The sequence below is a fragment of the Erinaceus europaeus genome, chromosome 7 (assembly GCF_950295315.1).
Source record: "Erinaceus europaeus chromosome 7, mEriEur2.1, whole genome shotgun sequence".
In the NCBI taxonomy this organism is placed as follows: Eukaryota; Metazoa; Chordata; class Mammalia; order Eulipotyphla; family Erinaceidae; genus Erinaceus; species Erinaceus europaeus.
The window spans coordinates 48562981-48635069 of NC_080168.1; the positions used below are offsets into that span (position 1 = coordinate 48562981).

The window sequence follows — 72089 nt, forward strand, 5'->3', positions numbered from 1 at the left end:
AGAAACTATAAATCAGCCACAAGTAACCATAGATAAGAAAAGTATGCAAGCAATAATGAACTTATTAATCACAGAAATGAAAACAATATTGGAGGAAAGGAATGGCAGCATTAGGGAAACAACAGTTGATACCCCCAAGAAAACTACTGATTATCTCGAGTCAATTAAAGAAGTGAAAGCTGAAATAACAGAAATGAGGAAAGAAGCTGAGGGAAGGGAAAGCAGACTAACAGAAGCAGAAAACAGAATTAGTCAGACAGAGGATGAGTCAGAGAAAACTAAGAAAGAGGTGAAAGAGCTCAAAAAGAGATTGAAAGAAACTGAAAACAACAACAGAGACGTATGGGATGATGTCAAAAGAAGTAACATTCATGTAATTGGCCTGCCAGAGGAAGAAAGAGAGGAAGGGGAAGCAAACATTCTAGAAGAAATAATAAAAGAAAACTTCCCAGACCTGAATAACAGAAAGGACATCAAGATTCAAGAGGCCCAGAGAGTTCCAAACAGAATCAACCCAGACCTGAAGATACCAAGACATATCATAGTCACAATGAAAAGAAGTAAGGTTAAAGAAAGGATCCTAGAAGCTGCAAGAGTCACATACAGGGGAAAACCCATAAGACTATCAGCAGACTTCTCCACTCAAACTCTAAAAGCCAGAAAAGAATGGCAAGATATCTATCGAGCCCTGAATGAAAAAGGGTTTCAACCAAGGATAATATAACCTGCTAGACTTTCATTCAAACTAGATGGAGAGAACAAAACCTTCTAAGACAAACAACAGTTAAAGGAGGCAACCATCACCAAACCGGCCCTGAAAGAGGTTCTAAAAGGCCTCTTATAAACAAGAACATCACTATAATACTTGCAATATATCATTGTTCAACAAACATTTGTTGAACAATAGCACTACAATACATTAAATCCATAATATCAATAAATGTCAATGGCTTAAACTCACTCATCAAAAGGCACAGAGTGGGTGGGTGGATTGCAAAAATCCCATCTGACACAACATGATAAACACGGACTTAATGTGAAAGGATGGAAAACTATCACACAGGCTAATGGACCCCAAAAAAAGGCAGGAACAGCCATTCTCATCTCAGACACAATAGATTTTAAATTAAATAAAGTAATAAAAGATTGGAAAGGATATTACATAATGATTAGAGGATCAATCAGCCAAGAAGACTTAACAATTATTAACATCTATGCACCCAATGAGGGACCATCTAAATACATCAAGAACTTACTGAAAGAGTTTCAAAAATACATCAATAGTAATATAATAATAGTGGGAGACTTCAATACACCACTCTCACACTTAGACAGATCAACAAAGCAGAGAACCAACAAAGATACAAGAGAATTAAATGAAGAGACTGACAGACTAGACCTCTTGGACATTTTCAGAGTCCTTCACCCCCCAAAACTGGAATACACCTTCTTTTAAAATCCACATAACACATACTCAAGGATAGACCACATGTTAGGCCACAAAGACAGCATCAATAAATTCAAGAGCATTGCAATTATCCCAAGTATCTTCTCTGACCACAGTGGAGTAAAACTAACATTTAACAACAAACAGAAAATTATTAAAAGACACAGAATTTGGAAACTAAACAACATACTCCTTAAGAACCACTGGGTCAGAGAGTCACTCAAGCAGGAAATTCAAATGTTCCTGGAAACAAATGAAAATGAAAACACAACCTATGAAAATATTTGGGACACAGCTCAAGCAGTATTGAGAGGGAAACTTAGAGCTGTACAATCACATATTAAACAACAAGAAAAAGCTCAAATGAATGACCTTACTGCACACCTCAAGGACTTAGAGGAAGAGGAACAAAGGAACCCTAAAGCAACCAGAACAGAAATCACTTAAATTAGAGCAGAAATGAACAACATCGAAAATAAGAGAAGCATACAGAAGATCAATGAAGCCAAATATTGGCTCTTTGAAAGATTAAACAAAATTGACAACCCCCTAGCCAGACTCACCAAATAAAAAAGAGAGAAGACTCAAATTGTTAGAATTTTAAACGATGAAGGAGATATCACAACTACACCACAGAAATCCAGAGAATCATGCGAAATTTCTATGAAGAACTATATGCCACCAAGCTAGAGAATCTGGAAGAAATGGAACAATTCCTAGAAACATATGTCCTTCCAAAACTGAACCAAGAAGAACTAACTACAAAACCTAAATGCACCAATTACAGACAAAGAAATTGAAACCGTTATTAAGAATCTCCCCAACAACAAAAGTCCTGGACCAGATGGCTTCACAAACAAATTCTACAAAACTTTCAGGAAACAGTACCCATACTTCTTAAGCTTTTCCATAAGATTAAAGAAACAAGAATACTCCCTTCCATTTTCTATGAAGCCAACATCACCTTGATACCAAAAGCTGATAGGGAAACAACAAAAAATGAAAACTACAGACCAATATCTCTGATGAATATAGATGCCAAAATATTAAACAAGATCTTGGCCAACCGGACACAGCAGCACATCAAAAAGATTGTTCATCACGACCAAGTGGGATTCATCCCAGGAATGCAAGGCTGGTTCAACATCTGTAAGTCAATCAATGTCATTCACCACATCAATGAAAGCAAAGCCAAAAACCACATGATTATCTCAATAGATGCAGAGAAAGCCTTTGACAATATCCAACACCCATTCATGCTCAAAACTCTACAAAAAATAGGAATAGATGGGAAATTCCTCAAGATAGTGGAGTCTATATATAGCAAACCTACAGCCAACATCATACTCAATGGACAGAAGCTGAAAGCATTTCCCCTCAGATCAGATATTGACAGGGCTGTCCACTGTCACCATTACTCTTCAACATAGTATTGGAAGTTCTTGCCATAGCAATCAGGCAAGAGAAAGAAATCAAAGGAATACAGATTGGAAGGGAAGAAGTCAAGCTCTCACTATTTGCAGATGATATGATAGTATACATAGAAAAACCTAAAGAATCCAGCAGAAAACTACTGGAGGTTATTAGGCAATAGAGCAAGGTATCAGGCTACAAAATCAATGTACAAAAATCAGTGGCATTTCTTTATGCAAACAATAAATCTGAAGAAGAAGTCATCAAGAAATCACTCCCGTTTACTGTCTCAGCAAAATCAATCAGATACCTAGGAATAAAGTTGACCAAAGAAGTGAAAGACTTATATACTGAAAACTATAAGTCGCTACTCAAGGAAATAGAAACTGATACCAAGAAATGGAAAGATATCCCATGCTCATGGATTGGAAGAATAAATATCATCAAAATGAATATTCTCCCCAGAGCCATATACAAATTTAATGCAATACCCATCAAAGTTCCACCAAGCTTCTTTAAGAGAATAGAACAAACACTACAATCATTTATCTGGAACCTGAAAACACCTAGAATTGCCAAAACTATCTTGAGGAAGAGAAACAGAAATGGAGACATCACACTCTCAGATCTCAAACTATATTATAAAGCCATCATCATCAAAATAGCATGGTACTGGAACAAAAATAGGCACACAGACCAGTGCAACAGAATTGAAAGCCCAGAAATAAATCCCCACACATATGGGGATCTTTGATAAGGGGCCCAAAGCATTCAATGGAAGAAATAGGCTCTCTTCAATAAATGGTGCTGGGAAAACTGGATTGTAACATGCAGAAGAATGAAATTGAACCACTTTATCTCACCAGAAACAAAATACTCCAAATGGATCAAAGACCTGGATGTTAGACCAGAAACAATCAAATACTTAGAGGAAAACATTGGTAAAATACTTTCCTACCTACACCTCAAGGACATCTTTGATGAATCAAACCAAATTGCAAGAAAGACTAAAGCAGAAACAAACCAATGGGACCACATCAAATTTAATAGCTTCTGCACATCCAAAGAAACTACTAAACAAACAAAGAGACCCCTCACAGAATGGGAGAAGATCTTCACATGCCATACATCAGACAAGAAACTAATCACCAAAATATATAAAGAGCTCAGCAAACTTAGCAACAAAAAAGCAAATGACCCCATTCAAAAATGGGCAGAGGATATGAACAAAGCATTCAGCTTAGAGGAGATCCAAAAGGCTAACAAATATATGAAAAACTGCTCTAGGTCACTGATTATCAGAGAAATGCAAATTAAGACAACATTGAGATACCACTTCACTCCTGTAAGAATGGCATACATCAAAAAGGACAGCAGCAACAAATGCTGGAGAGGATGTGGGCACAGAGGAACCCTTCTGCATTGCTGGTGGGAATGTAAATTGGTCCAGCCTCTGTGAAGAGCAGTCTGGAAAACTCTCACAAGGATAGACATGGACTTTCCATATGATCCAATAATTCCTCTCCTGGGGTTATACCCCAAGGACTCCATAACACCCAACCTAAAAGAGGTGTGTACTCTTATATTCATAGCACCACAATTCATAATAGCTAAAACCTGGAAGCAACCCAGGTGCCCAACAACAGATGAGTGGCTGAGAAAGCTGTGGTATATATACACAAAGGAATACTATGCAGCTATCAAGAACAATGAACCACCTTCTCTGACCCATCTTGGACAGAGCTAGAAGGAATTATGTTAAGTGAACTAAGTCAGGAAGATAAAGATGAGTATGGGATGATGCCACTCATAAACAGAAGTTGAGAAAGAAGATCTGAAAGGGAAACTAAAAGCAGGATCTGACTAAATTGAAAGTAGGGCACCAAAGTAAAAACCCTGTGGCTAGGGCCGGTGGGTGGGATGGGACATAGTCTTTTGGTGGTGGGAATGGTGTTTATGTACACTCCTAGTAAAGTGCAGTCATATAAATCACTAGTTAATTAATATGAGAGGGGGAAAATTAATTGTATGTCTTGAAGTTTTTAAAACACAGACTGAGTCTTTTTAATATATAGGCTGTGTATTTGATATGCGGACTCTCTCAGAAGCCTAGACCAAGTAGATCAGAAGCAACAAATGGCACAGCTACATACAATATACTGGGTACTATACAGCAAACCCTAACAAAAGGACTTTTCAAAGTTAACCCAATTACCAAATAATGTGATGATAACATTAACTATCCATTGTCTTTTTGAACCCTAAGACAGCAGGAACCTTACATCTCCACTATAGAGCCTCTACTTCCCCCAGTCCTGGAACCCTTGGATAGGGCCCACTTTCCCGTATGCCTCTCCCAATCCATATCAAATAATATTGCATCTGCAGATTGCGACCTAATCAACACAACGATTGCCACCTCAACATGCTTCAGCTCAGACTTTGTCCAGAGACTTCACTTGTGGAATGACAATCCTTCAGCTTCATCACTCAGGTGAGACCTTTCCTTTCATAGTATATTCTAATTCCATCCCAGGTGGTTCCCTTTCTAACAAAGTCCCAAAACCTAGATATAGACCAGGTTCTGTGAGAGAGAGCATATGTTCACACGTATCCATAAACTAGTGCAAAATATATACCTGAAAGCAGAAGTACACTAGATTTTGCAGTGAGTACCCCCTAACATTTCCTCTCCACTATTCCAAGCTTTGGGTCCATGATTGCTCAACAATTTGTTTGACTTTGTATGTTAACTCTCTTTTCAGCCACCAGGTTCCAGATGCCATCAGGATGCCAGCCAGGCTTCCCTAGACTGAAGACCCCACCAATGTGTCCTGGAGCTCCGCTTCCCCAGAGACCCACCCTACTAGGGAAAGATAGAGGTAGACTGGGAGTATGGACCGACCAGTCAACGTCCATGTTCAGCAGAGAAGCAATTACAGAAGCCAGACCTTCTACCTTCTGCAACCCACAATGACCCTGGGTCTATGTTCCCAGAGGGATAGAGAATGGGAAAGCTATCAGGGGAGGGGATGGGATATGGAGATTGGATGGTGGGAATTATGTGGAGATGTACACCTCCTACCCTATGGTTTTGTTCATTTATCCTTTCTTAAATAAAAAATAAATTTAAAAAAAATCAAGAACAACAGAAAGCTTAAACAAACAAACAAACAAAAACACGACATCCTAAGTAGCAGTGATCTGGTTTCTCTCTTTAAAAAAACTTTTTTTAAAAATTACATTATACCCATACTCATGCAGCTCCAACTTTAACTCAACCACACATTATACACGCCACAGTAAAATGTCACAGTTTTTTCTTAGATATGATGCCTAATAACATCAATTCACCCTAGCAACCTGTCCAAAAATGCAAATGCTTGCAGACCCACTCCAGACATTTCAGGGAATTCTGTTGTTCCAAAAGTATAAAGATCAGTAGAATACCTTACTCCACATTCATGCTGTTTGCTAATGATTTATTTTCTCCTTCTCTATGCTCATATCATAGTCTTATCTGCCTTCTTTAGCTCTTATTAAGATTTAGTTATAGCATTATTACTTCCAGCTGGAAATCTTTCCTGACACTCACCCATTCATACGTATACCCTGCATCTCAATGCCTCTGTATATGTCACCCTCATTTACTAATGTCCCTGCTATTACAACTCTTTTTCATTCTTCCATTATTAAAATTTGGCCCTTTCTGTAAAATTACTCTTCTTTATTTAGTAAATATAGTATAAGTGCTTACTATCAGCCACACACTGTTCTAGAGACTCTGGTACACCAATAAGTCAAACAACAACAACAACAACAACAAAAACCCTGCCCTTGTAAAACAAACATAAACTAACATGTACCTGTAAATAAAAGAAAAATATATATATATATAAAAATAAAAAGCAAAAAATTAGCAAGTACGTCACAAATTTAAAGTCAGATACTATAGAGGACTGATAAACTCTGGCTTATGGTGGTGCTGGGGATTGAACCTGGAACCTCAGAGTCTCAGACATGACAATCTTTTGCATAATCATTATATTGTCACCTCAGACCAAGAACTCAAATTTTCAATAAGTAGTTCAATATATTTCATATTTTATGTTTGTTCTCAATGCTGAGTCTTTCAAATAAGTATATATATTGATCTTTTAATCTGATTTTATATGTTAATATAACTGCATCATCTCTGCCATTTATATTTTCTTACTAAATGAAATGGTTTAACAAGGGACTGGAAAGAGAAAAAAAAAACATACCATCAGTGAACCAGATAATAGAGTATCCTCTATGAGAGACCAGGTTACTCTTCTAAGTATACTGCTATGATTTTCATGAACTATGCTGTGATGTTCCAGAGTAAGATCAGACTGTAAAATGAAGTTATTTATCAAAATCTCAGGTAATATGCTGTGTTATTTTGAAGCATGCTTATCTCTCTTTTAAAATATTTTTATTTATTTACTATTGGATAGAGACAGAGAGAAATTGGGTGACAGGAGGGAGAGATAGAAGAGAGAGACGCCTGCAGCACTGCTTCACCACTCATGAAGCTTTCCCCCAGCAGATGGGGACCAATGGCTTAAACTTACGATCTTGTACAGTATAATGTTTGTGTTCAACTAGGTGTGCCACTGCCTGTCCCCTAAAAATGTTTATCTCATAGCAAATAAAAATTTTATTAGGTAGAGACAAAACTAAAGAGCAGTGGGGGAGATAGAAGGAGATTGAGATGTAGAAAGAGCACTGACTCACCATTTGGGAAACTTTCCCCCACAGTTGGGGACCAGGGGCTTGAACCTGGGTCCTTGCACATTGCAGTATGTTTACTCTATCAAGTACACCTCCACCTGGTCTCTCACAATAAATTTTAAAACTAATATTTAGCAGTCCATCGAGTGTTCTAGAGTTAAGGAAAATGTCATGATATGTATAGTAAATTTCTCCTATAAATGAATTTCTTAGTGACATTTATTAAAGGGAGTGATGTGGTAGAAAATGTTTTATAACCTGTTGATGCACAAATGAGAGATCATTTCATATAGGAAAAAAATACATGACACTCTAGAATTACTGAAATTCTAAACAATGTGATAACAAAAAAAGAAAAGAAAAAGTTTTTCAATACTTATTTTACACAAGAAGCTGCAGATGCTTTAGTGATGAACTTGTTAGATCTTAATGATTAAAGATGCATGCTATGAAAATTATGTCACTAATAAAACATGTAAAGTATATAAAGTTAGCAATTAATTACAGAGAACCTAAACAAAAGCATTTGTTGCAAAAAAGAAAACTTAGAACTCAAAGGAATGATTTGTTTCAAACAAAATTAAGCAACAATAATATTATACTAAGCAGTTTTATCCATAAGTCTACCAATATAAGTACAATGTATAAATACTTAAATGGGGGCCAAGTAGTGGCACACCCAGTTAAGTGTGCATATTATAGTGCACAAGGACTCAGGTTCAAGCCCCTGTTCCCCATCTGCAAGGGGAAAAGTTTATGAGTGATGAAGGAGTGCTGCAGGTGTCTCTCTATCTCTCCCTCTCTATCTCTCTACCCTAATTTCTCTCTGCTTCTATCCAATAATAATAGTATATGCTTGTGTTAAATATATAAACATTCTGTTAATTTAATAAATACATAAGTTGGTTAATGAGGTCCCGTCTTAATGTAAATAAAAGTTAAGAATGTAAAAACATATGTAATGTAACATAAGTATACAGAATAATGTATTGTTAAATTAATGATTTAGCTGGAGCCAGGTGGTAGCGCAGTGGATTAAGCACATGTGGTGCGAAGTGCAAGGACTGGCATAAGGATCCCGGTTCAAGCCCCCGGCTCCCTACCTGCAGGGGAGTCACTTCATAAGTGGTGAAGCAGGTCTTCAGGTGTCTATCTTTCTCTCCCCCTCTCTGTCTTCCCTTCCTTTCTCTGTTTTTCTCTGTCCTATTCAACAACAATGAAATCAATAACTACAACAATAAAAAAGGGCAACAAAAGGGAATTAAAAAAATACAAAAAATAATGACTTAGCTTCAAAATGATACAACACACATCATTTGTAATCTTTTAAAATATTTATACACTTAATAGAAATTCATAGATTTGTAAAAAGTAAGAAGTATAAAATCACTGAGTTTAAGGTAACACATTTTGGTATTAAGTTGTGGTAATAAATTAAAACAAACCTCTTGATGAAGAATGAAATATTAATTTATTACTTCCTAAAACAGGACAAGACACATATGTAACCTTTACTGTACCTTCCGTCCAACATTAGAAATAAAACTCTAGATTGTAAAAAAATAATAGCAAAAAGTAATAACACTTAGAAGAAACAAAAGTGTGTTACAAATGAAATAGTTTATATATAATGAAGAAAACTATACCCTTGAAATGATAGAAATCATACACTATGCAATCATTGGATATAAGGTTAGTGTACAAATCTCAATTGCATTTCTACTTGCAGTAGTAAAACTTATTAAAACAACACATTGCAGGCGTTCCTTGAGGTCCTGATTCACGAAGGTGGGAAAAGATCCAAAGTGAAGCAAGAATGCTTTGCAGACACTTATCATGGGGATAGGATGAATAGTACTCCATGTCAACAACTGTACTATAGACCATTGACCTCCAACTGTGTATATATATGTATATATATGTATATGTGTGTTATATACATATATTTACCATTTATGAATGCATGAAATACTCTCAATTCCTTTTTAAAAAATAATAATTTTTAAATTTCTATTTATTTATAATTGGATAGAGACAACGAAATTGAGAGGGGAGGGGGATATAGACAGAAAGGGATGGAGACAGAGAAACATCTGCAGCTCCTACTTCACCACTCATGAAGCTTTCCCTCTACAGATGGGGAATCAGGGGCTTGAACCTGGGTCTTTGTGCACTGTGGTGTGTGCTTTAACCAGGTGTGCCACTGCCTGGCCCCTTAATTCCTTAAAAACTTCTGTAAAAATTCACACCGTAATAGAGAAAATAAAGAAAACCGAATGCATTCAGAAGGCTATTTAAAACTGTAAAGATGACAAATGTTTCCAAATTGTTTTGGTGACCATTTGTAGCTTCAAGCATAAATTGTGAAGTTTCTAAATAGAAAAAACATTGTGTTTGAGCTTTAGGTTGTAGCAGAAATAGTCTCTCAATCCTGAAAAATAGTTGCCAGCACACCTTATTGCCAGGAGCCAAGGCCTTAGCTAAGACTCTCATATAGCCGGTGAGAGGACATTCCGACTATTGGAACTGAGATTACCATCTAGCTGTTTGGGCTCACCCACCTCCCTGCCCCACTACCTTAGCAGAACTTCCTCCTTGTTTGTGTTTATATTGAGGCTGTAAAATAAAATTTTCAGAGCTTGATCAGACCTCCTGTCTTGCTCTCGTTCTTCGTGTCTCTTGTCCTTTCCATTCTCTTGCCCCCTACCCTAGGTTTCTGTCAATAACCCAGCAGACTGGGCACCTTATTCAGCACCAAATTGCTATCTCCTCCAACATAGGGTGGTGGCCCCCAAGCTCTTTCCACCACCTGCCCTCCATTTTTGAGTCCTTAGATCTGCTGAAATAGGTCACGATTTTCTAAAAGCACTTTATTAAGTTATAATTTAAAGCATGTGTCTTACTCATTTAAAGTGTATAAACTAGGGTCCCGGTGGTGGGTGGTGGTGCACCTGGTTGAGTGCACATGTTACAGTGCTCAGTGATCTGGGTTCAAGCCCCCAGTCTCAGCCTGCAGGAGGAAAGCCTCACAAGTGATGAAGCAGTGTGGTTGGTATCTGTCTCTCTGTCTGTCTATATATCTATCTCCTCTTTCCTTTTGATTTCTGGCTGTTTCTATCCAATAAATAAAGATAATAAAGTGTACAAATAAGAACATTAATGTATCAATTTTTGCAGCCACCACAATTATCAAAATTAATAAAATTTTAATCAAGTCCACAAGAAAATGTGAACTATTTAGCAGTCATTTCCTTCTTTAACCTCCCATCTGTATTTGGAAACTACTGATTCACTTTCCTCTCTATGAGTTTGTCTTTTCTTGGTATAATACATAAAGGGATTCACAGGAAATGCTTTCTTGTCAAAGACTGAAAGTCAAAAACATGTTAAGCAAAAGAAGTCAGACAAAAGCATAGTTATGACTATACAATTGCATATACCAAGGGGGAAGGTCATTAATAGAATAAATAACACTATTTAAGAATTATACTATTATCTACTTCATAAAATACAAATAAGAGACAGAATCCAAACTTCCAAGTTTTATTGGTTAAGCTTTTTCTTGCAGTTATATATTTGGAGAGATACACAGTTATCTGCTTTGAGACCTGATGAGAATAACATAGCACAATCTTTACCAGATGTCTGCCCTTTTATTCTGGAAAAGAGAATAAAGCATAATTCTTTTGCTGTGCTATATATAAACAATACAAAAGTGCACATTTTATATAACAAATAAAATAATGTTTTGAAAGGGGCATTTTCCCATAAACTACTAGTAAGCATTACTAGGAGACTAAGTATGTCATTCTAGAACACTACATTAATGTTTCATCTACTTAAACATCTTTATTCATACTATAATTCAATGTAAACAGAAATGTCAATATTCTTCTGAATTGTTCTATGTTACACTTCTCATAACATAAACAGCACTATTTAAAAATCTTACTCGAGTTTGAAAGTTGAGCCGTTTCTTGACCTCCAGGGCTGATCACTGCCTTCCCGAAAGACATCAATCCATGAAACAACAGATATGGAACTCAAAAATGTCTACGAAAACAAGAATTGAAATTTAAATAATCATCATCCCTGAAAACACACATCCTGAGGAAGTGCTTGTCCTTCCTAACCAAGAAACACCCAGGGAGGAGTGCATGTATGGTCAACAAAGAGAGTCCTATGATTGAAAGCTCTTTACCCAAGGAGGATTTTTAAAAATATTTATTTACTTATTTATTTTTCCTTTTGTTGTCCTTGTTTTTTTTATCACTTTTGTGGTTATTATTGTTGTTATTGATGTCGTTGTTGTTGGATAGGACAGAGAAAAATCAAAAGTGGAGGGGAAGACAGAGAGGGGGAGAGAAGGATAGACACCTACAGACCTGCTTCACTGCTTGTGAAGGGACCTCCCCCCTTCAGGTGGGAAGCCACGGGCTTGAACCAGGATCCTTACGCTGGTCCTTACGCTTCGCACCATGTGCGTTTAACCCTCTGTGCTATCTGCTAACCCCCCCCAGGAGGATTTTTATTCTCAAGGCCATAAGGCTCATGTCCCTGATCAGACACATCCCATAGAATGTCTCTTTAAATGTTGCATTCACACAATTCATCTTTGAAAATTAACAAACTACAGATAAATGCAAATATTAGAGGTGAGTTACAGAAACATTATATGGTAGTGGAAAAGGCAGAGAAAAGCATATACATATGCAATCACACACATAAAGTTCAAAACAAACAGAGACATCTATAGTAAAAGTTAATACAATGAATGATAAAAAGAAAGGGAAAGTGAAAACGTACATCAATGAAGTTGCTGGAGGATAAACACTGTTTTGTGATCTGATTTGTTATCACTGGTTCTTTTCACTGTATGATAAATGTTTATAGTCATACTATTTAGTTTCTTGATTGGATGAAAAATGTAATAGCTAAGTGCATCCTCTCATATCTGTGGCTCCAAGTCTCAGGTTCAACCCACCATAACACCATAACCAGAGCTGAGCAATGCTCTAGTTAAAAAAAGTATAGTCATATGGCATATTCTAAAAAGTAATAACTGGAAGATTAAATTCACATCCATGGTATAAAATATTACAAAGTCAAACAATGAAATATTATAAAGACTTAATTATTTTTAATATTTCTTTATTTATTTAAAGAGAGAGAGAAAGACTTGAATACTGGGATCCATTCTTACATAAGATATTGTTGGGAATTGAACCCAGGACCTGGGTACCTTAACAATGCAAGTGTAGTGCACTAAGTAGTTCTTATAATACTTTAAGGTAAATTACTAATATGTACAAAAATATAGATTCAATCTACAGACTGAAGCAAACTTTTAATAATATAATTGATACCTAAGTCTTACCACTTCTTCTTTATTATCGATGTAAAGCAGACTAGAGTTTTTAGAAGCACAATCCTTCACACTCTCATTCCACGTGTTCATTTCATGAGTATTGTAATAGCAATTGTTGGAATATGTAACCCAACCCTTTGGACAATGATTATACTTTTCTGACGAAGAAAGATGAAGCATTATTATAATTTTTATATTATTACATGAAAACTCATATACAAAAATTTCCATCCTACATATTCAGAAAGTCAGTGAGTTAAATGACTTTCAAAACCTTTTATCTTATTTTTTTGCTTTTCATGACTACAGTAATAGCAATTGTTGGAGTATGTAACCCAACCCTTTGGACAATGATAGCACTCTGATGAAGAAAGGCTAAGCATTGTTATCAAAGAGCTCTTATGTTTTAAAATGAAAATTCATTTATAATAATGTACATATATAAATATACATGTCCATGACAGCTATACATCCTCACAGGCTGATAGGTATAAAACAGATGTTTGTATAGTCCCATAGAAAAGGTTAGTCTCTCACCCTCTAAGTTATGTGCCCATAGAAGCAAAATTTCCCATCCTATATATTCAGAAAGTCTGTGAATTAAGTAGCTTTTAATTTATTATTATTATTTTAAGTTTTCAGTAAAAGAAAGAAATATGAAGGTACTGGCCCACCATCTCTCAATGATTAACTGTTCTTATGTGGAACCTGGGATGAAACCCAGGGTTTCAGCATGAAATACATGTGCTCTACCACTGAACCATTTCCTCAATCCTACATTATTTTTGTGTTTCAAGAAAACAATACTTATCATTTTAGAGAAGTAGGAAAATTATGCATTATCTCAAAACAGTTTTTTTTAAAAAATAAAATTTGTTACTTGTATAGTTATAGACATATTTATTTTTCCTGTTTTTATTTTCTTTCTTCATTAATGATTTAATGATGATTAGCACGATTGTAAGATAACGGGGGGTAGAATTCCACACAGTTCCTGCTACCAGAGTTCCGTGTTCCATTCCCTCCACTGGAAGCTTCCCTACTCTATATCCCTCTCTGGGAGTATGGACCAATGACATTTGTGGAGTGCAGAAGGTGGGAGGTCTGACTTCTGTAATTGCTTCTCCACTGGACATGGACATTGGCCAGTGAGTCCACATCCCAGCCTGTTTCTCTCTTTCCCTAGTGTCTGCAACTTGACACCAGATTTCTCAATAGGACTTGGACCATGCAATGCATCAAGATTCCTGATGGAAATTTTGATTTCTTTTGTTTTTTTCACTGGAGTATAATAGACAGAGAGAGATACAGGAAGAGAGAAAAGACCCCCCGATACATGATTATTTCGGCCTTGTCTAACATATAAATCAAATATTGAAAATGCTTAATATACGAAGCAAATATTGAAAAACAATGTATGTACCTTTCTGATTCCAAGCTTTTGGGGAAGAATTACTCTGCTCTGCTTCCACAGTATCTAGAAAGATTAAACAAATTTAAACGGACAAATTTCAATATAAGTAAATAATATTGATTTATTGATTTGAAGCTAGGTATTAGAGCCTGGGCAAGAGCTTCTGGGAAGCCCACTTTGGCTTGTATAAGCCCTGAATTCGATCCTAACACAAGTTGGGAGCTGTATGGAGCACAGAAAGTGTGGAAATGTGCTTTAGTACCTGTCCTCTCTGTCTCTCTGTTTGTTTATACCTGTCTTTCATTCTCTCTCTAAGCATATACAATAAAACCATTGGGTTAAGAAGATCATTCAATGCTATCGGGAATGTGTTACAGGCTGAATTAACTTCCTGTATCAAAATAAAATATTAGTTTGCTTATTACATTAATACATCATTTTAATTAATCATTTTAATTAATCATTTTAATTAATGTATAAATTACATTAATACATCATTTTGGGAAAGTACAAATATTCAAGAACAAGTTTCTCCATATTCCATGGCATATAGTTTAGCATATCTCAAGGATTAATTTATCTTTTATCAACATACTAACCAAACCTGACACCGCTTAGCTTCTGAGATCTGACAAGATTGGATGCATGCTGAGTAGTATGCCCTTATACTAATTTATATCCCAATAAGGCATTTTAGTCAGATAATGCATGCCTTTTGTGTTGTAAAATCTACAGACATGGTGTTATTGTTTATGAGAGTAAAATGCACTTTAGAATAAGACTGTTTACACTAATATTCAGTAATTTCATTTTTGTTTTTTAGAAAGTATTTTAATACACATTCCAAGTATTCGCATGTACTGTATGATATACTTGTGCCAATTAGAATAATCACCTCAAATCTAGTCTAAATGTACACACTCAAATTACACTTTTTTCAATGATATTATAAAGTGTAGGGAGACAACAATAATTAGGAGTGAAATTTATTTTAAAAAATCTTACAAGAAATAAGGACTGTGACTTTTACTATAGTGGACAACAAGACAAAACAGATGATTCCTAGAACCTCGGCCATCACCTTCCCTGGAGGGAATGGTAAACCTGCAGGGAGAGAAACAGAAACACTGAGAAAGGGGTTGTGGAAATATTTGCTTGATTTATGTAACTTAGAATCCATGGGTACTACCATTCAACTATTCATACACATTTGCATATGTGAGTATATATCTATATATACATAAATGCTATTGTAATGCTACTCACAAATGTATCATTTGTGTTTGTAAATATTAGTGGTCAAAACCAGATGGACAAAGAACACAAGATCACACGAATGAATGAAACCCATCTTAAGATTTCATATCAGAATGCCATCTTCAGCCTCATACGGTGACCCTCACAAATGTATCGTGAATATGTGAGCTTATCTCCTACTCTTTCACACTCTATGCATCCCAGATAAAAATCCTAGACTGGTTATATTAGGTTATTTGCTATTCTGTTGCTGAAATGTTGTTTTTGAGTGGCCTTACCTTTCATTTGCTGCCCTCTTGAGTCCAGATCCCTTTCTGGGTGATTTTGCCTTTGATCACTCATCTCTGCTGCTGTGTGCTGTGAGGGACCAGCTCTGTGAAGACTGTGCTTAAGTAACTAATAGGTGGTGCATGTGATGACCAGATCTTTAGTGAAGCTAATGTGGGTGGAGAGTGAGTGGAGTAATAGATATATTGCACTAGAAAAATCTGAAAACATGAACCATACTCTACCTTTGACAATAAAGCCATTTTCATACTATACGGATGTTTCAACTTGATTGGAACTATAAAAAGCAAAAGAATAGAACAAAACCACTGGGAATAAAGACATCTTTGAATAATAATAATTACTTCATTTGTAAAGTAGACTTCCACAGAATTGAAGATTACTATGGAGTTCAAATATAATTTAAGACTGGAGAGTTAGCTTATCAAGTAGTTCATGTGATTTGTCTTGTGTAGTCTCAGATTCAAACCCAAGAATAACACGGGAGGTGTTAAGACTACTAAGAAAACTTTGTTAAAGTGTCACTTCCTCTATCTGAATATAATGTTCCCCAGAGCAGTGAAGTCATGCATATATGAAATCCTAGTTCCAGAGACAGAAAATACCATTTAGAAAAAATATGGACCAGGTTTATTGCAAAGTTTGAAAACAAGCACTAGAGAGACGGCATAATTATGATGCAAAAAACTTTCATATCTGATGTTCTGAGGTCCCAGGTTCAATCCCCAGCACCACTGTAAGCCAGAGATGAGCACTGTTCTTGTCTTTCTCTTTATGACTTCCTCTGTGTGTGTCTCTCTCTGTCTCATTAAAATAAAATATTGAAACTAATTAATGTTTCATGGTTCATGAGGTGTTCTAAATTAGAGAAATAGCAATGCTTGCATTAATAGGAAATTTCTGCTATAAATTAATTTTTAGTGATAGTTGTTTATTAAAAGGATTGACACAGTAGCAGATGATACTTCACTACCTATTACTGCACAAATGGGAAGTTATTTCACATAGAGAAGACGTTACATGACATGAAATTGCAAATGTTGTCATGAGCAGGAGTCTCTTTCATCAGTATGTTGGTTCATTTGGAAAATACATTAGACTTTATAATTCAATTTGAATTTTATCAAAACTTCCTTATCCTGATTTTAGAAAACATTAACTTAGTTTTATTTAGCTAAAGAATTTGTATATTACATTTAGCCTTTATGATTAGATATATTCATTCCAAGTGTCTGCTTCTGAAGTCTGGACTAAATATTTAGTATTAAACTTTATAAATCCCCACAGAAACTACCTATAGGGTGTTAGGATAAATGATATTTATTTACAAACACAACTGTGCATGTGTTTAAGTACTTGTCTGTCTTCACTATGAAGAATTTGAATATTTTAAAAGTCCCTAGTGATTTTTTTTCCTTGTAGCTTGCTTTTTCTCAGAATTATTCAAGTAAAGATAGTGTTTTCACTGATTTGATTATACATGAACAGGATTTCAGTTACATCCTATCAAACATTTGCTATGTCCCACAGAATAAGATGATCCAGTAGAGATTTAAGAGAGTTGTCCACAACGTGGAGTATCGTCTAGTGGAAGACTACGTTGCACTTGTAAACAAATAGTATGTGTCATCTTCACAGACTGCTCTGTGAAGTCTCAGAGCGAAGCAGAGTTAAAAGATTCCATACCTGAGGATCACTGAAATCTGCACAGGAAATTCTTACATGTGAACTATTTGGAAGATAGTTTATTTTATCACAGAGCTTCAGAATGTAGGAAGCTTGTCACTCGTAGAGTTTCATTTACCTTTTTTTTTCTTGGCAAACACTTCTGTAGTTTCATTTATTTATTTTTTTTTTTCTTGGCAAACACTTCTGTAGAATGTTTTCATGTTCTTGTCAGGGGACAATATTAAAGGACTAAGAATTTGACCACTTTTTTTGTAGCTAACTTCCTTCTAAGTTACCAACATTGAAATGTGGCCTTGTTCAGAGTGCCTTCAGTGTTTTCATTTTTACACAAGCTTTCTAAATTTTGGCTTTTCTTAAGCTAAGTAACTACTATTTCTTTTATTTTGGACACATTGCAAAATTATTAAAATAATTTTGTAATTTATTAGCAATGCCAATTAATGCAGACTTTAAAATTTTGGAGTATTTTACTGCTTATATTCTGATATTTTAATTAAATTATATGTATGTGTGTATATCATGGTTCTGCTGCATCCAAAACATAAAATCATCCCAGCCTTTAACTTTAATGAAAGTTATATTAGACAAAAATTTATAATAAAATTTTATTATATTATACAAAAATTTATAATGCAATTTATAATACAAATTTAATCTGCAGGATAAAATGATATGCATACATACATATGCATATCATAGTTTAAAAATTATTGCAGTTTCTTTTTTGTTTTCTCATATGACAGTATTACCTTGTCTTTTTTTATAGCAAATAAAGTATAATTTCTTGTCTCCCTGAGATGGATACACACCATTCCCATCACCAGCTTGAGTTCTCCACGATATGTAGTTCTACTTATAAGTGAGATATTCAGTGTTCATCCTTCTTCTGGCATATCACACTTGGCATGATTCTTTAAGGATGGATGGTGGCTCAACCAGTAGAAAACATACATTACCGTGCACTTAGACCTGGGTTCTCATCATATGTTCAGTTGGTAGCAGGGAAGTTTCGTCAGCAATGAAGTAAAGCTGCAGTTAGCTTTCCTTTTCTCTTGTCTCCCCCCTCTCTTTCATATGTCTCCCACCCTCTATCACAAATGAGAAAGAAAGAAATGGCTACCAATGCAGTGGATTGTTGCAGACACTGAGCCACAGAAATAACCCTAGTGGATAGATAGATAGATAGATAGATAGATAGATAGATAGATAGATAGAGGTAAAGATATATAGAAAATTAATTTAGATGTGACAAAGAGAAGATATCATCATTTCTTACAACTGAGAAGTATGCCATTGTGTATTTGTACTATAGTTTTCTTATGCAATTATTTGTTCTTGGATATTTGGGTTGCTTTCAAGTGTGGGCTATTACAAATTCTGCTACTATGAACATAAATATGCAAGGATGAAGTGTTGGGGGGTACTCTCTACAGACTTTTGTGTACTTCTGCTTTCAGGTATACATTTTTCCCTGGTTATGGACACGTGTGAACATATGCTCTATCTCAGGGGACCTGGTTTATATCTAGGTTTGGGGACTTTATTGGGGAGTGGAACATCTGGAATGGAATTAGAGAATACTATGAAAGGAAAGGTCTCACCTGAGTGATGAAGCTGAAGGGATGTCATTCTACACCTGAAGTCTCTGGACACAGACTGAAGTGAAGCATATTGAGGTGGCACTTGTTGCGTTGATTAGGTTGCAATCAGTAGAGGCAATATTATTTGATATGAATTGAGAGAAGCATGCAGGAAAGTGGGCCCCACCGTAAAGTTCCAGCACTGGGGGAAATATAGGCTCTATAGTGGAAATGTAAGGTTCCTGATGTCTTAGGGTTCAAGAGGACAATGGATAGTTATTGTTATCATCACATTGTTTGGTAATTGGGTTAACTTTGAAAAGTCCCTTTGTTAGTGTTTGCTGTATAATACCCAGCATCTTGTATATAGCAGTGCCACCAGTTGGTTCTGTTCTACCTGGTCTAGACTTTTGAGAGAGTCAACATATCAAAGACTCAGCCTATGTATTAAAAAGACTCAGTCTGTGTTTTAAAAAGTTCTAGACATATGATCAATTTTTGTCACAAGTGTGTTTTGGCACTTCATTGTCATCTTCTGAACTGCCAATTCTTCAATTACATATCTTTGAAAGTTAATGACTGGCAGATTTTTTTTATATGTCCGCTGTCCACACTGTCCATCTGGATATCTTTGTTAGTAAAGATTCTGTCCATCTCTTCTCCCCATTTTAATGGAGGATTTTTTTCTCTTTCTTTTCTTTTCTTTCTTTTTTTTTTGTCTGAGTTTTGTGAACTTTGGGTATACATCTGAGCTGCCAAATTTATTTAATTTATTTATTCATCTGAGCTGACAGACAGACAGACACAGACAGAGAGAGAGACTACAGTACGAAAGCATCCTTCAAAGCAGTAGGGGCCAGGCTGAAACCTGGGTGTCCTGTACATCAAACCAAAGCACTATCCAAGTGAGTAGCACTCTGTGCAGGATGTGTGGAGCCTGTTTCCCCTGCAGATACAACTGAATCCCAGGAGAATTTTGTAGGATCCCCATAGATATAGGGCTTTGTTTTACTTCAGATGAAGATGGGGTATACCAGATGTAAGTCAGTCCAAGTGAGCAATTCCCAAGAACAGCACAATATACTCCAGTCCACAAGTTTCTCTGATAGCAGTGTACCAGTAAGGTGGGGTTTGCCAATGAAGCCTTGGTAAGATTTTTAGATTCTGTGTGAAGGAGCAGTACTTGTGGTGTAGCTTCCATAGTCAATGAGGTTCCACTGTAATTATTCATCACCTTAGGGTGTAGATACTGGCTGTGGCTGAAATTTTTGACAACAGTCCCTACTAGGGAGTGGGTGAACTCCTTCAGTTCTTGAGAATTACTAATCCTCTTGTCATCTTCATAGTTCATGTAAATAGACTCACATGATAAGTGACATTTTGTGGCTTGAATACCACAAATATAATCAAGCAAAAAAAGCAAAATTGAAAAGCCATGTATGTACACATGATTTGATTGTAAATCATTCAACAACTATTTCATGTGTCATTATTAGAAAAATGTAAAACATTGCTTTTTTTTTTTACCAGAGCACTGCTCATCTCTGGCTTATGGTGATACCTGGTAATGAACCTGGGAGCCGCAAATATGAAAATCTCTTTGTATAACCATTATGCTATTTACCGACTCCTGCCCAAACCATCCCATTTTATAACTTCTATAGTCATAATATTATTATCATTTCAATACATGTAAAGTTACCTAACACAATCCAAATGCCACTGGCTAATTCTAATGGTGTGCTTATAGTAATACATGTTTGCTTATCCACATCTCTCTGCTAAGGAGCCAGCTGAATGTAATGCAGTGCAGTTATCACTTGTATTATCTCTTTCCCTGTAATGAAGACTTATGCACACTTCCTTAGTAATATTTAAAAGTCTTCTAGGAAACAGCAATAATTATACAATTGATATATTGTAAGAAATACATTTTAAACTGCCAAGCCTTTTTCCATGATTATTAGTAGAAGTTGGATATTAGGAATACTATCTATTCCTGTTAGGAAATGATCTATTCATTCTTTAATATTTATAAAAAAATATTTCATTTACTACCACCCTCTTTATTCACGTTTACAATTCACCTTAAAATTGTTAATATAGTTCTATGGGACTGTTTGTTTTGCCTCCAGGGTTATTGCTGAGTTTTATGTATTTTTATACATAGTTTCTATATACTTACATTTTTCAAGATTTACATTAATTTGGGTATTGAGCCAGAACTGAGCAGTACTCTGGACTTTTTCTACTGTCTTGTTAAGCACAAGTAAATAAAATATTTTAAAAGAAAAAAAGAATGTTATTTCAAATATAACCATAAAAAAGTTACATGTTTACAAGATTTCTACCAGTACAAACATGATAGAGAAAACAAAGCAAATCAATGCTGGAAGAATAATGTGTGCAATAGGTAGGATAAAAGATTATTATAAAGATGCCTGCATTTTTCTTTGTTTTGCAGATTAGAGACAGCCTACAACACCACTAGCTGGGTTTTTTTTAATAAAGCTATATTGAGGTACAATTTATGAAGCAAAATTTATCCCTTGCTTTGTAGAAATGAAAAGATTTTAGTATATTCACAGACTTAGCAAATATCACTATTATCAAAATGGAAAAACATTTCCATCACTTCCAGAAGAAAAGCTGTGCAGACTGTTGTTTTCTCTTCCCATCTCCTTCAGTCCTTGACAAGCACTAATTCACCATCTGTCCTGTGGATTTATTTTTCCTTTATACTTCATATAAGTGGATTCACATTACAAGTGACCAGTTAGAAAGTTTGAATGCCATAGATATAATTTATCAAAAGAAGTTTTGGAATCAAAAGCCATGTATGTGTAGATTACTTGTGTTTATTTCAATAATTATTTCAAGTGCCGCTATTAATAAGTATAAAATAACCATTTGAAAGCTTCTGTAATCACAACTGTATTTCTTTTTATTTTATTTTTTATTTATTTAAGAAAGGAGACATTAACAAAACCGTAGGATAGGAGGGGTACAACTCCACACATTTCCCACCACCCCATCTCCATATCCCTTCCCCTCCTCTGATAGCTTTCCCATTCTCAGTACCCCCCAACACTTCATCTGCACAGCTGTATTCTTATTTCAGGAAATATTGTTTTCTATTTCCAATGCTGTGCTTGCAAAAATACATATTTGAAAATCCACAACTTTCTGCTACAGGGCCAGATGAATATAATGCAATGCAGTTATTATTTGGATCTGTGTGTCCTTTTATTCTGTAAAAAAGACAAATGCTCAATTCTGTATTCATACTGTATAGAGTCATCTAAGAAGAAACAGCAATTATACATCTTAATGGAATGTAGTAAGTGCATTTTAAAATGGTCAAGTCTTTTCCCATGTTAATTAGTAGAAGTTGATTATTAGGAATATGTATTCATACTTAATGTAGGCTAAGATTTCCTTAGCTACCAACATTTTTCTCCTTGTATACAACCTAAAACTGTTAATTTAATCCTTTGTGATTTTCTTTTATATCCTTTTTCTGTATAGTCTTCTGTTTCATAGATGTCTCTTTTCTACATATAGTTTGTATATATGTCTATATTTTTTAAGACTTACGTTGGTTTGGATATTGAGCCATCTATTGGTATCCATGGATGAACACTGCTTTCATCAGGAACTCCAATCCATGATACAATTGCTATAGATCTTAGGAAGTCCTGTTCAGAAATAAGGAAGTTTATATAAGTAACCACTATAAGATTTTTTTTATAAGAACATTTTACCAGCTCAGTAACTTTCAGGTGAAATAAAACTAGGATTCTAGTCTAGTTCTAAAGAATGAAGACTATATTAAAGTTAAAAAAAAAAAAACATTTATCACATTGCCCCAAAACTTTAACAGTTTTGTATTCATTATTAAAAATCCAGTCCTCATTTTTTTAATTGATAAAATTTTATTTCTAAGACCATTTTGTCTCATGGATACAATTTCACATCTCATCATATGTGTTAGTATTACTCCAGCTTCAACAAAGTAAAACAGTATTTCCTCTAAAAATACAAAATCATATACATATGATTGTTGAGATTTTTAGAAGAAATTTAAGGGGTTGTCACTGCAGATAAAAAAGAAAAGTTCAAAATCTGGCTCTGGGGGCACATCAGGTTTTAGTAACAGACCCCCAGATAAATCTGTTTCTATGCTGATAGACTCCAAAGTTCTAACAAGATATCTTTGGACTTGCTTCTTGCTCCAACTTGTTAAGTATACTTGTTAAGTATAATTACAAGTTAATTATACTTAAGTCACGAAAGACACAAGAAAACGAGAACTTGAAAAAGATTAAATGCAAACAGGAAATGGCCTGGAATCTGTTGAAGGAGCAAGAGCCTGGGGGCATCTATATCGCCACCCAACACAGGAAAGCTACATTAGTCTACTGCTCCTCAGCACTAATGTACAACAGGAGGCAGTGCAGGAAGTCAGTGCCCCTCTGCTCTGAAGGGACTCGTGATCATCAGTAACACACAAGTCTTAAGAAAATGTTCCTTGAGTAAACTGATAATTGGTAACACAAGTCTTAAGTCCATCAGAAAACTTGCTAATAATATTACAACCAGAGAAAATGCTTTTCCTCCCCCCAAGAGAACCAAAACAGGAAGTTGGATACAGAAGACAGGACCAGCAGAGAGAATCCATGACAAAAAAAATGCTCCATAGGGAAAGAGAGAGGCAGACTGGGAGTATGGACCAACCAGTCAATGCCCATGTTCAGCGGGGAAGCAATTACAGAAGCCAGACCTTCCACCTTCTACAACCCACAATGACCCTGGGTCCATGCTCCCAGAGGGATAGAGAGTGGGAAAGCTATCAGGGGAGGGGGTGGGATATGGAGATTAGGTGGTGGGAATTGTGTGGAGTTGTACCCTTCCTACCTTATGGTTTTGTTAATTTATCCTTTCTTAAATAAAATTTAAAAAAAATTTTTTTAATGTTCCATTTAGGAAGTTCCAATAATCTAAATCATGAGACTAATGCAACCATTCAGAAACATCAGAGGAAATTGATTTTATATTGTAAGAGTCACAGAATCCAGTAGTGGGAATGAACATGCTGTAAATAACCAGAGAGAAATTATTAGAGTAGACCGGAGAGAAACTATGAGCATGAACCTTGGTTTCATGATCTGATTTGTAGCTAAGTATTCTATTCAGTCTATGATCACTCTTATACAATAATTTTAGGCTGAGGCTTCTGTTTTGTAAGTTACAATTAAGTAGCAAAGTTTATATTTGAAAAGTAAGCACTTATAGAAACAGTTTTCTATAATTTATAAGTGATACAAAGTGTAAATAAATATTGAAGGTCAGACAATGAATGCTATAGACTTTAAAAGAAATTTACTATAAATCCATATGAATCATAGAAGTATATAATTATTTGAAATTAGTTTACAATGTAAATGTTGAAACATTTACAATCTCACCATCTCTTCTTTATTATCTATAGAAAGTAGGTTAGAGTTGTTAGAAGCACAGACCATCACACTCTCCTTCCAGGGTTTTGGCTCACTACTATAGTAGTAGCAATTGCCGGAATATGCAAACCATTCCTCTGGACAAAAACCACAATTATATGCTGAGGAAAAAACATGAGCTATTATGAGAAATGACTACTGATTTAAAAAAATACATCTTATGTATAAACATAGGTATAAGTGTTGTGCATGGGCCGCAGAGAAGAGAGAGAGGGGGTCCGGAGCGAAGAGGTGACACAAATCTTTATTTGCGCTGGCACCTCAGAGTTGGGTGCTAGAAAGGCAGGTTGGGCCATGTGGAGGTAGTGAAAATGGCCACCTCACGCAGTAACCTTTCCTGTGTCTGAACACCGGAGTGGAGCGCTGGCAAAAGAGCAAGGTGAGGAAAAAGAAGGGCTTTTATAGGAGTAGCTTTCTCGAGAATGGGAAGGGGGAGGAGTAACCATAGCACTCCAAGATAGGATAATAACTCTCGTGAGAATGGGAGGGGGGAGGAGTAACCAAAGCACTCCAAATATTGCGGGATATAGACAATGCCCTGAGGGCACAACATGGCTGAACAGGCACTCCAAGAATGTCCCAACTCTTGCGGGAACTAGCAGTAGCCTGAGGGGACAACATGGCAGATGTGACTGCATTGGCACAATTTCCCAGCATCTCCCTTGCCGGAATATGCAAACCATTCTTCTGGACAAAAACCACAATTATATGCTGAGGAAAAATCATGAGCTATTATGAGAAATGATTACTGATTTTAAAAAATATATCTTATGTATAAACATAGGTATAAGCATATGTGAAAATATTTCACAGAGCACACTCATAGGTAAACTCAAAGAAATGTTAGCATATCATTCTCTAGTTTATGAATCTTCATAAAGATAAGATTAAAAAGACAAATTTCATGTGCTGAAATATAATAGTGATGCCCTTTTTAAATAATAAATGTTTGTTAGTGACCATTTCCTTCCTTTTTTCCCTCCTTCCTTTCTACTCTCCTTTCTTTCTGAGCAATTGTGAAGGGAGGGTTAAATGGAGAGGGAGAGGGAGAGGAGAGACAGAGAGATGTGCAACAAGGCTTAACCCTTGTCAGGCTTCCCCTATGAAAGGGATCAGGGCCTTGAACTCAGGTCCTTGAACATGGTAATTTGTAAATTCTACCCGTGTGTCACAGCCATGTAGGCCCAATTATCTCTTACATTAGGCAATAGGAGAGTAGAGTCAATTGTATACCAATTGCACTGTGATTCTTAAAAAAAAAAAAAAATTTTATGTTGTTGTATTCAGAGGAACATTCTATTACCATTACAAATGAGAATTTATTTCCCAGTTTAATATTTATTATCCCATCAAATCATGTTTTCAAGTTTAAGATAGAAACAAAATAGAAATTACTTGAATTTTAAGAATATTTAGGGGGCGGGCTGTAGTGCAGGGGGTTAAGAGGATATGGCAAGAAGCAAAAGGACTGGCTTAAGGACCCTGGCTCCCCACCTGCAGGCCCTGGCTCCCCACCTGCAGGGGGAGTGAAGCAGGTCTGCAGGTATCTTATCTTTCTCTCCCCCTCTCTGTCTTCCCCTCTCCTCTCCATTTCTCTTTGTCCTATCCAATAACAACAACAATAACAAGGGCAACAAAATGGGGAAAATGGCCTCCAGGAACAGTAAATTCATAGGCACTAGCCTAACCCTGGAGGCAAAAAAAAGAGAAATATTTAAATACCATTTTTAGTCCTTGATGTTGAGGAGTCATTATTCTGCTTCCATCTTGTAGTAGCTAGAAAAAATAATATTTAATTTAAAACTTTAAAAATATTTATTTATTTTATAGACCTTCTACCTTCTGCAACCCACAATGACCCTGGGTTCATGCTCCCAGAGGGATAGAGAATGGGAAAGCTATCGGGGGAGGGGGTGGGATATGGAGATTGGGTGGTGGGAATTGTGTGGAGTTGTACCCCTCCTACCCTATGGTTTTGTTAATTAATCCTTTCTTAAATAAAAAATAATAATAATAAAAAGAAACTAAATCAAAAAAAAAAAAAAAGAAAGAAAACACAAGTAGAACCTGAAGTGGTATTGGCGTATTGCAAAAAAAAAATAAATAAATAAATATTTATTTATTTTAATAATAATGGTACTTGACAACTGTGTGTATTATTTGGGATTGGAAGGGATAAACTATAAAATTGGTTTTACAAATAAATGAATAAGGTAATAAAGCTTCATAGGGAAAATTCTAGAAAGCAAACTTCATTATCTCATATAGTATTTGATTTACCATGTTCAAGAATGAAATACCCATTTCTCAGTAAGCTATTCCAGATTACTGAATCATGTTCCATTATAAAATACATACATACATACATAATACTCACTATATTCTATAAATTCACATTTTTGACAAATTCATAATAACCACTCTACCTTTCTTTGTCTCTTTGAAGTGTTTACATTAAAATAAGAGTTCTATTCCTTAGTACTATGAAATACTTAAAGGTACTGGCAATATTTAGTGAAGAGTCACTCACAACCTTCCCAAAATTTGCTCTTAGGGAAAATAATGATCAGTGTTAGCACAGTGGACATCAAGATAAGACAGGTGATTTCCAGGATCCCGATAAGGAACTTTACCGAAGAAGATGGCAAACCTACAGGGAAGAAATTGAACTGCTGAGTTAGAGACCACCATATAAGTGGTCTTTAAATAAGAGAAACCCCCTCCCACACAGGGAAATCCCTGATATGGACTTAACTTACTGACCTTCAGCTACTATTATAACTTTTCATAAAGAATATATCATTGCATTCTCAGAACATAAAACTCTAGTCTTGGTCAAAGACAACAAACATAGAAATTCTGAACAAAACTGAGTCTACATACTTTATGTGAAATTAACATATTCTAACTTCAACACGCCACCATCACAAATGAAAAATATATTCCCTACTCTTTCAACGTACTAGCACACCTAAATACAGATCCTACAACAGTTAGACTGTGTGTCTGATAAATGGATTACCTTTGCATTGGCAATGCTTGCCATATTCTTTAAGATCCTGAGAAGCATTTTGAAAACATAATTCTACATAAGTTATTTCATAACAAGGTGCTGAAGTTAGTCCTTTAGTGCCTTTGGGATTCAATTGCTGCTTCTCAGAGTTTTTAGCTGTATTTAATTCAGCATAGGTGACTATTTGGTTATCCATCTCTACAGATGAGTAATATCAGAGAAGGTGCTCTAGACAGGTAGGTGTTCTTGAAAATAAATGGCCTCTGAAATGAGTGCAGCCTGAAATGTTCCTCAGATGTGACCATGAGATATAAGCTCAGACCAATAGAGACTTAGAGGTTACACAGGCTCTGATGCTAAATATAAATATGTGTTTACATATAGGCCCTGGAGCAGGTGGATGGAGGTAAATAGTTAATTTTAGCTACAGAATTTTTTTTTATGAGAATGAAAGCTACTCCAGGCCCTAATCCAGGTTTGTAGCCTTTTTCTCTATTCTGACACCATTCTCTCAGACAATATTCTTATCCAGCCTCAGGTTAGCTACCAAACTCAAGCAAAACCACTATAGTTGTATGCTCCCAGGAACACACCTAAAATTGTTCTCCTAGTTTTCTTCTATCCTAAAATACCTAATTTCATCTGCTCTGATGCTACTTTTTGGTTCCTGTTCACTAATCTCTTGTCTTAACTTAAGTTATGCCACCTTCCAGACACCAAGTTACAGATGCTACCATTACTCCATTCCTACTTCTCTGGGCAGAAGACCTCACCAAGGTGTCCTGGACCCTCACATCTCCAGAGCTCTGGATCACTGGGGAAAGATAGAGACAGGCTGGGGATGTGGATCAAACTGTCAACGCCCATACCAAGGTGTCCTGGACCCTCGCATCTCCAGAGCTCTGGATCACTGGGGAAAGATAGAGACAGGCTGGGGATGTGGATCAAACTGTCAACGCCCATGCTCAGCCAAGAAGCAGCTACAGAAGCCAGAACTCCTACCTTCTGCTCCCCACAAACAACAACGATCCATACTCCCAGCAGGGGAGAAGTGATAGGATGAAGATAAGAGAACTCTGCACTCCAGCTCCATCAGCACCCAGAGAGATAGGGAGAAGGAGAAGGAGAGGGCCATATGGAGGTAGCTAAGATATTATGATTGGCTTAGAAGGGTGAGAGGATTGAATCAGAAAAAGAAGGGGCAACTGTGTATAAATGTGGGCAGATATTTGTAGGGAAGATGGTTGGCCCATGTCTACAACTTTAGAAGAACTATGGTGGATTGCAGTGGGGAGAGTGAAGATTCAGAAGTGTTGGGAATGGTGTGAATTCAAACCCCTGTCGACATGTAATTCTGTGATATAAAAATAAATAATAATAATACACTTACCCAGAAAATAAAGAAATAAAATAAATGGTGTGTCATGTGAAGATTCCTGTACAGTGAAACTGGGCAGGGTGCAGAGTGCATATCCACGTACATTTCAGAGCTAAAGGATCCAAAGGTCTAGTACTAATCTTTCAAACTTCAAACAAAAGCTTCATGGCAGCATAGCTTTTAAATGACTTTATCCAAATTTGTAAATATTTCATTGGTAGGATTAGTACAAAAAATGATATCTTAGTGAATAACAAAATTCATGAACAGGGCAGGGGTAGATAGCATAATGGTTATGCAAACAGACTGTCATGTCTGAGGCTCCAAAGTCTCAGATTCAATACCCCACACAACCAGAAGCCAGAACTGACCCAGAGTTCTGGTTAAAAAAAAAAATTCTGAACAATATTAAAGTCAGATTCAACAGAAGTATTTTAGGATCATTTGAATGTCTGAATTAAAATAAAATTACTAAACTGGAAATACAGCATAACATTTACACAACAGAATTTCATGCCTAAGGCTCAAGGCTCAGAGGTCACTGGTTCAGTCCCCAACAACAGCATAATCCAGATCTAAGCAGTGCTTGCATAACAATAAATAAATAAATAAATAAATAAATAGATTACATCATTGAAGGAAAGAGTCATCAATATTTACCAATATTTTAAAATTTGATAAACTGTTAAAGATGGTCTCTGAGTACCTTGGGACAGAAATTCTAGTGTGTACAATCAGTTCTTCTCACTCAATTACATTTACTCTGAATTTATATTTATTTATTTATTAAAGTGTTTACCACATGGTCTGATATTTTGAGAGGTTTAGAATTCTGAGAAATCATTTAAAAAATTTAAGAGAGTCTATCTGTTGGAAATTTTATGTAGTTAAACTAAAAGAATCTGAGGAATGGTTAGTGTACACTTTGGCAAAAGTGATTGACTAGGGGTAAAAATATATTCATAAAAAGATGTAAATGTATGTCACTTTTGAAATAGTGTATTGGTATTAAGAAAAGCCCCAAGGTCAGTGACCCTTAAATCTTCTTTTGTGCTGAAAATCAATGCCATGTTTCAGATAATGTGATTTAATAAGTTGGTCAATGAATCCTGTAGTTAACAAGATCTCTAACCAGTTCTGGCTTTCAATCTTTTTTTTAAACTTTATTGGGTGGATTAATGGTTTACAGTTGACAGTAAAATACAGTAATTTGTACATATGCAACATTTCTCAGGGTTCCACATTACAATCTAACACCCACCCCATCTCCTCCTTTGCCGTCATGTTCCAGGACCTGAACAGAATCCCTACCCCAGAGTCTTTTACTTTGGTGCAATTCTGGTTTTCAATCTTACAATGTATAAACTTTAAAAAGTTAATTAACATATTGTAGACTCATTTATGGTGTAAAATATAAAAAACTATATGTAAAATATAATGAACATAACAGTTATCACTCAGACTGACACAAGCTCAGAATAAATGTAGTCAATTTAATTTTCATTTTAGTCACAATCATGTTTCCATTCATATCTGTTGGACTCTGTAAACTATTCATTAAGCAAATGTTTCTTTTCATCTGTAATGTACATCTATTTTGCAATGTTTGTTCTCATTTTTGTAGTTGTTTGATTGCTTGTAACTAAATTTAATTTAACATTTCACAAAAGCTACTACCTACTAATTTTATTAAAAATTAAGCTTTTTTTAAATTCAGTACAAGTAATACATAATCATATTTTTCATCATTCAACAAATTCTATTGTAAGAATAAATTAATAAATGTTACAAAATGTTAATGATTGTATTATTATGGAAAACACCCTACATTGGTTACAAAAATCAATACTCATTACTCCTTGTCATGATGTTTATGAATTTCAACTTTAATTATACAGATTTATACTCCCAAATAAGCATGTATGTATATGGATAGTTTCCAATAGATTTATTTGAACACTGTAAAAAAAGAAAACTTTTAATAAATTTCATGAGTGCTATTTAAGTGATTTATTCAAAGGAGCATACCCAATGTTCTTTTGATCTTGTTGTATAATGGTGGTATCTCAGTAGCTAGCGTGTGTTACAGGTCACTAAATGAGGCTGGGAGTGTGACAGAGAAAAATGTCACATACCTTCTCTCAGCAATCAAGTCGTGTATCTTTTATTGGGAACCCCAAGTTACTCTCATAAATGGGGCCTGCCATTAACTGGACAATAAAAGGAGAAATTTGATAATATGAGCACAAGATAAGTATAAACAACATGAGTGGCCTTCACTGACTGACCTCAAAAGACTCAGAGTAAAGCAGCAATGGAAAAAGAAGATACCTCAACAAGGAGAGGTTTTAACAGGAAATTCTATAGGCTATTTTTAAGTCAGTTTATCTCTTTACATCCTCTGGATGATAAAAAAAAAAGTTTGGGTGTCAATTGCAGGACAAATGAGCATTTAAATTGCCCATCTTCAAATAGCTCTGAAAAACTTACATTCTGCAAATACGTAAGCACAGGCAAGTTCACAAATGCAGCTAACTTATTTCTGTCTCAGTCAGAAACACCACCAAATTTCACCTGTATAGTTAGGTTGCAAAAAGTGAATATTTCATATTTATCTTCTCTATATCTATATTATTCCATTTCTAATTATTGTGGAAATTTTCTAAAAATCCTCAAAATTTTTACAATCTTATTACCAATAAGCATTTACTGCTATTTGACACTATTTATTTTGGGAATTTCTATCTTTCCAAATGTATTTACATGACACAAAGAATATAATCTCCAAAATGGTGTCTCTATTCTCGTTTTTAGTTCTAGTTTTAATGCATTCAGACAAAAGCACTAATCTACATCTTACAACATATATAAATGTTCTATTGCAGTGATACATCAATAAAAGTGATTTTATAAAAATGAAATATAGAAAAAATAAAATACATAGGAAACCAGGAATTTTACTCAAGGGGTAGAACACATTCTTTGCAATCAAGAGGCCTGGTACTCTGTCCCTAGTATCACGGGTGGCAAAGTAATACATTGAACTCTCTCATAAAATCACTTAAATGATATTCAAGTTTTAAAAAATGGGAGAAAACACTATAGAATGGTATTTATGGGAAAAGAACACAAATTGTAGTAGAAAGCTTCAACAAGGACTGTTTCTTTTCCATTGAAAAGCACTCAGTTGGGAGTCTGGTGGTAACGCAGCGGGTTAAGTGCACATCGTGCAATCCACAAGGACCGGTGTAAGGATCCGGTTGGGGCCCCGAGTAGCTTTGCAAGCAATGAAGCTGAACTGCAGGTGTCTATCTTTCTCTCCCCCTTCTCTGTATTCCCCTCCTTTTTCCATTTCTCTCTGTCTATCCAACAATGACGACAACAATAACAACAACAATAATAACTACAACAACAGTAAGAAACAAGGGCAACAAAAGGAAAGAAATTTTTTAAAAAAAAGAAAAACACACATTTAAATTGGTAAAGCTATTATGAAATCTGAAGAAAAAAGAAGACACAAATTATATCTAGATTGGCATGGGGAACAATTTTGTATTTCCTAAGAAATGAGCTAATAAAAGTATATTAGGAATAAAACTTTATTATGTATATTACATAGAAAATAGACAATAAAATGCAGTACAATGAACAGACTGAAGAAGTTTACATGTTATAGAAATTTGCAAAGTACTATTCACATTGAATGTAATTAGACTGAAGAATATAAAGGTGAGGAGAACTTCTGGGCAATCACCACAATTAAGGACTTAAATTTCAAAGTCCTTATTTCCTTGTTTCATAAGAGCACTTAGCTTATGAGCCACCCTTTTGGTTATAGGACAGTATATAAAGTAGTGACATTAACAGTAGAAGTAGAGTTTGTTTTATGAAGTAGCTCTCCAGAATTTATTCATCTTTCACAATAACTGAAATGTTACTCCCTTTGACCAAAACCTCGCCGTTTCTACTTTTCTTCAGTTCCTCATAATCACTATTGTATCCTCTGGTTGTAAAACACTGACTCATAGATTCTTCATGAAAGTGGAATCTTGTACTTTTTGTTACTTATATATGACTTATTTTACTTAAAATGTCCCCTATTCATTTTATTACTAGTGGGAATTTTCTTTACTTCTGAATAATTACTATTTCATTGTATGTGTAGACCATACTGCCTCTTGTAAGCAAATATTTACAGATATTTAGGTAGTTTTGATATCATGGTTATTGCATAAAGTGCAATAGAAATGCAGATATGTCTTCAAGATACTGACTTAATTTCTGAAGGAAACTCCAATTTTCTTTCACAAAAAAAGATTTTACAATGTAAATTCCCAACAGTTAGAGGGTTCCAATTCTCTACATTCTTGACAATTGTACTTATTTTTTGTTCATTTTTGAAATTAGTAGTCATTAAGCACATGTGTATAGCAAATCCACATAGACCCATATAAGATTAAACCAATAAGGGATTTATTTAGAAAGTACAACACTCATGAAGAAGTGATTCTAATCAAGAGAATAAGCAAAGTCCAAGTCTACAATCAAGTCACCTAAGACCACCATCTGTGAGGATAGGTCCGATGTCCCAAACCAAGAGGAACGCGCTGCAGAGAAGGTGATCCAGCAAGAGAGCTAGCGAGCTGCTCTCTCCTCCTCCTTTTATGCATTCCCCTCTATGTCTCCTCCTCCAGCAGATGTCGTCACTCATATGCTAATACTTCCAAATTCCTGTTGGGGTCACAACACATGTGGAACAATATCTCACTAGGTTATTATTTGTATGCCCCTGAGGATAAGTAATACTGACCTTCTTCTTTTAGGAAACCTCTTGGTCATTTTGTATGCCTTCTTTAATGAGATACTACTCATCTCTTTTCACTATGATTCAAAAGTTTGTATGTTTGTATGATTTTTTTTGCTATTAATTTGTCTGAAAATCTTAGTCATTTACATATAAACCAATTTCAAATGTTTTCTTCTGTGTCATACTGCTTTCTCAGTTTATTGATTGTGTCCTTTTGATGAGCAGAATTATTTTTAGTTTGATGAAATTCTACTCATCCATTGTTAATTTTGCTGTGTGTGTAGTTAGGTTCATATCTAAAGAATCATTACAAAGTAATTTCTTCCAGATACTTTATGATTTCAGGTCTTCTCACATTTAAATTTCCAATCTGTGTTGTTGATTCTGTGCATGGAGTGAAGTAAAGGCTCAATTTCACTTTTTGCAAAGACTAATTCACTTGTGAATGAGTGTGGATGTTTTATATTCTCAGAACAATTTATTGAAGGGGTAATAATTTTCACATTATGTGTTCTTGGTATCTTTGACAGAAAATAGTTTATCTATAGACACAGATTTATTTTGAAGTCCTTAATTCTTGTTCACATGTCCATGTATCATTTTTATGATGGTACCATAATATTATTATAACTGTAGATCTACTATACTTTATGAAATTAAAAGCATGATATCTCCAGCATTATTCTTTCTCTAGACAGCTTTGGCAATTCAGGGCTTTTTTCTTGTTTTATTTGTTTTCAGTTCCAAATTAATATAACATTTCCCCCTATTTTTTATGAAAATTATGATTTGAGAGCTTGTGGATGACCAGACTTCAGTGCCTAAGAAAGTCCAATTATATATACACAGTGGAATACTACTTAGCTACTAAAAACGATGAGTTCACCTCTTTCTTTAACTTTAATTTTTATTTAATTTTAGTTTATTTTTACCAGAGCGCTGTTCAGCTATGGCTTATGGCAGTGTGGGGGATTGAACCTGGGACATTGGAGTCTCAAGCATGAGACTCTTTGCATAACCATTATGCCACCTACCCTTACTACATGAATTCACCTTCTTTACTTCATTACTTCTTAGATGGAGTTGAAAGAATCATGTTAAGTGAGATAAGCCAGAAAGAGAGGGAAAATATGGAATGATCTTAGAACTTAAGGAACACAAACAGAATAAGAAATATAAAGTAAAATTTGGACTTATTTGGTGTATTACACCAAAACTAAGAATTCTGAATATGGGGGTGGGGTTTATGGGGTTTTCAAAGTCTTGATACAAAATGATACACCAAATTCCTAAATAGGAGGATGAGGGTGTTTTGCAGATATCTATCTTAGTAAGATGAGAATTTGTATCCATATGACAACAACTATACTGTAAACCGTTAATCCTTCAGTAAGAAAAGACAGAGAAGGAGAGAGTGAGAAAGGAAGCAAGGAAGCAAGGAAGCAAGGAAGCAAGGAAGGAAGGAAGGAAGGAAGGAAGGAAGGAAGGAAGGAAGGAAGGAAGGGTGGTCCGGGAGGTGGCGCAGTGGCTAAGGCACTAGACTCTCAAGCATGAGGTCCTGAGTTCAGTCCCCGGAAGCACATGTACCAGAGTGATGTCTGGCTCTTTCTCTTGCTCCTTCTATCTTTCTCATTAATAAAATAAATAAAATCTTTAAAAAAAAAAAGAAAGGAAGGAAGGAAGAAAGTGAAAGAAAGAAAGAAAGAAAGAAAGAAAGAAAGAAAGAAAGAAAGAAAGAAAGAAAGGAAGGAAGGAAGGAAGGAAGGAAGGAAGGAAGGAAGGGCATTTGGGAAGAGATTCTTCCAATCCATGAATTTAGTTGTCCTTATATTTACTACTGTCTTCAACTGTCTTCCTCAAGGTTTAATAGATTTTATAGTTCAGTATATATCTAAGTATTTTATTCCTACTAATACTACAGTAACAGATTTTTTATCCTAATGTTCCTTTTTGAGTATGATATTACTTACTAGTCATAGAAATGAAGTTGATTTTTATGTCCTTATTTACATTTTAAATTTTATATTATTCTGCTATTTTGTGACTTAGGAATTTGTACACATGAAATCATAACAGATGCAAAGAAAGATATATTTTACATCTTCATTATCACATGAGCAGCATAGCAGTGTTTAATTTTTTAAATCTCCTCATTAACCCCTATGCTGGAAGGGTTGGTGTTCCTTTTGTTTTTGTTGACTGTTTCTCACTGTTCTGGGGGTCAGATGGTAGTAATAAAATAATTAAAATAATGTACAACCAAAAAGTAGTCTGATAGGAAAACATTGACCTACAAAAAATAATTTAACTGAATTAACATCAAAAGAAATTTATAAAGAATTTAAATAATCTAATTGATATAAGAAATTCATTTTAATTAATTAAAGGAAAATATTGATTTTCTTTTCTAAGAATCTTCATTTCCAAAGATTCCCTAGGATACTGAGTTTGCATAAACACAGATTTTCAACTTTATGAAATCTGGAAAAATTGAAACTAAATTTACAGTTGACTGGAAAATGAAACTGTATCCACAGTCACTGCAATCTTGTCTAATTTGAAACTTCTACCAAAGTAGCTAATGTTTTCAACCTACACTTATATTTTTATTATACTTTCTTAGATTAAATTAGCTATATTTCTTCTATCAATCACATTATAAAATTACGGTAATAAATTCATTCATTAATGAAACCAAATAATGTCAAGTTCTCTGAAGTTCCCTTTTGAATTTGAAATAATTATCAATTTGACTTTTAAACTGAATAATGATATATTTATACATATATATTCATAATGATTTGGTCATATGTTTATTCTTCTGACATTTTTTTTTTTTGCTGTCTCTGGGAATTCCCTTCTCTGAGATATTTTTTTTCAGCTAAATATATATATATATATATATATATATATATATATATATATAGAGAGAGAGATAGAGAGAGAGAGAGAGAGGTAAAGAGAGAGATTATAGAACTAAAATGTCCTCCACTATAGTGGTGGTATTCTGAAAACTGGGTTGTGAGCATTGCGAAGTAGGTATGAGTGACTTATTTTACCTATCCAGACTTTTCTAATAAGGATACAAGATGAAAACAAGATTTCATAGAAAGGAAAGACAGGTTGCAGAAAAGAAACAGTATGGGTTATTCAAATGGATGCTGAATAGATAAAAGATTAACAATATGATTTCAATTATATATGTATGTATTAAAATTTTAGGACATAAACATTGCATAACTAGTAAATAAAAGGAAATAAAGAAGAAATTAGGACATTTCACCATTTGAGATATGTAAATGTGACAATTTGTTAAACTTTAATGAATAAACATACATGCTGTAAAAATTATGTCACTAATAAAAGAATGCATGAAGTATTTTAAATTAGCAATTACTTGTGGAGAATATGAAAGTAAAATCATTTGTAGCAAAGAGAAAACTAAGATCTCAAATAAATGATAGCTCCCAGCCAAAAATTAAACAAAAATGACATTATACTTAACAATTTTATCTATAAATTTACCAACATAAATACAATGATTAAATAATTAAATGCATAATGACTATATTAAATATATAACTTTTCTTTCTTCCTTTTTTGCCTCCAATGTTGCCACTGGGGCCCCCATTGCTGCCACTACAAATTCACCACTCCCAGAGGCCTTTTTTTCCATTTTATTGGATAGAACAGAGAGAAATTGAGAGGTGGGTGAGTTAGAGAAGGAGAGAGATAGACATCTGCAGACTTGCTTCACCCCCTTGTAAAGCATCCCCACTGCCTGAGAGGAGCAAAGGGCTCAAACTAGGATCCTTGTGAGGAACTTGTGAGGATCCTTGTGAGGATCCTTGTGAATATAGAACTTGTCTTAGTTACAACAACATGTGACTGAAGGTCTAAAATCCCTCTTCAGAAATTCATTTCCTAAATGCCCTTTCCACTCAGTGTTGCCTCTAGATTTCTCAGTCTAAGATCATCTTTGAATCAAGATGCAAACAAGAACAAAGGGACAAAACAGGATCTGAGAACCTGGCAGGACAGGGTACTTATCTTGTCATTTGTGAGGCCAGACTCAAGCTATGTTACCACATAGGATACGGAAATGGCATGGCATAGAGGAAACTCCAGGGCTTTCACATTTTTTTCCTTTCTATCACTGTCTTTTTGTCTCTGTCTATCTTGTTATCTGAAAAAAAAAAAAAGAGCAGCCTGAAAGCAACAAAATTAGGCATGTACAATGCTCTGATTCCACAGAAACCAAAACCAAATAAAAACCAGTGGAAAAGAGTACCTGCCCTGTCTCTGAACCATTAAGTCATAAGCAATATGTCTTAGAGTGGCAGGCTCATTGAATTTTGGTTCAATTTTATTTAGATCCAAATTTTTGCAGTCTTCATGGTTTTGTGATTAAAGTGATCAATTCTCTTAGAGTTATATTGCTACAAATGAATGGATTGGTGGATTTTCTATTAATCTTCTAAAGGTAATCTTTTATATTAATTTAACAAATGTGTATAATAAAGTTGATTAGCTAAGCAACATCTTAATAAAAGCATAATCATTCAGAGTATAAGAAAAATAAACATGTAATGTAATATAAATCTCTAGAGAGAATCATTAAAACAAATGAATCAGATTTTACAGTGATACAATCCATATACCACTGGTAATGTATAAAATATCTGCACATAATAAAAGAAGTTCAACAAAGGTTTAAAAGAAGAAAGGCATCTATAATCACAAATAAAGTTTAAAATAATACTCACAATTTGGTACCAAGGTGTGATAAAAAAATTAAAATGGGCCAGGTGGTGGCACACCTGGTTGAGCACACATGTTACAATGTGTAAGGACCTTGATTCCAGTACCCAGGCCCCTACCTGCAGGAGGAAAGCTTTGCAAGTGGTGAAGCAGGCTGTCTCTCTTGCTTTCTATTGCCCAGATCCCTCTTGATTTCTGGCTGTCCCTATCTAATAAATAAATAAATATAATACAAAGAAACTAAAACAGATCAAGAATTAATTATTCACATATTATTTCCTAAAACTGGAAAAGATCCCTATAGACTCTAAACTGTATCTTCCACTCAGTATTGTAAATAAAACCATAGACTAGGAAAAAATTAGAACAAAATGTAATTGCACTTAGAGGAAATAAAAATGTCATTACTATAGATGAAATAGTTTCTTATATATAATTAAGAATATATCTCTGATAAACATAAATAATGCATAATGAAATCATAAGACAAGATCAATATTGTAAATCTCAATTGTATTTCTGTTTACAGAAGCAAAAATTACTAAAGAGACTTCTAAATAAGATGTTATTTACAAAAGCATGACTGAAATGCCAGCATTTCCTCAAGAATTCTGTAGAAATGCACATCATAATAGACAAAAATCCAGTGCATGGAAGGATAAATCTCAGTATAGAATAGAATAGTCAATATTGTAAAATGATAAATGTTGACAACTTGTATCAAATACTATATGTAGCCTCAAGCATAATCTGTGAATTTTTTAATTGAAAAAAGAAACATTGTTTTAGATTCTCCTGTTACAGAGAAAATCTTACTCTCCTAAAAATAAGTGTCAGCACATCTCATTCACCAAAACTGCTCTTTCCTCTAATGTAAGGCAATGGTCTCCAAGTCTCGTCCACCATGCCCATCCAGTTTTGAGACCTTGGACCAATAGAAATAGATCACAATGTTCAGAACAACCTTACTAAGGTGTGGTTTAAAGCATATACTTCATTTCTTTAATCTGTGTAAATAAAAATAGTATATCATAGCCTGTAACCAGTATCAAAACTATTATCAAAATAATAAAACTTTTTTTTTTAACTGCTTAACAATCATTTCCTATTCCAGCCTCTCCTCTGCACTTGGCAACTACTCGTTCACTCATTTTGTGGGAGTGACTTTTCTTGATATAACACACTGATTCACATAAAATGCTTTCTTATGAAAGACTGAATGTCAAATGGTAAATTATCCTAATTCCCCTATTCTTTATTTACTTTTATTCATCAACTATGCAATATTTACTTCCTATAATATTAATAAAATAGATATTTTAAAATTAGAACTAAATTGTTAATACTTTATCTACTCAAGGTATATTTAAATTACTTGTAATTTTTCTTCAACACTTCTTCCCTATTTACATATGCATGTTTTCATCTAGAATAAATTTTTTATCTTTAGAAAAGACTGCATTGACAAAATGACTCACTTGGATAAAAAACCTGTTTTGCCAAACACGGAGGTGTCAAACAAAATAGTGGTGACTAAACATTAGCGTGTGTATATTATAAAGATAACATTAATATATACATACAACATAATTTAAGACTTATATACTTATATTTCTAGAAATATAAATAAACAGAATCAGAAACTTACAAGTTTTATTGGTTAAGCTTTTTCTTGCAGTTATATATTTGGAGAGATACACAGTTATCTGCTTTGAGACCTGATGAGAATAACACAGCACAATCTTTACCAGATGTCTGCCCTTTTATTCTGGAAAAGAGAATAAAGCATAATTCTTTTGCTGTGCTATATATAGACAATACAATCCCCCTGCATTTTATGTAACTAATAAAATAATGTTTTCAAAAGGGCATTTTTTCAAAAACTACTGTAAGCATTACTAGGAGACTAAGTATGTCATTCTAGAACATTAACATCAATGTTTCATCTACTTAAACATCTTTATTCACACTATAATTCAATGTAAACAGAAATCTTAATATTCTTTTGAATTGTTCTTTTCTTACACTTCTCTTACACTAGATAGCACTATTTAAAAATCTTACTCGAGTTTGAAAGTTGAGCCATTTCTTGACCTCCAGGGCTGATCACTGCCTTCCCGGAAGACATTAATCCATGAAAGAGTTGATATGGAACTCAAAAATGTCTACCAAAACAAGTTTTTCAGAGATTGTAAGGTAAAATACTAACATGTTCAAAATATAGATTAAACTTCAAATATAATGTTGATTGAAACAAATGTCTAATAATAAATTTGGAACTTGAAGTCTTACCACTTCTTCTTCATTGTCAATGGAAAGCAAACTAGAGTTCTTAGAAGCACAGTCCTTCACACTCTCATTCCATGTTTTCTTTTCATGAGTATTATAATAGCAATTGTTGGAATATGTAACCCAACCCTTTGGACAATGATTACACTTTTCTGATGAAGAAAGATGAAGCATTATTATAATTTTTATATTATTACATGAAAACTCATATACAAAAATTTCCATCCTACATATTCAGAAAGTCAGTGAGTGAAATGACTTTCAAAACCTTTTACTTATTTTTTTGCTTTAGTAAGAAAGATATCAAAGAACATCCCTTATTTTAATTCTTATTTATTAATTTTAACTAATTATTGAATATCTTATTTATTTTTTTACTCTTATGTGGAATCTGTATGAAAACCAGAGATTCATGCACAGAAGGTAGGTGTTCTACTACTGCACTACTGGTTCCTTAAATTACATTTTTATTATAGAAAGTTATCATTTTATAGTGGGAAAATTGAACCAACTGTTTACAATGAATATGGTGACTTTATTTTTGAGGATAGTGATTTTAAATGAGCTTTTCTATTGCCTCATAAGGTCTTTTATCATTATTGATGAATATTCAATAACTAATCTTATGGTGTATGATCCCCAAGTAAATGCACTTTTGCCTCATCTGAGAAACAAAATATAACTATGTAACTATTCTACTATCAGAACTTTGAAAGTCAATACATACTTTTACTGGTGTCTGCTTGTGGGGAGGAATTAGTCTCATCTGATGTTGTATTGCCTAAAAAAATATAAGTATACCTTCAGCAATTAAAACTGATCTAAGTAAAGTATAGCAAATTTGCTCTCTTGCTTTGAAATGTGGCATATAACTTAAAATTAGAATAGTAAGGAAATGTGATTTTTATTATGAAAATTAATAAAGTAATGAAGAATAAGAGAAGTATTTCAAAATACTCATCATTTTTACAATGTTTATTTTAACAAGTGGAAATATTTTTATTCCTTAGTAAGATCCTTTCTTTTCAAGATTAATTTGTATGTATTACGTATGAAAGAGAAAAGTTCCCAAAATAGATGGAAGAGAGAAGCAGGAGCACAGCAAACATACAAGCTCAGTTCTCTACCAGTCACACTATTTCTCCAGCCCCTCAATAACATCTTTCAGCTCCTAAAATATATGTTTGACTTATGTAATCAGTATGCATGTGTGCAAGTACCTAATACATTATAAACTATATACTTTTGACAAATAAAGAAGAGTTCCTCAGAGGACTTAGTGGAGGTTGTATTGTTATAAAGAAATCTGGGAAATGTTATGCATGTACAAACTATTGTATTTACTGTCGAATGTAAAACATTGATTCCCCAATAAAGAAATTTAAGAAGAGAAGAAGAAGAAGAAGGAGGAGGAGGAGGAGGAGGAGGAGGAGGAGGAGGAGGAGGAGGAGGAGGAGGAGGAGGAGGAGGAGAAGAAGAAGAAGAAGAAGAAGAAGAAGAAGAAGAAGAAGAAGAAGAAGAAGATAGAAGAAGAAGATAGAAGAAGAAGAAGAAGAAGAAGAAGAAGAAGAAGAAGAAGAAGAAGAAGAAGAAGAAGAAGAAGAAGAAGAAGAAGAAGAAGAAGAAGAAGAAGAAGAAGAAGAAGGAGGAGGAAGAGGAAGAAAAGAAGAAGAAGAGGAGGAGAAGAAGAAGAGGAGGAGGAGGAGGAGGAGGAGGAGGAGGAGGAGGAGTTCCTGGGAGTCGGGTGGTAGCGTAGCTGGTTAAGCACTTGGGGCAAAGCGGAAGGACTGGCATAAGGATCCCCGTTCAAGTCCCCAGCACCCCACCTGCAGGGAAGTCGCTTCACAGGCAGTCAAGCAGGTCTGCAGATGTCTATATTTCTCTCCCCATCTCTGTCTTCCCCTCCTCGCTCCATTTCTCTGTCTTATCTAACAACGACGACATCAATAACAACAACAATAATAACGACAACAACAATAAAAAACAACAAGGGCACAACAACAAGGGAAACAAAAGGGGGGGAAAATGACCTCCAGAAGCAGTGGATTCATGGTGCAGGCACCAAGCCCCAGCAATAACCTTGGAGGCAAAAAAAAAAAAAAAAACAAGGGCAACAAAAGGGAAAATAGATAAATAAAATATATTTTTAAAATTTTTTAAAATAAAGAAGAGTTCCCCATTAAATTTCCAGAATTCACTTACGAGGTTTAACAGCAATCATTGTGCTTATCATGGCAACACAGAGGAATCCCAAGATCCCAGCAAGGAGTTTTTCCAGAGGAAATGACAAACCTGCAGAAAAGGAATGGCAAGAGAAAAGGAAATGCTAAAGAGGTTGCTCAATAAGTAGAACATGTACATTCAGTTCCTGAGGCCTCACACTCAATGGTGGTGCTCTGCTTTCTGATTAAATGGACAAATAAATGAATGCATTTCTTTTTAAAAAGAGAGCCTTGGTGCTTCACTTCAGACTATGTCCAGAGACATCAGGCATAGACTGTCAACCCTTTAGCCTTATTACTTGAGTGAGACCTTTCCTTTCTCATAGGATTCTCTAATTCCATTTCGAGTAGTTCATTTCCTAATAAAGCCCTAAAACCTAAATATATACCAGGTCCCATGAGATAGGGTATATGTACACATATCCATAAATTAGGGCAAAATATATACCTGAAAGCAAAAGTGCACAATAGTCTACAGTGATTCAATAAATGAAGCAAGCAAGTAGAAAGACCTAAAAAGACATCATAAAGTTTCAAAGTAAATAGTTTCTACTTAGACCTAGATACCCACCTCACCTACTTCCTATCATACTTCCCTCAGTCACTCCAAAGCTAACCTTATCAAAGTATAAGGACTAAAAATGCTGAATAAGGGCAAAAGACAGGCATACTTTAATGATGACTCTTTAGTCACTATCAGGCCACCCCATCAGCTGGGGCCCTAGTCAGGAAGTCCTGAGATTCCCAAACAGATGTGATGGGCTTAGATCTCAAATAGATCACTCTCTCCATTATCACTGGTAATCTCCATTAGAAACAACACAATAGACTCCTTTGGGGGTCCCCATAGGACCTTGCCCTCAATGTAGATCAACAACAGTAGAGAATATTCCATCCTCTGAAGGGAGGCTGAACAACATATTCTATCTACCACCTGAAGAAGATGGGTCTTGAAATTGGAGCAGCTTGGAATGTTCCTACTCATGACCACAGAATGTGAGCTCATACCTACAAGGATGCAAAGGTTACATAGGTTCCCAAGCTGAATATGGGCCCCAGATCAGATCAAATTGATGGGGTTTCTAATCAACAATATTTATACACTTTTCCCATATTTGGGAGCTTACTCTCTTCCCTGAACCAGCTTTTTATCCCTTTTTTCAGCCAAGACATCATCTCCCCCAGACAATAACTTGGATCCAACTGTGTATCAGATGTCAGGCTCAGAAAAAAACTAGTATAGTCATGGGGCCTTTGGAATATAACTAAAATAGGCCTACTAGCTATCTTCAAATTGGAGACCCCAAATATTCATCTGCAATATTCCAACCTTTAGGTTTATGATTAGTGAACATTTTGTATGGCTCTATATATTAACTCTTTTTTCAGCCACTGGGTTCCAGATGATAACATGATGCCAAACAGACTTCCCTGGGCAGAAAACCCCATCAATATGTTCTGGAGCCCTGCTTCTCCAGAACCCCGCCCCACTGGAGAAAGAGAGAGACAGGCTGGGAGTATGGTTCGACCTGTCAATTCCCATGTTCATCGGGGAAGCAATTACAGAAGCCAGGCCTTCCACCTTCCACCTGTACCCCATAATGATCCTGTGTCCATACTCTCGAGGGATAAAGAATAGAAAAACTATCAGGGAAGGCAATGGGATACAGAGTTCTGGTCATGGGAATTGTGTGTTGTACCTCTCTTATCCTATGGTTTTTACAGTGTTTCCTTTTTATAAAAAAAAAAAATTAAAAAGAGAGAGAGAGAGTGTGTCTGGGGAGGTTTCCCAGTGATAGCATGCAGGTCATGCTTGCATGAAGTCTCAGATTCCATACCCAGTACAATATAAGCCAGAGCTGAATGGTGTCCTCACTGTTCTTTCTGATAAATAAAAATTAGCCTTTTTAATTTTTTTCTTTTTTTAAATATTTATTTTATTTATTCCCTTTTGTTGCCCTTGTAGTTATTATTGTTGTCATCATTGTTGGATAGGACAAAGAGAAATGGAGAGAGGAGGGGAAGACATAGGGCAAGAGAAAGATAAGACACCTGCAGATCTGCTTCATCGCCTATGAAGCGACTCCCCTGCAGGTGGGGAGCCAGGGGCTCGAACAGGGATCCTTACACCGGTCCTTGTGCTTTGCACCACCCGCGCTTAACCCACTGTGCTACTGCCCAACTCCAAAAATTAGCCTTTTAAAACAAAATTTAGGACAATTATTTTCTCTGTCAACCTTTGCTAGAATCATCAAACAAGTAAATGCAGTAAAACTAAGATTAAATCAGTCCCGTCTAAAATCCAAGATGTATTCCCTCTCTTACTTGAGGCCAGATCCCATAAACCTAATTCCAGTTTGGATACAACAAATGACACTCAATTCTTTGACCACTGGTAAAAGCCTAAATTTGTCAAATAAAAAAGAGACTATTTTGTCAAATAAAAAAGAGAATGGCTTTTATTTTAATTTTTATCAAATAAAAAAAAGAGAATGGTTCACTTAATGATGGCCTTTTTAGTCACTACCAGGCCACCCCATCATCTGGGGTACAAGTCAGGGAATCCTTGAATTTTCCCATAGATACAATAGGCCTAGATTTCTAATCCACCCCCTCTCTCCACCAACACTGGTCACTTCCACCAGGAATATCAACATAAGCCCTCCTGTGGGCTTTCTCAGGACCATACCCTAACTATGAACTAGCAATGGGAGGGACTGGCCCACTCTACTAATGGAGACTGGGTCATCCTACTCTGCCACTCAAGGAAAACTGGTCTTGAAATGAGTGCAAACTAGAATGTTCCAAACTGTGACCATACACTGTAAACACAGACTGAAGGGAGTTGAGGTCATGCAGGCTCCTGTGCTAAATATAAATATGGGCCTTGTGTCAGATCAACATGCTCAACAGTTAATTGTATTTGTATATTTTCTTCAAGTTTGGGAGCCACTCTCTTCCTTGATCCATCTTCCTAGTCCTATTCTCAACTGTGACATCATCTTCCCAGACAATATTTTTAGACCATCTCCATGTTAGCTATCAAGCTCGAGAAAAATTTACTAAAGTCATGGGTCCCTGAGAAGACATATAAAAATATACTTCATAGCTTCATTTCATCTTAAGATCTATATATGCATCTACTCTGTTCTTACTTTTTTCTTGTTTATTAAACATTTTGTCCTGCTTTATATTTTACCACCTTGCAGCCACCAAGTTGCAGATGCTACTATGATTCCACCCTGACTTCCCTGGGCAGATGACCTCACCAATGTGTCCTGGAATCCCACTTCCCCAGAGCCCTACACAACTAGGGAAAGATAGAAATAGGCTGGGAGTATGGACTGACCTGACGACACCCACATCCTTCTGAGAAGCAGCTCCAGAAGCCAGTCCTTCCACCTTCAGCACCCCATATAAAAATTTGGTTCATAGTCCCAGAGGGGGAGAAATGTTAGGGGAAGGTGATCAGAGGGCTTTGAACTCTAATTCCACCAGGGCCAAGAGAGAGAAGAGGGTAAAACAAAAGTGGGGGGAGGGACACTTGGTAGCTGTAGGTAGGACTTAGAAAGGATGGGAAGGCAGGATCATAGGAAAAATATGCAAATATATATAAATATAGATAGATAGTTATAGGAATAATAGTCTACCCACGTCTGTGATCTTGGGAGAACTAATGCAGTTTACAGTGGAGGGAATGAGCACACAGAAGTCTAGTGGTGGGAGAGGTGTGGAATTATATCCCATTATCTTATAACTTTGTAAATCAGTGTTAAATCACTTATTAAAATAATAATAATAAAAGAAACTAAAGAAAAACAAAATTTAAAAATAGAGATGAGATAAATATTTGAGGTGAGATAATTATTTGGACAGTTTACAAAAACAAGTCCACATGTACAGTGAATCAAATTGTAAATTTGAATCCTAGTCCCATTTAAAAAAGAACTCTTATTAATACTTATTGTATATTTTTATTTATTTGACAGAGACAGAGAAATCAGGAGTGAAATCAAAAATGAAGGAGAAGACAGAGAGGGAGAGAAAAAGAGACATCTGCAGACCTGCTTCACTCCTAGCAAAACTTCCCTCCTATAGGTGGGGGCTAGGGGATTGAACCTGATCCAGGAGCATTACAACATGTGCACTCAACCAAGTGTACCACCAATCAGTCCCTTCCCAGTCCCATTTCTAACACTGTGATTTTTTTTTCCCATAAAATATTGCAACTTTTGAAGGTAATGTTCCATGAATTCTTGCTCAAAAATGGAAGATTATAACAAAACCTAAATAAAAGTATCCTCAGATTCTATTAGAACACCATCTCTGGCTCTGTCCCTCACAAATGAAAACTACAGGAATTTATTTTCCTGTCTTTTCCCCAGACCTTTTACACCCCACCTCCATGTCCTAAAAGAACTGCACTTTGTATCTGTCAAATGTCTTACCTTTGCACAGGTAATGCTTGTCCTTTCCTTGAAGAGCCTGAGAAGCAGTGTGAAGATTTAAGTCTGCATAGATTATCTCCTGTTCAGGTACCAAAATGGAACTTTCAGAGTTCTTTGGCTTCCTTTGCTGTTTTTTTGAGACCTTTACAAGGTTCAGTTCTGCATAGGTCACTGTCTGATTTTTCATTGTTGCAGTCATAAAGTCAGCAACTGTGTTCTAAGGTAAGTATCTTCATAATACACAGCCAGAAATGTCAGTGGAGATTTCTAGAATAGTAAAGGTGGGTGTGGTTACTGTTCATTTGACAGTGGAGGAATCGAAAGTTAGGGTTCTCAAGTCCTTAAAGCCTTGGAGAAATATCTCATAGTAGGATATACTATTTTTATTGTGATAGTCTGCATTTGACAATATATTATTGACTGGGACATAGAGAAGCATGATGGTGGAGGAAGACCTAGACTGGGTAAAAGAGTTTGGCAGAAACTGAGGAAATTTCATACATGTACCAACAACTGTATTTACTGTAAACCATCAATCCCCCCAATAAAAAACGTAAATCATAAAAAGTAAATGAAATAAAAAGCTAAAAGAATATATTCATAACTATGAAATTCATAATTAATATTATTTTTATCAGTTTAAAGGTAGATACCTACCAAAATGTTTCAACAGTATTTGAACACTAGCATGAAAATTTAAGTGTGTTATTAAAGAGGTTCATGAATATCTATCAGCATTTTGACATTTGAAGATACTAAAACAATGCTCTAAAGCTGAGGGATTAGAAATTGGTGCATATATATTAGTATCAAGTTACATGCATTTAGTGATTTAACTTTGTTGAAGAAAGAGCTTATCAAGCATTTTTATTTTAAATGGCTAATGAATTCTGAGAAATCATTAAAATTTTAAGGAACTATTTTATATGTTGAAAAGCCTGACATGACACTAAACGTATCTAAAATGTGAATATAACAAAGTTTTAATTTAATGAGTAAAACATGAATCTATAAAATTTGTAAAATTACAATATCTATTAAATGATACGTAAAGAGTGTTTTATGCTTAGAATGTTGATTTTCAAACTTTCAGAAAGCTCTTGAGGTAACTAGTTATGGAACGGCTCTTTCTTTATATAGAATACCACATTCCAACTTCCAGCTCTAATTCTCACAAATGGGGGAAAAAAAGAGAAAAAGTATTTTTCTGTGTATAAAACTTGATGCAATTATGTATAATCATTCAGGTAATGTAAATAGTTCGATAACTACCCTTTGCTACTAAAAAGGTTCAGAATTGTTTGACTCAGAAATTTAGAGTGGCTGACCTTTAAACTGGTCTGTAACCTAGTTTACTAATCTAAAAGGAAACAAGAATACGTATGATATACATATGTATGCTTAGCACCTACTTATAATATCTCAATAAATGTTTGCTTTGATTATTATTTTATTCACAATCTCCATGTTATGGTTTCTTATCATAACACTGAGACCATGAAAAATAATTCATTACACAAAAAAACTTTTATTTGTATGCTATATCTGCCTTGCAGTGTTTAACTGCTTTAAGTCTTTCTGATTATTGTTAAGTTTAAATTAACCTTTTTCAGAATCTACCTTACCCTGATCTTTTGTTTAAAAATCAAGTTATTTTTAGTCAGTCTGGCTGAACATGCAAAAGAATTATTATTGGCCTCGTTCATTCAATTCAGCCCTTTAAAATATGTTAATGAAAGTTGTTCAAAATATAAAATATATTGTTATAATCATTGTTATGATGTTTATAGATTTTTTCCTTTATTTATAAACATGTACATTTGTGTACATGAATTCTATTTGAATAAAGTAAGAAATCCTCCAGCATATTTTATAACTTATAGATGGTTTTCAATGATTAAACAGCAATGTTCTATAATACTCTTGCTGCACATTAATTATATCTTAGTGTCATCATATAGCATTTGTAATCTCCCAGTGAAACTAGTAGAAAGTCATTGAGAAGGGTTACATACCTTCTCTCAGCCAGAAAAATTGTGCATCCTGTAGTGGAGAGGTCAGGTTATTCTCATAAATGAAACCTCTTAGAGACAGGTAATAGGAGAAAGCTGAAAACATAAATCTAGGACAAGAATAAACAATGCCTGTGGTCTCCCCAGACTGCACAACAGAGGTTCAGAATGAAGCAAGAGTGGAAAAAGTATATTTGTCATCAGTGTGCTTTTTAAGGCCTGAACAGGAAATTCTCAGATTAATATGAAGATGGCTTATATCATCACAAACCTCCACAATGTAAGAGACTTTGGATTCCAAAGGAAAGGACAAGTAGACATTTAGAATATCAGTTTGTAAAGACCTACGAAAAATTGGTTCTTTATTATATAAGATCTTGGAGGCCACAGGCAAGCTCGCATATGCTGTGAACTTCTTTCTGTCTCAGTCAAAAACTTGAGTATCTTTAGTTCTACTGTTAGTACTATATTGTTAAATATTAGCACTGCAGTTTTCTTTCCCTCATATTGACATGAAAAATAATGAAAATAATAATTCTAATACCAAACAGAACTTAGTGATGCTTGTTACTGACTACCCAATAAAAAAATCACCATCTTGTTTAAAGGTTCTAGTAGGGGAGCACATCTCCTCTGTATAACCTGGACTGAAGACCGCTCATCCCTATTCTGGGAAGGCCATTCTATTTGACTGAGGGCACAACCTCAGGAGCAACACACATGGAGCAATTAGGGAGGAAAGGGGTAATCTCACTCTCAGGCAGAAGTTGAAAACCAAGGTCAGACAAGAAAACACAAGCAGAACCTGAACTATTGGCATTTTGCACCAAAATAAAAGACTCTGGGATGTGTGTGTGTGGGGGGAGAATACAGGTCCAAAAAGGATGACAGAGGACCTAGTGGGGGTTGTATTGTTATATGAAAAACTGGGAAATGTTATGCATGTACAAACTATTGTACTGACTGTCAAATGTAAAACATTAATTCCTGTCAGGTTGCGTTGCAGAGGAGAGAGAAGAGACCAGAAATTTGTGGCAAAATTGTGAGGATATGGTAGAACATTGGCAGGGCTCACAAAACATATTTCCATGCAAGTTTTATTTACAGATACCCACCACATTATCCCTTCAGGGTATTGCTAGCTTAGTTAAAACCATTGCAACAGTTGCTAGGATGCTTCTACCTTCTCAGCATACCTTTTGCCTCTCTCCACCCCCTTTCCTAGCCAACCCCGTCCTGACTCGTCATTTCCCATTTTTACCCTATAAAGCCCACTGCTGTTCTGGGTTCACTCTCATGCTCCCCTTTTCTCCTTCAAGACCTGATCCAGAGAAAGGCTACTGTGCATAGTGGTAGGCAGCCATTTTGCTAGCTCCACGTGGCCTGAACCTCTGTGCTCTCACCCAACTCTGAGGCATCAGCGTGAATAAAGATTTGTGTTCCTGAACCACCACAAATTCCTGGTCTCTTCTCTCTCCCCCACAATGCAACCTGACATCTGGTGCCTGAACAGGAACCCAGCCCGCCCAGACGCAGATAAGTATATAGCCGCCTAGCTCTTGGTAGCCTCATGTTCCTTTTCTCCCTCTTCTTATTTCTCTGAGACCCCCTCCCCCATGGGCAACCTTCCCTCTTACGAAATGGCTTCCCAAACCCTCTATTCTTTTTCCATGAGACAGGTTCTCTATCTCTGAAACATTTTGCTCAGGGCCACACCTTGGTTCCTCATGACTGTGATTGTAGAGCTTGGGAGATGTGCGGAGATTTCCCATGGGACTTCCTGGACTCCCCCTTCCATATCTCCTGCAGAGAAGGGTGACTCTAATTTGCAGAGCCCTCTGCATCTCACCTAGCAGCTCCCATTTCGGGAGACAGGTCTCCAGCTGCTGCCATAGTTTCTATGGCCCCTCCCACTGCCACTTTTGCTGGAGGCAGAACGCCCTCCAGGACTCTAATACAACATGGCAGAATCTGAAAAATTAGTTCAATTAGCCCAAAAACAAAACCTTCCTATCATATCTATCTTCACCCCTCGCTCTCTCTAATATCTTAAGCTTGCTGTCTACCCCCTCTGCTGCCAGTTGTGTTTTGTAGGTGAATGATTTGAGTGGCTGAATTATTTTATATGACCCATATTGCTCAGAATACTCTGAAACTTAATTGACTTTATATAAAAATGCTGGATGCAGCCATGATTTCTGGAGACATCCAGAACAAGTCCAAAAAATTGTTTTTCTCCTCTTTTGATTTTTTAAAGTCTTGGTATAAATGTGAAACGTTTAGTCTTAAACTGTATGAGTAAGGGCAGAGGGTAGATAACATAATGGTTATGCTAATGATTCTCATGCCTGAGACTCTAGTTCTTCTCTTTGCTTTACCACATTTTATTTTGCTTAAATTGGTTAAACAGCCTTAAGATGATACTACAAAGGCCTTCCAAAATTATAAAGATACTTAAACCAATTATAATCATTGAGTTATCAATTATAGTAAGCTTCTAACTTCTAACATGTTAAAAGTTTTTTTTTTCTTCACAAGTAATTGACTACAACTATGTCAAAGCCTTCACACGCAGAAGCATCTGCTCATATGGTAAGGTTTTAAACTATAAGACATTCTTCCATATACAACTTATATAAATTAACAACATTCACATATTTTTCTACACTTAACTCATGTATCTCATTTTGCCACTATAGGCCTGCCATTGTCAGCTAACAATTTAAAGATTTTTTTTTCCTTTATAACATCAACCATGCCACAGACATGCCTTACAACCCCCAAAGACAAACTGTTGTTGAAAATGACGACTAAACGTCTAGGCCCAATTAAGTAAAGAAAAAAGGGGGATACATCCCCCCAATATTCAGATGGCTAAGGCACCAACTACATTAAACCTCTCTTAATATCTATAAAAATTCTAACCAGATGCCCTGCTAACCACGGGAAGCAGATTTGTTTGTGTTTCTTTCACAGGAATCACTGGAAGTCCATTTGGACCCCTGTCTTCTGACATAGCCCACAAGATGACATGACTACAGCACACCCCCCTGAGACCTATGATGTGACCTGACACGATCTGAAGAACCTGATTCACAGACTCCAAGGGCAGAACATTCTTATTGCCTTTTCTCTCACCCATAGCTGTCTGCCCTTCCTTCTTCTGCTTTGCTTATCATGTTTTGGTGGTTCCAGCTCACTCTCTACAAAGAAACAAAGTTATGGTGGCTGAAATTCCCCATTGAGATAGACGTGCAGTGTTTCAAACCCTGGCATTTATTCCCCTGGTTGTCTGCATTGGACTGACATTTCTATCAGACATGCTGGTACACCTCTTGGACACTTTACACCACTTTACAACAGCTGGTGGCTGAAAAAAGAGTTATTATACAAACTCAAACAAATTGGGGGGGGGGGGTAGTCCCTGCAGACTCTTATGTACTTCTGCTTTCAGGTATATATTTTTCCCTGGTTTATGGACACAATATGCTCTATCTCAGGGGACCTGATCTATATCTAGGTTTGGGGACTTTATTGGGGAGTGGAACACCTGGAATGAAATTAGAGAATACTATAAAAGGAAAGGTCTCAGGGGCTGGGTGGTGGTGCACCTGGTTGAGTTCACATGTTACAATGTACAAGGACCCAGGTTCGAGCCCCCACCTGCAGAGGGAAAACTTTGCAAGTGGTAAAGCAGTGCTGCAGGTGTCTGTCTCTCTCCCTCTCTATCTCCCCCTTCCCTCTCAAATTCTGGCTGTCTCTATCCAATAAATAAATAAAGAATAAGAAAAATTTAAAAAAAAAAAAAAAGGAAAGGTCTCACCCGAATGATGGAGCTGAAGGGTTGTCATTCCACACCTGAAGTCTCTGGACACAGTCTGAAGTGAAGCATTCTGGGGTGGCACTCCTTGCATTGATTAGGTTGTGATCCATGGATGCAATATTATTTGATTTGAATTGAGAGAAGCATGCAGGAAAGTGAGCCCCACCCTAAGGTTCTAGGATTGGGGGAAATATAGGCTCTATAGTGGAAATGTGAGGTTCTTGTTGTCTTAGGATTCAAGAAGACAATGGATAGTTATTGTTATCATCACATTATTTGGTGATAGGATTAACTTTGGAAAGTCCCTTTGATAGGGTTTGGGGTATAGTACCCAGCATCTTGTATATAGCTGTGCTGTTGGTTGCTTCTGTTCTCTCTGGTCTAGGCTTTTGGGAGAGAACATATCAAGACAGCCTATGTATTAAAAAGACTCAGTCTGTGTTTTAAAAAGTTCTAGACATGTGATCAATTTTCCCCTCTCATATTAATTGAATAATGGTTTATATGACTAAATTTTAATAGGAGTGTACATAAACACCATTCCAACCACCAAAAGACTGTGTCCCATCCCACCCCCCAAAACCCCCATGCCACTCACACCCCCGCTGCCCCAGGAAGCCAAATGTCCACCATCCCCCTCACCACAGGGTTTTTACTTTGGTGTCCTGCTCTCGATTTAATCAGATCCTGCTTTTAGTTTCCCTTTCTGTTCTTCTTTCTCAACTTCTGTTGATGAGTGGAATCATCCCATACTCATCTTTGTCTTTCGGACTTAGCTCACTTAACGTAATTCCTTCTAGTTCATTATTCTTAATAGTTGTATAGTATTCCATTGTGTATATATACCACAACTTTCTCAGCCACTCATCTGCTGTTGGGCCCCTGGGTTCTTTCCAGTTTTTAGCTATTATGAATTGTGCTGCTATGAACATAGGTGTACATATATCTTTTTGATTGGGCATTATGGAATCCTTGGTGTATATCCCCAGGAGAGGAATTACTGGGTCATATGGAAGGTCTATGTCTAGCCTTGTGAGAGTTCTTCAGACTGCTCTCCACAGAGGCTGGACCAATTTACATTCCCACCAGCAGTGCAGAAGGGTTCCTCTGTCTCCACAGCCTCTCCAGCATTTGTTGCTGCTGTCCTTTTTGATGTATGCCATTCTCACAGGAGTGAGGTGGTATCTCAGTGTTGTCTTTATTTGCATCTCTCTGACAATCAGCAACCTGGAGCAGTTTTCATATGTTTGTTAGCCTTTTGGATCTTCTCTGAAGTGAATGTCTTGTTCATTTCTTCTGCACATTTTTGGATGGGGTCATTTGATTTTTTTGGTGCTAAGTTTGGTGCTAAGTTTGCTGAGCTCTTATATTCTTTATATTTTGGTTCCTAGTCTCTTGTCTGATGTTTGGCATGTGAAGATATTCTCCCATTCTGTGAGGGGTCTCTTTGTTTGTGTGATACTTTCTTTGGCTGTGCAGAAGCTTTTCAATTTGATGTAGTCCCATTGGTTTGTTTTTGCTTTAGTCTTCCTTGCGATTGGGTTTGATTCATCAAAGATGTCTTTGAAGTGTAGGTGGGAAAGTGTTCCACCAACATTTTCCTCTAGGTATTTGATAGTTTCCAGTCTAACATCCAGGTCCTTGAGCCATTTAGAGTTGATTTTTGTTTCTGGTGAGATAAGGTGGTTCAATTTCATTCTTCTGCATGTTACAACCCAGTTTCCCCAGCACCATTTATTGAAGAGACCCTCCTTCTTCCATTTAATACTTTGGGCCCCCTTATCAAAGATTAGATGTACATAGGTGTGGGGGTTTAGATCTGGGCTTTCAATTCTGTTCCACTGGTCTGTGTGCCTATTGTTGTTCCAGTACCAGGTTGTTTTGATGATGATGGCCTTATAATATAGTTTGATATCTGGCAGGGTGATGCCTCCATTTCTGTTTCTTTTCCTCAAGATGGTTTTGGCAATTCTAGGTGTTTGCTTATTTTAGATATCTAATTATATGATTTTAAAGTTAATTAAGAAATTTAAAAATTAAGAAACAGTTTAAGAAATGTCTATTTTTTCTTATCTTTCACCTAGTCACAGGGATTTGTTTATTCATTCAGGCCTTTCTGCTTCCATTTCTACTTAGTACAACAGAGAAATCAGTGTCTGATCCATTTGTTATTAAAGTGTTTGAATATTAATATATTAGTTATGTATGAGAGTTCTCTGTAAATAAATACCATTATTGGCATTATGAATAAATCTAGTAATTCTACTTCTCCCAGAAGTTTTCATTCAATCAAAAATCCTATACAATCATAGAATTGAATTGCTGAAGAAATGAAATAATTCATCATTGGTTCACAAGGACTTAGAACTTTCTCAGAAGCTGTAACTTTTTATTTTATAGCCTTCCATTTCCATATATTTCCTAGTAACTGATTTGTAGATAATAGATTAAGATAGCAAAATTTTCTTGGAGACTTAGGGACATCTTTAATATCAGTTGATGTCACTTCTCATATGGAAAGACAATAGTAGTCCTCAAGGCCCCAAACAATCAACCCAAAGAACATTTTTCAATGAGTAAATATGAAGAGACTACTGCTTAAATGGGGTGGTCAGGGCAATATCCCTTAGAGAGATGAACACAAAAAGGAAATAAGTAATGTTGGGTAATTGTGCAGATACCCTCAGGGTATCGCCCATTTCCTCAAGAGCTGAAACCCTATTCCCAGAGTGCCTGGTTTCCTAGCCAATCCCATCCCAACTTGCCACTTCTGGTTTTCATCCTATAAAGCCTGCTGCTGCTGTGGTTTCACCCCTTTTTGCTCCTCTCCTCTCTTCCAAGACGAGACCCAGAGAAGGTGTAGTGGGAGATGGCCATTTTGCTAGCTCCATGCAACCTGAACCACTCTGCTCTTGCTCATTTTTGGAGTGCCTGCGTAAATAAAGATTTGTGTTCCTGCTTTGCTCCAGTCTCTTCTCTCTCCCCCGCGAGGCAACCCAACAAAGTACATTTCATAGTTACTTAATGAACACCATGCTAACAAGAAAAATTTTCTCTAAAGAACCTTGAAGTGGGTGTGTGGGGAAAAAAATGATACCTGTGCTGCTGGGGTAAAATAAACAATGGGGAGAAAAAGAGGTCAGAGCAGTAATTCAGGTGAGAGATTGTAGGATATCAAAGGCCATTGGGTATTATAAGAACTTTGATTTTCTTTCAGAAATGTAGTAAGAAACTCTCTCAGAGAATTGTTTCTGCACAGAGAAATCACTAAGACAGGCTTCCTGTTCTAAGGACTTGCTTTGGATTTTCTGCTGATTGGAAAAACATTGGACTTATTGTGGAAAAAGGGGTTTTAAGTGTGTGCATTGTGGTGTGGTGTAGTGTGTGTGTGTGTTAGTTTTTTGTTCAAAATAAGGTTAACAGATATACACGCCTCATCTAATATCATTTCATGGTAAATACTGTAAGTAACTACTAGTAGGTGATAATTTATACTACATGTTAAAAGAAATCTTAGAAAAACCTACAGTAGAAATACACTTAGAAACAAGACTAAAACTATTTAACATTGATAACGAGGTAAAGACATCTGTACTCACCACTGCTACTTACTCTCACCATGGAGGTCATTTCAATGTACAATGACAAGGAAAAGGTCATGCAGATTGGAAATGAAAAATAAAATGATACAGATTTGTGCAATAGCACAGCTGTCTTCATATTTCATAGTTTAAAAAGGACTCCTAAAACTACTTAATACATATAGTATGCTTTTAGATAGAGGGATAATATGTAGGAGTCCGAAATGCTTTTATCTGCAAAACTAATTGATTTGAAATAGGAATACACAAGAAAATGAAAACACACTATATACAATAAAATCAAAATATTAAATATGAGTACCACTCATTTGCTAAAAAGATAGCCACCTGTTAGAAATTATTTGGAATAAAAATTAAGAGTCAAGTGTTGCTGAGGAATTGTTCTGATGCAGTCTCTGCCCCCAGGTTTTACCACGCCCCGCGAAATCCTAGCAGTGCCCCCTTCAACCAATCCTGGCCCCACACGTCACCCCTGGTTGTCGCCCAATAAAAAGGCCCCTCACCCCCCCCCTCTCTCTGGGCTCTCAGCTCCCCCTCTCTCAGATCTCTCTCCCTTATCTTGCCCCGTGGTCAGGTAGTGGGGACGGCCATTGTCGGCTGACTCCACGTGGCCTGAGCCACCCCCCCATCCTATAATAAAGATTGTGTACCCCTTTGCTCCGGAAGTCCACTCTCTTCTCCGTGGTGCAGCCTGACACCTGACCACTACACCAGTCAAGCAGGTGAAAAGACAGAGTGAATCCTAAATAAATTCTTGGTCTGTACCTGCAGACCTGGGCCTATCTGCAGACCCTGTGAGGGGGAAGGTAGGAGGGAAAAAGCTAAAGGAAGGAGAGGAGACAATGACTAATATGGAGGGAGATGGCACATTGTTGGAGGCTGGGGTAGCTGATGCATCTGATGGGGAAAAGTGAAATTAAATCCTTAAGGCAACACGGACTTACAAAACATTTAAAGATAGAAAAATGTGCAAATAAGTTGAGAACATACCATATTGTGTACAGGAAGATTCAATTTCATTAATATATCTCTTCTCTGCAAATTTCTCTGTAGATAGAAATCAATCCAGATCAGAAAGTCTGCAGAAATCTGATAATCTGACTGGTATTTTTTTTTTCAATATAGTCTATTTTTAGAGCAATTTTATATTTATGAGAACAATGCAGATATAGTGTGGAGTAACCATATGCTCTGTTCTCATCTCCCCTTGTCTCTTAGAGACCTTATTTTTGATAATTCTGATTGGTAATTTTGAGAAGTAATGCTTAAGTTTGTTTAATATTTGTTATTTATTTATTTTATAGAACAGACAGAAATTAACAGGGGGAAGGCAGACAGAGAGACAGAGAAAGAGTGAGACCTGCAGTACTGCTTCACTGTTCATGAAACTTCACTCCTGCACATGGGGCCTTCTTGTGGTTTGACTCCAGTTCCTTGTTTACCACCACCAGAGCCCATAGGTGTTCTTTTTTTTAAAATCATTAATGCTTATTTTTTTATCATTTATTTTTATAATAGAGTGTGTGTATATGATAAAGTGAATGAAGAAACACAAAACACTCAGCTCTGGCATATGGTTGTGCTGGAGATTGAACCTGAGGTTTCTGGGAGCCTCAGGCTTGCAATTCCTGTATTATATTGCTGAGCTATCACCCCAGCCCAAGAAACAACATCTAAATATAAACTTTTCTCTCAAGTTTTGCTCTCTCCCCACAAAACCCTGGCAGTGGTTCCCCAGATGGTGATCAGAAAGGTGTCAAACCTGATAAGACAGTAAAATGCATGTCAGTTTAGCCTCAGGCACTGTGTTAAAATTTCCTCTGCAACTGCTCACTTAATGGTGGCCTCTTTAATCACTGCCAGGCCACCCCATCACATGGAGCCCAAGTCAGGAAATCATACATACTAGGGAACTAGAATTCTAACAGACCCCTCTCTCCACCATTACTGGTCATTTCCATCACGAATGTCATCATAAACCCTTAATGGACCTTTCCAGGATCTTGCACTCACTTCTTCTTCTTCTTCTTCTAGCATTTGCCCTTCTTCCATAGCCAGTCAACAGCGTCAGGCTGAGCCTGATGTAAAGTTTCGAGACCTCCTTTGAGTCGGGAGAGGTGGCAGTCGTTGACTATGTGGGTCATAGTCTGTCTGTAGCCGCAGGGGCAATTTGGGTCGGCTCTGGCTCCCCAGCGATGGAACATAGCAGCGCACCGGCCATGGCCTGTCCGATAGCGATTGAGGAGGGCCCAATCATAACGTGCTAGGTCAAAGCCGGGTTGACGCTTGCAGGGGTCTGTGATGAGGTGTTTGTTCTTTACCTCAGCTGACTGCCAGCTCTGTTTCCAAGAGTCTGGAACAGAGAAGTTCAGTGTAGGCATAGGGGACCAGACTGGGTGACGAGACGTCAAGCGTTGGACAGGGTGGGCGAAGATATCCACGTATATTGGCAGGTCCGGTCTAGCGTAGACGTGGGAAATGAACTTAGATGATGCTACATCCCGACGAATATCTGGCGGGGCGATGTTGCTAAGAACTGGCAGCCATGGAACCGGGGTGGAACGGATGGTTCCAGAAATTATCTTCATGGAGGAATATAATTTGGAATCGACCAAGTGGACAAGGGGGCTACGGAACCATACTGGGGCACAGTATTCTGCAGTGGAATAGCATAATGCCAGAGATGATGATCGTAGTGTGGAAGCGCTCGCGCCCCATGAGGAGCTGGCCAGTGAGCTTGCACTCACTGTAAAGTAGCAATGGAAGGGACTTCCCCACTTTCCAAAGGGAGCCTGGGTCAGCCTAATCTGCTGTTTGAGGAAGACTGGTCCTGAAATGAGTACAGTCCCAGTTGTGAGCTCAGACTGACAGAGACTCAGAGGCCACACAGGCTTCAGTGCAAAACATGAATATATAAGGGCCCTGGGTCAGACTGATTTGGTAAACAGTATTTATATATTTTCTTCAAGTTTTAGAGATACTCTCTACCCTAATACAAATTTTTAGTTATTTATTTATTTATTTAGGGATTAATGTTTCACAGTCAACAGTAAAATACAATAGTTTGTACATGCATAACATTTCTCAGTTTTCCACAAAACAAAACAATCCCCACTAGTCCTCTGTGATCCTGTTCCAGGACCTGAACTCCACCCTGCCACCCCAGAGTCTTTTACTTTGGTGTAATACACCAACTCTAGTCAAAGTTCTGCTTCGTGTTTTCTCTTCTGATCTTGTTTTGCAACTTCTTCTTGTGAATGAGATCATCCCATATTCATCCTTCTGTTTCTGACTTATTTCACTAAACATGATTTCTTCAAGATCCATCCAATATGGGCTAGAAAACGGTGAAATCACCATTTTTCTCTGAAAAAGACCAACAGTTCTAGTTTATCTATCTCTTCATTAATCTTCATTTCTTTACTGATTTTTCTTTTCTGTCAAGTTGAGAGAGTGTGGTGTTTAAGTCCCCTACTATTACAGTATTGCTGTTAATATATTGCTGTAGCTCTTTGAGTAGATGCTTAATGCATTTAGATGGTGTCTCCTTGGGTGCATAGATGTTGTTAATCATTAAGTCCTCTTGATTGATTGGTCCTCTGAGCACTAAGTAATGTCTATCCCTTTCTTTTTAAATATTAACTATTTTAAGTTCTATCATGTCAGATATGAGAATAGCTGTTCCTGCCCTTTTTTTTGTAGTCTACTGGCTTATATGGTAGTTTTCCATCTTTTCACTTTGAGTCTGTGTTTGTCTTTTGAATTAGATGGGATTTCTGTAGAAAACATATCATTGGGTTGTGTTTTCTGATCCATCTCCCTATTCTGTGTCTTTTAATAGGTGAATTCAGGCCATTGACATTTATCATTAATATAGATTAAAGATATTTTAATGATGCCATTATTGTAGATTTTCAGAGTGCTCTGATATATGGTGTTGAACTTTAACTTAAAAGGAACTTAGGGCTCTGAATATGGGCCCCGGATCAGATCAAATCAATGGGGTTTACAGTCAACAATATTATACCCCTTTCCCATGTTTGGGTGCTACTTTCTTCCCTAATCCAGCTTTCTGGCCCTTTTTCCAGCCATGACCATCATCACCCGAGATAATAACTTTGATCCACCTGCATATCAAATGTCAGGCTCAGGGAGAAAAAAAAGTTGTGTAATTGTGCACATAACCTCAGGGTATCACCCATTCCCACGAGAGCTAAAACCCAAGCTTAAAGGAAGTGCCTTGTTTTTTCCATCCCCTTTTTCTAGTCAATCCCGTCCCGACTTGCCACTTCCAGAATTTCTCCCATAAGAGCCCTCCTGCTTCTGCCTTTCTCTATTTTGCTCCCTTTTTCTCCTCTGTGACCTGACTCAGAGAAGGGCTGCTGCACATAGTGGGAAGCAGCCATTTTGCTAGCTCCACATGGCCCAAACCACTGTGATCTTACCCAACTCTAAGGCTCCCATGTGAATAAAGATTTGTGATCCCGAACCAGCACAAATTACTGGTCTCTTCTCTCTCCTCCACGACTCAACCTGACATCTGGTGCCTGAACAGGAACCCAACCTGCCCAGATGCAGGTAAGTATATAGCCACTTGGCTCCCTATAGCCTCGTGTTCCTTTTCTCCCACTTCTTATTTCTCTGAGACCCTTCCACCATGGGCGACCTTCCTTCTCATGAAAAGGATTCCCAAGCCCTTTACTCTTTTTTCATGAGACAGGTTCTCTATCTCTGGGACATTTTGCTTGGGGCCACACCTTGGATCCTCTTGACCATGGTCGCAGCTTTCAAGGGATATGTAGGTGCCCTCCCAAAAGCTTAAGGGACCTTGAGACTGAGATCCAAGAGTTAAGGGAGATGGTCATTGCACTTACCCACATTAAGCCCTCTGCATTTTGCCCCGAGGCTCCCATTTTGGCAGACACATGTCCGAATTCTCTGGCTGCCGCTGCCACTTCTCCAGTGGCTTCCACTTCCGTGACTCCTCCCCCCACTGATACACCACTACTGGACACAGAATGCCTTTGTGAGCTTCGTGACGGAGTTTTCCTCTGGAGCAAGTGCACACATTCCTGGTAAACGTTACTCCCAATAGACAGAAACCCCAGGCGTGGTATCCATATTCCTCCATAGATCTTAAAAAACTTTGTCAGGTAATTAAAGAGGATGAAGTTCATGTTCCATGGACCAAGTCCATTTTACAAGGCCTTCTCCAGAACCTTAACACCCCCCAAGATTGGAGGGATGTGGCTCATGCTACGCTATCAGGCCCACTCTTCCTTCAAAGGGAGGCATTTTTTGTGATAAATGTTTACAGCAATCCCGAAGAAATAGCCAGAATCAGCCTGAGTGGGATTTGGAGGCTCTGTTTTGGTAATTTGGAAACTGGAATTCAACAGGCAGAGGGCAAGTTTCCACCCAGTTATTTTTATCAGGTGCGCCTCTGCACATTACAGGCATGGGAGAGGTTAACTCTACCCATGGGAGCGGCCTCAGTCCCCATTCTCTCCCTTCACCAAGAACCTGATGAATCCCTAGCTAAACTCATTACCAGGGTTCAATCAAGTTTGGAGAGAAAGATTTATAATCCTGACACCCGTTTTCTCCTCCTGAGTTCTATTGTCTGGGATGGCATGCTTCCAGGCTTCCATTAGGCATGCCTTAGTCTTAAAAATGAACACCTAGACACCTGGATTTTAGCAATGCAGAAGCTTAGATCAAGCTCTAATGAGGCACCCATTATGACACAGGCCTATGCAGCTACCCTACATAAGTGAAAGGGGGCTTGCTTTTAGTGCAGTCGCTAAGGGCACTAGTGTAACCAATGTCCAGAAAATAAATCATGACCCTGCTTCCAGTCAGGGAGCCAGAGGCCTCGAATGTCTTGTCCTAGATGCCAGAAATGTTTTCACTGGAGGAGAGATTGTTGGTCCAAGTTTCATAGAAATGGCATGCCCCTGTTGAATGTAGGTTTAAATAGGGATTTTAAACTAGGCCAGGGCCAACACTCAGCCCCACCTTCAAGAGGGAGTTGAGTGGGCCACCCACTTGGCACTGTGCCTTTCTTCCATAAACAAAAGCCCAGCCTGGGACCCAACCCGTCTCTTCACCCACCATGGCATATAACAGTAGCAGAGTGGGAGGAGAAGTACGCTGCATGTGGGAACTCCCAGCATAAAAATGGCAGGCTGGAGTAAGCGAATGGTGCAAATTCAGAGCCTGTGGTTTTGTGGACCACTCCTGTTTTAGAACGAGGTCTCCCTACTATGAAAGTAAGGATTGGTAATATTCCTTTTAAGTGTTTGATTGACACAGGGGCAGACAAGACAATTTTAAGAGAAGCAGAGGTTACACAGAGTTGGAAACTCCTCCCAGGACCACGTTTACATGGTGTTGGGGGTTTACGCAAGGCTTTCTCACACAAGATTCTCTTGTGTGGGAGACCCAGAAGAGACTACCTGACACTTTCATCCTTTGATAGCTGATATTAGTGCCAACTTATTGGGCAGAGACTTGCTTGAATCTCTTGATGTAGTAATATCCTCAGACACCTCTGCAGGATGCCATGCCTACTCCTGTGAGATTTCTGGATTAGACCAGCAACCCCAATACTAACTGCTGCTGTTCGTAACAGAAGTCCCCATTTAGATTGGCTTTCTAATGAGCCTGTCTGGGTGGAACAGTGGCCTTTGTCTAGGGAGAAGCTAGAAATCTTAAAAGAGCTTGTCGAGGAGCTATTGTACTTGGGACACATTCGCCATTCCCAGAGTCCATGGAATACTCCTGTCTTTGTGATTAAGAAGTGCTCAGGAAAATGGTGCCTCCTCCAAGATCTCTGTGCGGTTAATAAAACCATGCAGGTTTGGGGCTCCCCCCAAAGGGGTTTGCCTTTTGCTTCTGCAATTCCACAATAATTCCAATCATAGCTATTGATATACAGGATCGTTTTTTCTCTATACCCTTGCACCCACAAGATTGTAACGGTTTTGACTTCTCTGTTCCTTCTATTAATAATGCCAGACCTGTCGATAGATTTGAATGGGTGGTACTGTCCAAGGGCATGGTCAATAGTCCTACAATTTGTCAAGAGGCTATTAAATCTTCCCTTTTCCATATATTCATAAGGGCCTTAATGTTCTTAATTATATGGATGACATCTTTTTTTTATTTTTTATTTATTTATTTTTTATTTAAGAAAGGATTAATTAACAAAACCATAGGATAGGAGGGGTACAACTCCACACAATTCCCGCCACCCAATCTCCATCTCCCACCCCCTCCCTTGATAGCTTTCCCATTCTCCATCCCTCTGGGAGCATGGACCCAGGGTCATTGTGGGTTGCAGAAGGTAGAAGGTCTGGCTTCTGTAATTGCTTCCCCGCTGAACATGGGCGTTGACTGGTTGGTCCATACTCCCAGTCTACCTCTCTCTTTCCCTAGTAGGGTGGGTCTCTGGGGAAGCGGAGCTCCAGGACACATTGGTGGGGTCTTCAGTCCAGGGAAGCCTGGCCAGCAACCTGATGGCATCTGGAACCTGGTGACTAAAAAGAAAGTTAACATACGAAGCCAAACAAATTGTTGAGGATGACATCTTAATATGGGGAGAATTAGATACAGATCTCTCTGCTCTATGTGATTTTCTTATCCCTGCCTTAAAGAAAAGCGGCCTTAATGTAGCTCCTGAGAAGGTATGGCTAATTCCTCCAATATCTTTCTTAGGCTCAGAGATTTCTCTAACACAGGTTCATCCTTTAAAACCTCGTGTTACTTTTCCTTCTAAACTCACTCTTGCATCTTTACAAAGTTTTCTTGGAAATTTAACTATACAAAGTTTTCTTGGAAATTTAAATTTAAGCAAAAATTTAAATTTAAACAAAAGTTTTTCTCCTCCTCTGTGGTATAACTACATGTTTATATGTATGTTTCAAGTTTGGTAAACAATAACGGTTAAAAGTGTGACTTTGAAGCTATAAGGTAAAAATTATTTGCTAAAGTAACTAACTATTTAAGATAAAAGTCTAAATATTTAACATGACAATACATCTCCAAAATTAATATACAAATTCTCTATACAGGACATTTTTGGACATCCCCCAAATGTGCCCTGTACACTATCTTGTGGAAATTTATCCACAACAAATCTGGCATCAATCTGATATTGTAATGTTAAAAAAAGAGAAAAAAAAACATTGTCACTAATATGTGTTAACTCTCTAAGTAACCTGAGTTTGTTTAAAGCCCAAAGTAAAAAATAGTTAAAAAATCAATATATATTTTAACTAAATTTGGTCTGAAGATCCTGCTGTACAGAGACTGCTACATGACGTCACATAAGATGACCTTTTAACAAAACTAAAAAGATACTTAAACCAATTATAATCATTGAGTTATCAATTATAGTAAACTTCTAACTTGTTAAAAGTTTATTTTCTTCACAAATAATTGACTACAACTATGTCAAAGCCTTCACACACAGAAGCGTCTGCTCATATGGTAAGGTATTAAACTATAAGACGTTCTTCCATATACAACTTATATAAATTAACAACATTCACATATTTTTCTACATTTAACTCTTGTATCTCATTTTGCCACTATAGGCCTGCCATTGTCAACTAACAATTTAAAGATTTTTTTTTCCTTTATAACATCACCCATGCCACAGACATCCCTTACAACCCCCTAAGACAAACAGCTATTGAAAAGGCCCGCCAAATGCCTAGGTCCAATTAAGTAAAAAAGAAGGGGGGACACATCCCCTCAATATTCAGATGGCTAAGGCACCAACTACATTGAACCTCTTTTAATATCTATAAAAATTCTAACCAGATGCCCTGCTAACCACGGGAAGCAGATTTGTGTTTCTTTCACAGCAATCCCTGGAAGTCTATTTGGACCCCTGTCTTCTGACATAGCCCACAAGATGACATGACTACAGCATACCCCCTGAGACACACGATCTGAAGAACCTGATTGATAAACTCCAAGGACAGAACATTTTTACTGCCTTTTCTCTCACCTATAGCTGTCTGCCCTTCCTTCTTCTGCTTTGCCTATCATGTTTTGGTAGTTCCAGCTCACCCTCTACAGAGAAACAAAGTTCTGGTGGCTGACCTTCCCCATTAAGATAGACGTGCAGTGTTTCAACGCCTGACATTTCTTCTTCTGGTCGGCAACATTGTACTGACACTTCTATCGGACTTACTGGTACATCTCTTGGACACTTTACACCACTTTACAACAGCTTCCCTTTACGCTCCTGGGTTTCTCAAAGACTGACCACAGCAGTCCATGGATATTACAGGTTACTGTCTTGGGACTCTGTAAGCCTCATCCCCTCACCTGCAGGTCCTGTCCCCAGAGCCAGGAAACCCCCCTCATTACTAGGCCCTGCCCCCATTAGCAGTAAACACCCCTTTGCCCACCAGGCCTCCTCTTGGCAACACACTGGCTCTTGCTGCTCTCCTACTTGCTCCTTCCTGTCTTGTTCCAGGTCTTTTGAAAATTCCTACATCATATCATTCAGTTTTATACCCAAAAGGTTTCTGTTCACCCCTACACGACTATTCCTCTGTCAGAGATGGAGTCTTTTACAGACATTTACCCATTTTAATGTGACAACTTGATAGAAAGATAGGGAAAGATGTAGAAAAATTGTGAAGAGATGATGAAGCCTAGCTGAGCTTAACCTATGAGATGAGTCCAGATAAGTCTCTCTTTCTACAGAGGGGTTGAGCAAAAGGGGGAACACATAAATCTCACAAGGTTGGCAGCTATGTAAGTCTCCCCTCCCCCATAGAAACATCCTACCTCTTCCCACTGGAGCTTGGCATTCCTTAAAAAACATTTAAGCCTGCTCCCCTCTAAATTTCCTATACTATGGCCATTAGATAAAAAGAAAGGGGGGGGTGTTGGGTAATTGTGCAGATACCGTCAAGATATCACCCACTCCCGTGAGAGCTGAAATCCTAGCTTCCCAGAGTGCCTCATTTTCTACACCCCATTTTTCTAGCCAATCTCGTCCTGACTTGACACTTCCGGAATTTCTCCCATAAAAGCCCTCCTGCTTCCACCTTTCTCTTGCTCCCTTTTTCTCCTCCATGACCTGACTCAGAGAAGGGCTGCTGCACATAGCAGGAGGCAACCGTTTTGTTAGCTCCACATGGCCCGAACCACTGTGCTCTCACCCAACTCTGAAGCATCCATGTGAATAAAGATTTGCATACGCAAACTGCCACAAATTCCTGGTCTCTTCTCTCTCCTCTGTGATGCAACCAGACAAAAAGTAAATAACTAATATAGTCATGGACTCTTTGGAATATAAGTAAAATAGGACTACTAGCTATCTTCAAAATTGAGACCCCCCCAAATCATCATATAAAGTTTTTCAGCCTTTAGACTCATGATTAGTCAACATTTATTTTTTTTTTTTTGGCTCTATACGTTAACTTTTCTTTCAGCCACCTTTTCCAGATGCTAACATAATGCCTACTGAACTTCCCAGGGCAGACAACCCCAGCAATATGTCCTGGAGCCCCGGTTCCCCAGAACCCCACCCCACTAGGGAAAGAGAGAGGCATGCTGAGAGTATAGATTGACCTGCCAATGCCCATGTGCAGCGGGGAAGCAATTACATAAGCCAGACCTTCCACCTTCTGTACCCTGGGTCCATACTCCCAGAGAGATAAAGAATAGGAAAGCTATCAGAGGAGGGTATGGTTTCAGAGTCCTGGTGGTGGGAATTGTGTGTTGTACCTTTCTTATCCTATGGTTTTTGTCAATGTTTCCTTTTCATAAATACAAATTAAAAAGAAAAAAGGAGTTTAGGGCTTCTGACACATAAAAGGATTCACATTGGGGAGTGAGAACAGGTTTAAACAATAGAGGCTTTACTTGGGTGAACTGGGTAAAAGACAAACATTTATCTAGGTGCTGCAAACAAGTGGCTTCATTTAAGGTATAACAAAAGAAAAGTTTATAAGGGCAGTACAAAAGTGTGGGACATATGTTTTAGATTCACAAAATAAACAGTTATCATCAGTGGTTAAGAGTGCACTAGGGAGGTTCCCAGAAGATGGAGGACTGAGAAGCTCCTAGTGGCTTGATCTCTGACCACATCTTCTGGAAATGGTAGGATTTTCTGCTTTTAGTAGGCCAGTCAATAAGGGGTCCTAGTGGTGACACCAAGGAGGTGACTATAACTTAATTTGGGTTAAGAAATAAACTAGAGAAAAAGGGAAAATAATTTTTTTTCCTTTTAATTATTAAGCACACCCCTTCTCCATCCCCCCCCATAACCAGTCCTTGGGGAACAGCTCCTAGCAGGCTCCCCTGCTGAGCTTCTGTCTTTACCAAATTCCTATCCCAACAGGGAGTATCATTCATTCTAAGTCTATACCCTTCTGAAACCTCTGGCATTTTTTTCTTTCTAAGTAGCCAATCCCCCCCACCTCACCCTGCATAGCTAATTAAATAATTAAAAATAAATAAATAAATAAATAAATCTTTCCTTTCACCGCTCTTTTACGACTGTTCTTTTTCTTATCATTTTCTTTTCTCTCTCTCTCTCTCTTTTTCTTCTTTTTCTCATTCTTGTCATCCTTTCTTCCTTAATCCTACAGCTTCCAAAGCCACAGGCCCCATCCCCCACACCACCAAAGAGTGTGCTTTTTTGAATTCACTGATACACATTTGGGAATTATTTTGGGGAAGAATTCTGACTCAGAGTGGACTCTCACTGCAAGTTTCTCTGCTCAACTTCCCTTCCTCCTTTAGCCACCCCTAGAATATACAGTGGATAGTAGATTTGCATAACTGTCTATTTCAGCTATCCTTGTCTAGTCCTTTTTTTTTTTTCTCATTCTTAACAATCAGCTGCTTCTGATCATGAGGTTTGAGGTAATCTGGGACAGAGTTTTTTTTTTACCCTGCTCTATTTTATTATTAATATTATATAAAGGCATATATCTTCCCCCCCTTTAGGTTGATCAGAATTAACTCTTAGGGTATCTTTCATTGGTAGGGTGGTAGGCATCTTATCTATTGTGGGATGAACTTGTCTCATTACCCCTACCTCCTCTACAGACTCTCCCCTCCGTCCTCCTCCTAGCTAATTAAAAAATTAAATTAAATTAAATTAAAAATATAGTAATAAAAAACCTTTCCTTTCACTGCTCTTTAATTACAGCTCTTTTTCTTATCTTTTCCCTTTTCTCTCATTTGTCTCTTCTTTTTTTTCTTTTTCTTTTTTTTTTATCTTTTCATACAATTCTTCCTTCCTTCTTCTTTGCCTTTCTGAATTTGTGAATTATTTTGGGGAAGAAATCTGACTCAGAGTGGACTCTCTATGTGTGTATCTCTGCTCTACTTCCCTTTCCCCTCCTGTTACCCCTAGAATATACAGTGGATAGTAGATTTGCATTTCTTTCTTTTCTCTTTCTTCTTCACTGGGATTTGGTTAATATTTTCTCATGGACTGGAGAAATTGTTTGGCTAACTGGTAGTGATTAAACTGCTTCAATATTGCTTCAGTTGCTACTGTAATTCCTGAGGTTGGTAGTGCAATTGTCATAAAGGTATTTAGTGCAGTGTTGCTTGTACTCAAGACACAACAGCTGAGGAACAATAGAGCATAAAAAAAGAAACACATAAATCAAAAAAATGGGTAGATCAAAAACAAATAAAACTGATACTCCAATGAATGAAGACAAGAGCCCAGAAGAAACTACATATCAGCCAGAAGTAACCATAGATAAGAAAAGTATGCAAGCAATAATAAACATTTTAATCACAGAAATGAAAACAACATTGGAGGAAAGGAATGGCAGTATTAGGGAAACAACAGTTGAGACCCCCAAGGAAAATACTGTTTATCTTGAGGCACTTAGAGAACTGAAAGCTGAAATAGCTGTAATGAAGAAAGAAGCTGAGGCAAGGGAAAACAGACTAACAGAAGCAGAAACCATAATTAGTCAGACAGAGGATGAGATAGAGAAAACCACTAAAGAGGTGAAAGAGCTTAAAAAGACATTGAGAGACACTGAAAAAAACAACAGAGACATATGGGATGATGTCAAAAGAAGTAACATTAGTATAATTGGCCTGCCAGAGGAAGAAAGAGAGGAAGAGGACGCAAACATTCTAGAGGAAATAATAGAAGAAAACTTCCCAGACATGAATAACAGAAAGGACATCAAGGTTCAAGAGGCCCAGAGAGTACCAAACAGAATCAACCCAGACCTGAAGACACCAAGACACATAATAGTCACAATGAGAAGAAGTAAGGATAAAGGAAGGATCCTAAAGGCTGCAAGAGAGAAACAAAAAATCACATACAAGGTAAAACCCATAAGATTATCTGCAGACTTCTCCACTCAAACTCTAAAAGCCAGAAAAGAATGGCAAGATATCTATAGAGCCCTGAATGAAAAAGGGTTTCAACTAAGGATAATATATCCTGCTAGACATTCATTCAAACTAGATGGAGGAATCACAACCTTCTTAGACAAACAACAGTTAAAGTAGGCAACCATGACCAAACCGGCCCTGAAAGAGGTTCTAAAAGACCTCTTATAAACAAGAACATCACTATAATACTTGCAATATATCAGAGCAAACAAAAAAATTTTTTTGAACAATGGCACTACAATACATTAAATCCATAATATCAATAAATGTCAATGGCTTAAACTCACCCATCAAAAGGCACAGAGTGGGGGGATGGATTAGAAAACATAATCCAACCATATGCTGCTTGCAAGAATCCCATCTGTCACAACAAGATAAACACAGACTTAAAGTGAAAGGATGGAAAACTATCATACAGGCTAACGGCCCACAAAAAAGGGCAGGAACAGCCATTCTCATCTCAGACACAATAGATTTTAAATTAAATAAAGTAATAAAAAATAGGCAAGGACATTGCATAATGATTATAGGATCAATCAGCCAAGAAGACTTAACAATCATTAACATCTGTGCACCCAATGAGGGACCATCTAAATACGTCAAGCACTTAATGAAATGTTTTCAAAAATACATCAATAGTAATACAATAATAGTGGGAGACTTCAATACACCACTCTCACACTTAAACAGATCAACAAAGCAGAGAACCAACAAAGATACAAGAGAATTGAATGAAGAGGTTGACAGACTTGACCACTTGGACATTTTCAGAGTCCTTAACCCCAAAAAACTGGAATACACCTTCTTTTCAAATCCACATAACACATACTCAAGGATAGACCACATGTTAGGCCACAAAGACAGCATCAATAAATTCAAGAACATTTAAATCATCCCAAGTATCTTCTCAGACCACAGTGGAGTAAAACTAACATTTACCATCAAACAGACAATTATTAAAAGGCACAGAATTGGGGGGCAGGCGGTGGCGCAGTGGGTTAAGCGCATGTGGCGCAAAGCGCAGGGACCGGCGTAAGGATGCCGGTTCGAGCCCCCGGGTCCCCACCTGCAGGGGAGTCGCTTCACAAGTGGTGAAGCAGGTCTGCAGGTGTCTATCTTTCTCTCCCCTTCTCTGTCTTCCCCTCCTCTCTCCATTTCTCTCTGTCCTATCCAACAACGAATTGTGTCAACATGGGCAATAATAATAACCACAACGAAGCTACAAGGGCAACAAAAGGGGGAAAAAAATGGCCTCCAGCAGTGGTGGATTCATGGTGCAGGCACCGAGCCCAGCAATAACCCTGGAGAAGGAAAAAAAAAAGGCACAGAATTTGAAAACTAAACAACATACTCTTTAAGAACCAGTGGGTCAGAGACTCACTCAAGCAGGAAATTCAAATGTTCCTGGAAACAAATGAAAATGAAGACACAAACTATCAAAATATTTGGGACAAAGCTAAAGCAGTACTGAGAGGGAACCTTATAGCCATACAATCACATATTAAACACCAAGAAGAAGCTCAAATGAACGACCTTACTGCACACCTCAAGGACTTAGAGGAAGAGGAACAAAGGAACCCTAAAGCATCCAGAA

At 36.9% G+C, this 72089-nt stretch overlaps 1 protein-coding gene across 1 annotated transcript; it reads right to left on the minus strand.

Moving 5' to 3' along the window:
* Nucleotides 1–11566: 11566 nt before the first annotated feature.
* On the minus strand, nt 11567–47867 carry LOC132539341 (uncharacterized). The gene is made up of 15 exons (XM_060193503.1): nt 47652–47867; nt 43184–43273; nt 41709–41762; nt 40985–41133; nt 40757–40857; nt 40349–40460; nt 39509–39512; nt 27756–27944; nt 24683–24810; nt 22812–22912; nt 15936–16030; nt 15406–15504; nt 14410–14463; nt 12996–13144; nt 11567–11671 (listed from the first exon to the last, which is right to left on the minus strand). Exons 1-15 carry the CDS (start codon nt 47848–47850, stop codon nt 11567–11569), a joined length of 1629 nt encoding a protein of 542 aa, XP_060049486.1. The 5' UTR covers nt 47851–47867.
* Between the last annotated feature and the right edge of the window lie 24222 nt (nt 47868–72089).

Bases quoted from the DNA above. Each gene is read 5' to 3' on its own strand.
- LOC132539341 (XM_060193503.1), bottom strand. From the start codon at position 47,850: ATGACTGCAACAATGAAAAATCAGACAGTGACCTATGCAGAACTGAAC. The intron at 41,763-43,183 runs GTAAGTGAATTC...ATATTTTTTTAG, and splicing joins AATGATTGCTGTTAAACCTC to GCAATACAACATCAGATGAG. The intron at 15,505-15,935 runs GTAAGGCCACTC...CTCTCCCTGCAG, and splicing joins AAGAGGGCAGCAAATGAAAG to GTTTACCATTCCCTCCAGGG.